At 40.3% G+C, this 53,514-nt stretch overlaps 1 long non-coding RNA gene across 1 annotated transcript; it reads right to left on the reverse strand.

Annotated features, from left to right (window-relative positions):
- Positions 1 to 3,386: 3,386 nt before the first annotated feature.
- LOC123978502 lies at positions 3,387 to 37,213 on the reverse strand. The gene is made up of 5 exons (XR_006826984.1): positions 37,153 to 37,213; positions 35,920 to 36,061; positions 5,286 to 5,647; positions 5,090 to 5,185; positions 3,387 to 3,860 (listed from the first exon to the last, which is right to left on the reverse strand). It is a non-coding gene; the product is annotated as an uncharacterized LOC123978502 (long non-coding RNA).
- Positions 37,214 to 53,514: the final 16,301 nt, after the last annotated feature.

Consider the following 53,514-nt stretch of genomic DNA (forward strand, 5'->3'; position numbering starts at 1 on the left):
CCTGGAGAGGATTGTGAAACAAAACCCATTCAAAAATGTGGGGAGATTCACAAAGAGTGGACTGCAGCAGGAGTCAGTGCTTCAAGAACCACCACGCACAGACGTATGCAAGACATGGGTTTCAGCTGTCGCATTCCTTGTGTCAAGCCACTCTTGAACAAGACACAGCGTCAGAAGCATCTGGCCTGGGCTAAAGACAAAAAGGACTGGACTGCTGTTGAGTGGTCCAAAGTTATGTTCTCTAATGAAAGTAAATTTTGCATTTCCTTTGGAAATCAAGGTCCCAGAGTCTGGAGGAAGAGAGGAGAGGCACAGAATCCACGTTGCTTGAAGTCCAGTGGAGATGCAGATTTAATTTTCCAACAGGACTTGGCACCTGCACACAGTGCCAAAGCTACCAGTACCTGGTTTAACGACCATGGTATCCCTGTTCTTAATTGGCCAGCAAACTCGCCTGACCTTAACACTATAGAAAATCTATGGGGTATTGTGAAGAGGAAGATGCGATACGCCAGACCCAACAATGCAGAAGGGCTGAAGGTCACTATCAGAGCAACCTGGGCTCTCATAACACCTGAGCAGTGCCACAGACTGATCGACCCCATGCCACGCCGCATTGCTGCAGTAACTCAGGCAAAAGGAGCCCCAACTAAGTATTGAGTGCTGTACATGCTCATACTTTTCATGTTCATACATACATACCAACATTTCTAAAAATCCTTTTTTTGTATTGGTCTTAAGTAATATTCAAATTTTTGGAGATACTGAATTTGGGACTTTCATTAGTTGTCAGTTTTAATCATCACAATTAAATGAAATAAACATTTGAAATATATCAGTCTGTGTGTAATGAATGAATATAATATGATATTCTAATTATATGACCAGCACCTGTATACTGGCAAGACAAAGACACCAAGTCCCCTAAATAAAGCCACTGCTTTAGGCATGCAGTGTTCAGCATTATGCTTAAAAACTGTTTCTCCTTTTTTTCCCCAAGTACATTTTAAAGAAATGCACAATTCAGGCTGTTACTGACAATACTGTTAAACATGTCTGTCAGCGCCACCTCCCGTTAAACTGATATTTTCTGTACTGCATCATCATACTGCTCAGTTTCCTTTGGATATCAGAGAATTACACTCATGAGAGTTCTCTGGAAATCTCTACTTTTAAGTATGAATAAAGTCTCCTACAATGATATTACAGAAAGAGAAGCCTTGTTAGTTCATTAAATACTGTGATTGAACTGCTGTTTCGCTCAACCATCTTCTGTATATTTTATCTTTAATTGAATCAATACCAGCTCCTTGAAAGCTAATTAGCAGGTTCTAGTATAAAAACCGTTAATGAAGAAATGGAGCACATCACTTGCACACATGAAGGCACACACACACGCTTGCTCTCTCTCTCTCTCTCTCTCTCTGGGCTTTTTTAAGTGGAAACAAAAACGGTGGAACTTTAAAAGGACAGATTTGTTTTTGATCCCATCTCCATCCTTGTCAAACAGAGCAACCTTGTGGGAATGAAGTACAGTGCAGGGTTGTTTTTTGGTTAAGACCTTTGAAATTATTTTCTTTAAATGAAGCGTCGAAGTGTGTCTGTGTTGCGTTTTTCCAGCAGTGGTGGGATGTTCTCATGTTTCAGTTAAAGGCCCAATTGATGAGTTTGGAAGTTATTTTTTCTTATTTAGAAAATTGCAGCTTTTACGACACTTTGAGGAACTACAATGCTTATCTTAAATAGTGGAGAGGAGGCCATTAGAAGTTTTGAAAGTTTCTCTCACCAGCAAACACTGGACAGACCAAATGGTGAGATCCTTTTTTAGAGCTGCCAGCCACCTTCATTCATATAGGTGTATGAGACAGAATTATAAATCCATTACATCACTTAAGTCCTTTTTTAAATGACAGACTGATTATGTTGTGCTTCATTTATGACCAGATAGACTGATAATATAATGACATTATGGCATAACAGGTTTTTCTCATTGGCTTTCTTTCATGAATCATGAGTATTTTATTTATCAATCAATCCATTTTATTTGTCACGTCATATAAGGCACAAACAGTCACAATGAAACGTAAAGGCCTTAAAATCAAGTTAACTATAGACAGATGAGGGGAGATACAGTTGGGGAATAACATGCAACAAAGGTCCCAGGCTGGATCGGGGATATTACTGTCATGGTTGGGAGTGCAGGCAGGATCCAAACGCAGACAAAACAGGCAGACAGGTGCAGTTCTATGATTTATTGTACATAAATCAGCTTACAGGCAGGTGATGGTAGGCAGACAGCCAGGTTCTGGCCCTGGTCAAGCTGACAGGCCAAACCTGTAAACCTGTTAGGAGTGTGGTTTTGTGTTCATGCCTTTCCTGTTTTAGTCTGTTTTTGGATTCTGTGTTTCTATAGTTTTATTTGATCTTGTCATGTTTAGGGTTTTGTAGCTAAGTCTAGTCCTTTGTTCATTCGCATGTTTAAGTTTTCTTAGTATCTGTCTTGTCTTGTCTATGTCCTGCATTCTTATCCGTGTCTTAGTGTCTACTCCTGGTCCGTGTACTTATGTTATTTTGTCCATGTTTGTTCCGCGTTCTGTGTAACCTTATTTCAGTCTGTTTTCCCTGTTAGTTGTAGTTTTTTGGTATATTAGTGATTTGTCTGCTTATGTTCTGGTTCAGTTATTTATATTCTGTTTCTTCCTGGTTATTATTAGTTTCCTATGGCCTTATTGGTGTCTGTCTGTTTCCCCTGCTGTCTCTCTGCCTGCCTGTGTCTCATTAGTCCTGATTCCCCTCACCTGTGTTGCACCCGCCCCACTTGTTAGTCCCTGTGTGTGTATATATGCCTGCTTGTGTCTTCAGTCTTTGTCACGTCCTTGTGTCGTATGTTGAGTGTTCTTGCCTGTTCTGTCTCTTGTTCTTTGGATTACTCTGGCCGTGCTTTGCTTGTTGGATTACTTCAGTTTTGGTCTTTGCCTTGTGCTTCACGTAAGCCTGTTTTGTTCAGTTTTGTGTTTAATAAATGTTTTTGGACTGCAACCTCTTCGCCTTTTGGTCTGCATTTGGGTCCACACCTCAGCTCCCTGCCTTCACTCAGCCAACCCATGACAAAACCTAAGACCTGGCAAAGAGACACATGGGCTGGTATCTGTTGAGTGACTTGTGAGGAGGGTGAAAAAGTGTCTAAGGGCTGGTAGACAAGTTGGAATTGTCAATTGATGGTTTTGAGGAAGTGGGAATGTGGCTGAAGACAGAGAGGAAATGTGACACGTGACACAATTTATGGTTTGCTCCTAAATCCCATATAACTCCATATTACATCTGTCAACAGGACTGAGTGGGTTGGTAGGTTCTTCTGTGTGACAAAGAGACAGAAAACATATCAGTTGCTCTTCAAATTGTTTTTATTATTTACATTTCAGATCACCACTGATTCTTATGTAAGTGTTTGAACAGGAGGATGAAATTCACTAAAGAACAGAGTCATCTTTTTGAACAAGAAATGTATTCAACACATGAAAAATGCAAACAAAGCTTACACACTAAATGGACTCATACAGACTGAAAACACACCGGAGACCTACAAACACCTTACTATACTGTGAGTGGACTTTGCTGCAGTCAGAGTTTATTACTCTAATTTGCCTCTCTGTCTCTTGTAAACTGTTGCAGTAGCTACAGTGAGACTCCTGGCACATCCTGTCATAGCTTTATTTGACAGAGTTGTAAACGACTTAGTGGGAGATGAAGCAGGATGAGTGTGCTCATTGTAGTGTCTTGGAGATTCACCAAGAAGGAACCCGATATCTTTATTGTCTCGCCTATTCAAACACTTAAAAGGTCAAACTTGCAGCCCCTCCCTGTTTGTAAAGCACAGAACAAAAGCATTATTGTATTATTTCCACAAGGCAGAAACAAATCCATCAAGACAAGCTGCTAAATGGGTGGGGGGGGAGTTATCAATGGTACCTGAAAAAATTACGTCTTTTTATTCAACTGTTAATCTAAAATCCATAACTTTCAAAATATTATCTACTTCTGGAACCTGTTTTTGAAATGTGCATAACAACATTTTTAATAGCACAGACAGATATAATAATGCATTTTATTTTTTAGCACCTTTTGAGTTACGAAGGACACCTGACAAAAGTCAGGTAATACAGTAAAAGATGAGAGGCCGACAGAAAACAAGCCATCAAGTACATGAAGTCTATATCACATGAACACATTAATAATATACATATTATGAAGCACCATGAAAGGCTTATCTAAAGATGGGACTTTCCAGTTTTTATTCAAAACAACCAACAGATGCGCACTGGCACAAACCCTGAAGTTAGGGCCAGCCACATTGAAGGTCCTGTCACCCATAGTGCGGAGCCTGGATCGGGGAGTGGAGAGTAGATGGGCGTCTGAGGAATATAGTGAGCGAGCAGGTGTGTAGGGGTGAAGAGGATAAGATAAGTAGAGAGGTGCTTTAAAGAGGCAGAGACTTCTCGCAGCCGAATTCTGTACATGCTGGAGTCTGATTAACAGCCAAGTGGGTACACCGAGGAAAAGGGGATAGTGTAATTGGGATGTGATAAAGGCATGAATGAGGGTCTCTGGGAAAGAGTTCTTCAGGTGAATTTTTTTTTTTTACATGTGTGTGTGTGTAAGATTCTTAACCTCAGCAACAGAGGATGTAAAAAAAAACAGGAATGGATAGATTTAGATGGGAGACTTTGCAAAGTGTGGCTGGAGTAGAAATGGGGACAACCTCTGATATCCTGATTAACTGTAAGGTAGGTGCATCCAAGATCATCCAAGCATTCATAACATTTAAGCAGATATTATTTTGATGTTAAAAACATGGATACCTGCTTTATATCATATTTTAACAGCGGTGGTAGAAGTACTGAGATATTTTACTGAAGTAAAAAAAAAGCAATGCAACAGTGTAGAAATAATCTGTCACAAGTAAACGTCATGCATTCAAAATTTGACTTGATGATACAAAGGCATTAGCATCAAAATATACTTAAAGCAACATTATGTAGTATGTTTATCTAAAGTAATAGCTTCAAAATCATTTTGATAGCACACTGACTTGTAATAAGGTGAGTGGCGTCCCTGTCATTGCCACTCCGAGCGCGGGGCGCTTTCTGTTGCCCAGGCAGGAAGTCTATGGGTATCATGGCAGAGGCTGTGAAGAGACAAAGAAGACGTTGGAGGAAGCGAGGAAGAGAAAAAAAGAGTGACTGAGCAAGAGACCAGACAAGAGTAAATATCGGACTGAATTTTACTTGGTGTGAGCTACAAGAGCTGAAAAGATGCAGATGCTGTCACAGCCCGGCTCATGGACTGGACAAAAACGGGAGACACACGGGTAAACTAAATAACAAAGTGATTTATTAATAAGAAAATAAGCAAAACCAATGAGTAGGAAGAATCTGTAAATTCAGCAGTGTAGGGAGAGGATGAGTGAAAATGTGCTGCATGGATGTTGTGCTGTAAAAACAAAGAAAGAAACAAAACAAACAAAGAAAGCTGTGAGAGGAGGAGGTCCAAACCAAGACTGACTGCTGCTCTGGCTTATATGCATGGGGCACACCAGGCCCAGGTGTGTCCCATGCCGCTGATTACCCTGCCAATCAGGTCTGCAGCCCTGGAGACAGAAAGCACACCAACAGCAATATGAACCCTGCAGAGGGGCCGTCACAATGCCGAGCTGGCCTTCTTTCTGTTGTAAGTAATAACTTATTAACTGGCTTGCTGTGGCTTGTGTTGTTGCACTTGTCTGTGTTAGCAAAGATGTTTACTTGAGCAAAATAAGCCAGAGGTTTCACAGAGGTTTAGCCGCAAGCTATAAATCTTGAGTTAATGTTAGACATTGGTAATGTTACTGTAAGTGCTCTTGCATCAGTTGCTGCCAAGTTTCAGAAAACATTATGTAACCTTTCTTCTATGACAAGATGACAACTGGTGGAGAGCGGCGCTGGTGTCGAGCCAGAGCCGAGCGAGCGGGGAACATAACGTGTTAATATTTGTATCACTTTAATGTTGCAGCTGGTAAAAGTGGGGCCAATTTGAACTACTTTATGTGCTGCCAGGTAGTTTAATCTATAATAATACATCAACATTTATTTTAAAGTTTTAAAATAAACATAGTGGGGTAGCATAAAATGGAAATATTCAAGTAAAGTAACTCGTAATTGTACTTAAATAAACAGAAAAAGTTGTAAGGTAACAATGGTATGATGAAGATTGTTCATTTATTCATTCACAGGCTGCATCACTCATGGAGTTTTTTGCCAATGAAGCCTTAATTAATGAGTGCAATGACCCTCTCACACTAATCCATCATCATTCATCATTAAAGTTATTAGAGGGTGACTTCTGCTGCCTATTTCAGAAAATCCAACAGTGCACAGGCATTGAATGACCATATTATACTTACCTATAAGTGGCCAGGGTGCTTGTTCAAACACAAGGCCGACATGTTAAATTGCCGTCAGATTAAACAGGGCTTAAACATTATATCCATTAAATTTGGGTTTAATTACCTTGAGCAACAGACAGTGATTTGAGGCATCCATCTTTGGCATTCAGGCACTTCCATATTGATAAGCATCAAGTCAGATATATTGGAACTTTCAGAAAAATCCTAGTTGCGTAATTGTAATCTTGACTTGAATGTTGACTGAATATGAATGAATGTGGCATGAGTACAAGACAGAGAAGGGAAGTCAAACACAATGTTAGTTTTTGCCTTTGCATGGGATTTCTTGACAATAAGAAAAATATAGAATAATGTCAGCCTTAAACTAATAGTGGAGCCTCGAACTCACCAATGTTTCACTGAGACCTTTATTGAAAACAACAGGCCCTCTGGAGCCAACTGATGGCAGCATGTCAGCTGCCTGAGTTACTATTCTGCAAGCTCATTCGCTTGCAGAAAGAAATTCCCAGTGGATTATTCGCAGAATGCTAATGTCACCATGTTTTTAACTGTAAAGGCTGTGTTTTCCCAACAATGAACTTTTCATACCTTATCAATTATGACAAAACACAAAAGAGATAAAAAAAGAAGTTGTTTTTTTGTGTAAAGAAAACCCAAAGGCAATTTGGCTGCAGAGCTGTGTTTTCTTTTCTTACTGTTCACCATGAAAAAAGTCGTTTCAGCAGTGGTAAAGTACAGAGGCCAAAGGCATGAGATACAAAGGCAGAAATCATAGTAAACAAAGGGAAGACTGTTGTTAAAAAAGAATAGATAGTTTAGAAGAGATAGGAACATAATCCTGGTAATACTGTACACACAACAGCCAGAAGAAGAACAGAAGAATGACATGATTATATCACAAACAATTTTGAATGGTTACTTTGTCTCAAAGTGCTCAGAAAGTGCTCAGTTTAGACTTGTGAAATTCAAATTACTGTTGTTAACCTCTAATTATGATACAAGAACTAGAACAACACAGTGATGGAATTTCACACCTGAGACGTAACCAAGGATACAACACTTCGTTACCTTAACCAAGTTGTTTTAGTTACGTAAACCTATTCAGATGTCATCAAAATAAATTTAACTTGATTGCGTTCAGTCCTGATATGTTGATAAAATTTAGCATTCTTTCCCCAAAATACATTTTTACAATAGAATATAGTTGTTTGTGAACATAATTTCTCAAAGAGGAAATGCAGCATCTTCCTGCTTCAGCTGAATGTTGAAGCACGTGGACCCTGTAACAATCAAACATTACTACACCATGTAGTAATTTATGTACTGTAATAAATACACACATATACTGTATTGTGCACACACTCAGCTCTGATACTGCTGTCAAAAGCACTGACAAGCAGATGAGTGAGATGGGATATTTACATGTGCATTACTGTGGTTTCTGTTGTGCAGCCGTATTGCAACGGAAGAGAATATTGTGTACATAAATATATAAATTGACAGCATAAAAATACAGAACAACAACGATTAACAATTGACAACAAATATGTGCAATGTGCAAGGTTTGTGCGTGATATGATATGAAATTAAATAATATTTACATGTGCAGTGACATTTGTATTATTTGAAAGGGGAGGAGTGTCAGTGAGGAGGCTAGCTGCAGAAGGGAAGAAGCTGTTTTTGTGGTGAGAGGTTTTGGACCTGATGGACCGCAGCCTCTTGTCAGAGGGGAGAGTCTGAAACAGTTTGTGTCCAGGGTGGGAGGAGTCAGCTGCAATCTTTCCTGCTCGCTTCAGAGTCCTGGAGGCGTACAGGTCCTGAAGCGATGGATGATTGCAGGCAATCACCTTCTCTGGAGGGCGAATGATGCGCTGCAGCCTGCCCTTGTCCCTGGCAGTGGCAGCAGCGTACCAGATGGTGATGGAGGAGGTGAGGATGGACTCAATGATGGCGGTGTAGAAGTGCACCACCACTGACCTTGGCAGGCTGAACTTCTTCAGCTGCCACAGGAAGTACATCCTCTGCTGGGTCTTCTTGGTGAGGGAGGTGATGTTCAACTCCCACTTGAGGTCCTGGGAGATGATGGTGCCCAGAAGGCAGAAGGAGCCAACACTAGCGACTGAGAAGTCACACAGGATGATGGGGGAAGGTGGGGCTGTGCTCTTTCTGAAGTCCACGACCATCTCCACTCTCTTCAGAGCATTGAGCTTCAGACTGTTCTGGCTGCACCAGGTCACCAGATGGACAATCTCCCACCTGTAGACGGACTCATCCCCACCAGAGATGAGCCCAATGAGGGTGGTGTAATCAGAGACATGTTTTCCCAGCTTCACATGCTGCTTCCTGTCCGTCAGGAAGTCAGTGATTCACCTGCAGGTGGAGTCAGGCACGTTCAGCTTGTCCGGCAGTAGGACCGAGAATGATGGTGTTGAAAGCAGAGCTGAAATCCACAAACAGGATGCTGGTTTAGGCTCCAGGGGAGTCCCTGTGCTGAAGGATGATGTTGGCTCTGTAGGCGAACTGCAGGGGGTCCAGGAGTGGGTCTGTGATATATTTAAGGTGGGACAACACAAAGTGCTCTAAGGACTTCCTTACCACAGAGGTCAGGGCGACGGGTCTGAAGTTGTTTAGTCCTGTGGTCCTTGGTTTTTTGGGGACAGGGATGATGGTGGAGGCTTTGAAGCAGGCTGGCACATGGCGAGTCTCCAGTGAGGTGTTAAAAAAGTCAGAAGAACACCAGAGACAGCTGATCAGCACAGTGCTTCAGGGTGGATGGGGAGACAGAGTACGGGACAGCTGCTTTGCGGGGTTTCTGCCTCCTAAATAGTCTGCTGACATCCCTCTCTGAGATGGAGAGAGGGGGGGTGGACTGGGGCTGAAGCTGAGCAGAGGAGTCACGGGGGATGTTGTCTGATTGACTCTCAAAGCGGCAGCAGAATTGGTTCAGTTAATTCGCCAGGCGACAGTCGTTGATGGAGTGGGGGGCTTGGGTTTGTAGAATGGATCTTAATTATAGCCTACATATCCCTTTTATGTTAACACAAGCACACATTTCTGTGTAATGGCTACTGAGTGAAGAACAGGAATAAATGAGTGATAAATCAGTGCTTCATACATACGTGGACATGGTTTGGTTTTAAAAAGTCGGACAAAATCAATTGAGCAAAATATCAGATATCTGCTGTATCAGCTGCTTCCAAAGGTGCAATACCACTAACCACAAATCTAATTCAAAAAGCAAACACGTCCACTACCCTGAGAAATGTTTGCCAGTGCACTCAGCTCTGAGAGCTACTTGAGTGCATTCTCAAATGTAGCGCTACAGAGGCAGGACCAAACGATGAGGATACATGTCAGCAGCATGAAGAATGTAGGAGAATGTGAGCAACATTGCTGACATTGTTGGCTGAGTCACATATAAGACAATGTTCAGATCATAAAAAGCCAGAGGTGAAGGGAAATTACAGACACCATAACTGTGCAGCCATGCCCATCTATACAGTTGTGAGAGATACTTTTATGGCACTGGTGAAAATGCTGGATTGTTGATACTACCACTACTACTACTACTACTACTACTACTTATACTATGTCTCAAAAAATTCAAGCAAAACAAAATACTGAAGTTGCACAACAGCTGCCAGGGGAATATTGCAGCAAACAGCATACTTACGAATTATCTTATCTGCATTATGAATTAACAGTCAACCCTGTCTTCCATTGATCACATTTATTTACTATTGATTTAAACATTGTTCCACCTGTATTACATTTCAACATAATGGGGAAATGTTAATTAACGTATCTGCCAGGTGGCAAAATGATGATACTGAATATATCAGCAAAATATTCACTGACAACACATATAGTTTGTTTTGCTACAATATCCACTTGTAGCAACTGCAACCCACCTTGACCTCCTCTCTACGAGTAGTGCGTATTACAGGAATGAAAGCACTTCCTTCACTAGGAAAAAGGTTGCCAGGGAACATAATGCAGGCAGTGATTATGTTTCCCATCAAAATGTAATTGGCAAAACAAATTAGTAGTATATTAACATCATTTGTAGGAGACACAGTCCGTTGACTTGTGAACAGACTGTTTAGTTTGAGGAACGGTTCACAGTAGGTGGTGAACATGTCAAAGTGTCAAAATCTCCATCTGCACTGTGTCAGTTATTTCGCTTCACAGCTGTGAAAAAAATCATCAGTCCATTTTTTGGTTACACACATAAATATACACTACACACAATAACACTTTATCAGCATAAGCAGGCCTTCGGTCATAGCAGCAGCATTCAGTCAACAGCTCCGTGTCAGAGTACCGATCAATGATCAGTTTTTCAGAATAACAAGATGAGAGTTGTGCCCCGGTGAATGCAATCAGAGCAATCAGATGAAAACTGTGCAGTGGCCTGATATCACTACTACATCTACAGTGAATGGAGTTGGACCAAAGTGGGATCTGTTTCCAAATGACAAGCAGCTAACGGGTATTCTTTCGCCAAATGGATTTTAAATAACTATACTGTGTCCCATTAACTAATCCATTCTTTCACCCATTAAAGTAATGAAGAACATGTTTTTTATAGACCTGGGTGAGAGCCAGAGCGAGATTATTTGGTCTAATTTGCTCTGAGTTGAAGCCCGGCTATTGCTCCAAAGGGAAAGGCTGCGGGTCCCTCATGTCCCTGAAACATAACATATATTTAGTGACTTGTGTGAATTGCTGGACCAAGTGTAGAAATTAAAACAGCACAACACTATCTAGAGCACAGAGGGCACAGAATTAGGTAGGGGCAGTAGAGACATGTCCATACTAATATCCAGCAACTACTGAACTGTCCAGCATTCATTCTGATCAAAAATGTACATATAACCGCTGTTGTGCGTCAGTGTCTGTCTAGTCAATGTCTGTCTAGTCAGTGTCAGTGTATTTGATGTTTGGTAACGATTAACAGCCGCAAATTAGTGAGAGAACAACATAAAAGCTGGAATTGTAGTCTGTCAACTATGGAGTATTAGGACCTCTGTTACAACAAAATAATAGTAATCTGAGATTCCAAGAATTAAGTCATAATATTATGAGAAACAAAGTTGTAATATATGAGAATAAAGTCATAATAGAATAGGTTGCTTCGAGTCATGTGGCAGCATCTCCTGGCAGTCTACAGATATTTAGACTTGTAAAAAGTTTGGAGTCTTTACTCTGATTGGTAACTCTGTGTCGCTGCTGTCTCTGCGTCCCTCTTGTTTAAGCCTAGGCAAGGCAAGTTTATTTGTATAGTTCATTTCAACAACAAGGCAATTCAAAACTTACATCAAACATAAAAGCAAAGGAAATTGAAAAAGAAACTCATTAAAATATTATAGAATATAAAAACAGGATAATAAAAAAACAGGACAGTAAAAGTTACAGCACAGTGTACAATCAGGGTTAAGAGTTAAATAGAAAATAAAAAAAGGCTGAGGGGTTGAGCAAATAATTGATTTACAATTATTTTTTGTCTTTGAAAAGAGAATAAACAGAGAAGTATCTACTCTCTCTAGCTTGTCTGTACTCGGGTCCATAGCAATATTTGTGTCCACTGAGTTTGGTTATGTCTGAGGCTACGCGCTGCAAACCCAACTTATCAGCTGGAAACCTCAAAAAACCTCGGACACTACAGAGAAACCAGGACATGTCTGTCTGCCACTTTCATCCAGTTATACTCTGGACCCACTTGTGCATTTACAGGTGGACAGAGGGTCCTGCAAATCACTCAGGCGCGAGATTTAAGACCACTTCCTTCACTCTGTTCAATCTTACTGTCTTTATCTTTTCACTCAATTACCTACTCATTTCTCACCGTGTAAATAGTGTTCACTGAAAATCTAAAAACAAAGAAAAAGAGGAAAACAGGACGTTACAGTGCAGTGAAAGTGACCAATCTACGGCTTTGCCGGTTGGCGAGATCGGTGGTCACCAGTCGTTATGTGTGAACTACTCAATTGGATCCCAGACACATTTCTGACACATAGCCGACAGACAGACATCTAGCATGATAAATATCTGGAAGAGTCGGCTGACTCGACATCCACATCCAGCCAATGAGAGCAGGCAGCTGGAAGAGCAGGCAACTACTTTTCACCGCAAAACCCTTTTTACTCACCTCCAGCTCTCTCTGTAGCTCAGACAGTGCCTGCTACCTGCGTGTGCTAATCCATTCTTTCACCCATATTCTTTGTCTTTATAATTGCTATCTTTATAATAACAAATAATAACTGTTGTATGTGTAGATTTTCGTCATTTCCTGTTTCATATTTCATGTGTTTTCTTGACAAAACGTGGTTTGGAGACCAGCCATTGGGTGACAGAGTCGTTGTCAGCTCATGTAGTGTGTGACCCTCTGTCACTGATCAGTCACGTAGTGTGAACGCCACAGCCACTTCAAGATTCCATCACAAGACGGTAAGTCGCGTCAGCTGAACTGCTACCTGCATGTGCTAATCCATTCTTTCACCAATATTCTTTGCCTTTATAATAATAAACAGCTGTTTCATCCAGTACAGTCCCAAATGCACTTCTGTGACTGTCAGACGGTCTGAAGGGGATACTACCACATCAGCAGGGCAATAACAGGCTGATTTAATGCACAGCAGAGTATAGGGCAGGTTGACATTGTTCAAATATTACGACTTTATTCTCCAAATGTCAGAGAACACAGATATGTGGGATAGATTTTAAATTTGCAGAAAGTTTTGGACATGAGAAGAAGTCTTGCTGAAACACAGGACCAATTAAAGTCCAGGGGTTTATAAATGAATTAATGTATCTTTGATGTGAGTAGGTGTCACAGACTAAATCATGCCTATGCCTAGGTGCTGACTCATCAGGGATGATGTTAAATTATATTCTATATTATTATTATATACAGTATATATTTTGAACTGTCACCATAAATACATTTCCACCATAAGGTGATGCAGAAAATGCAGAAAATGGTACAGAACAATTCACCAGAATGCAGAAAATGAAGTGGACCCTTAAACTCCTGCTTAATATGCATCCTCTCCAGTGTTGAAAGAAACCTACCCCTCAGACTAGAGTGTATTTTGGGGAGTCTCTCTCTCTCTCACACACACACACACACACACACACACACACACACCTGTGTGCTAGAAACTTTCCTCTCTAAGTTATGCATGAATCTAAATTCCAGTGGGATTTTTCCCTTGCTCAGTTTGCCCCAGGATAATGTTGTTTCCACATGAGTCACCTGTCTGATGCAGTTAACGCTGGTGAGTCCACTCAGTCACATACCCATACATATGCACACACTACACTTAAGCACTGAGTCAGGTCACTCCTTATAGTTGGGTTGTGCAGTGGAAATGATGGAATCAGGATCAGCTCATTAATCCTTACGCCAGCTGCCATTGGAAGCGCCGGGAACTTGGCTCCTCACCCAAACTCTGTCAGTTCAAATCCCACCAAGCAGACCGACCTTCAGATGCTGACTAGACAAGGAACTGGACGTCAGCACGGCCCGGGAGTTCTTGCTAAGATCCATCCTAGCAGAAAACCATGTGAGGGAGTGAGAGCCAGAGAGCTACACGGATTGTCTTTTGTGCCTGAACTGCAGCCGTTAACACACAACACACTGCGGTTTCTCAGAGCAACACAAAGCTGCTTCTTAAAACCTTCTAAGTGATCAAAACATCTCTGTTTCAATATCACACAAAATGAGCATTACTCACCCCTGTCAATTCTGTCATTTCAGCAATAGAATAGATTTGAATAATAATAATTTTAGAGGGGATACAGTACCTGTGGATAATAGGCACCTGCATATCTGAACACAAATGTGTACATTGTGCATAAAAATAAAAAAAAAATAAAAAAATAGGCAGATTTGTAGGTGACACCCTTATCCCACCAGTCCTGTTCGAGGTGCCCAGCTGGCCTGGGTGTGCCTTGGCACTGAACCTAAACTGCAACGTCCCCTATTTGCATCTGATTGAAGACCTCCATTGCATGTTGATCCCTAAATCTCTCTTCCCTTGTTTCCTGTCATCTCTTTTCTGTTGTCTGTCTAATAATGGCATACAGAATATACCTTAAACAAAAGCCCCTTTCCCGCTTTCACAACTAGCACTTTTACTGTGTAATATTTCCTCTTTGTGAAGGGAACTGGACCTGGAAGCTGTTACTGTTTAGGGTCACATTAGCGGCTCTGTCAATCACAAACTCCTGCGACCTCAGCTCCTTGTCTGAGGTGGCATTACATTTGCCAAATACTGTACATCCCAATCCATACTGTTTTTACAAGTTTCCGTATTTTAAAACAAGTCAGCTAGAAATGTTTTCAACTAACTCATGTTACTTATATTAGCTTAATTAGCTAGCTAGCTGCAGCTGATAAAATCTGTCAGCTAGTTTCCAGTTACAAAAATTAAAGGTTGCTGGTTATAAAAGAGAAATTGGCTTTTGTGTACCTCTGTTTGAAATCAAGGGCCTATTGTTTAAAAAAAGACGACATTTTGACGGTACATCTGCTATAATTTTCATTGTAAACGGCATAGGCCTATGAAACGTGAGAATGGAAAGATTCAGAAAGGTAGCAATAGAAGACAGGACAGTCAGTTGTGTCAGACAAATACTGTATTACAACTTTGACAAAACAAAAAAAAATGTCCACGACTTATTATGCAGGTGACAGAAAGGCGACTGAAAAAGATACAGTGAGGATCCCAAACCTCCACAAGTGGGGTGAGACATTTCGCATCCAAGTGTAAGTTGCTACTTGCTACTTTCAGGTCAATACACATCACCTCTCAAATGGAATAACATAAATAGAAGCGCATCTCAGTGAGCATGCTTCACCTGGGTTGCCTTCCCACACAAACATTAAATGATGCAAAAGGTTTCCTTTGTAAGCTTGTAGCCTATTCGATTGAGAAATAAGCTAAAGTGACAAAAGATGCAAAAAGAAATAAAGGCAACTGAAAGGTGCCGGTTTGTATTTTGGGAGGGAAAGGACAATTAGATTAATATGTTACTTGACGATAAGTGTAAACACGTGGTCACAGCTGAGTTGTCCATGTTCAGTCTTCTGGGCGGGTATGTGCTATAATGGTGATTTTGGCTGTTTTCTTGCTGGATTCTGGTGTGTTTATGTATGTGTGTGTGTGTGTCACCTGAGGCCTTTGTCAGCAGCTGTTCATTATGTGAGCAAACAGCATTGGGCTGAGCTGTGGGTGCAGGACATTTACAGAGACAATCTGCTCTCAGTAAACATTCTGCTGTTTGTGTTTTGTGCCTCTCCAAAGATACAAATGAGCCTGAATTAGTAGCTGTTTAGGCTGAATTTCCATCTGTCCAGTCACTTCATTCAGTCAGTTGGGTTAGATGAATGTTTGAGAACTTGTGGGTGATGTGTTACTATTTGTTATCCACATTGACATTATGTTAGCCATGTACAGCGTGTGTGCAACCTACAAAAATCTAAATTGACCTACGAACTGTGTGCAAGCGTGCCAGATTCATTTAAGAAACATATTACTTATGCAGCGTTGACATTGACATGAGAGGGCAACCTTACAATGGCACATCTGCTCTACAAGGACAGATTTTGGACATTAACACTGTATGTGGGGCCTTCCGTTTAGTTCACAACATACATGAAATAATCAATAATACCTCACCAAAACAAGTTCCTGTCTTTAACATAGTCAGCACCGCCTCTCCTGTCACACAAATTTAGTTACTTCTGACCATTGTCAATTCTATACTTTGTAAAATGTTAGAAAGAAATTTCCCACCAATCAAGTAAGATATTAAATTTAGTCAAACTAAAGTCAAAGTTTATTTTATTTTAATAAAATTTTTGTAAAAAAATATCAATATATATATTTGCTGTTTGCTGTGACACAAAGCTGAGTGTGCAGGAGTTTAAGTGTTAAAATAAGATTAAAAAAGTGATATGACAAATGTTTATATTAGCTACATTTGTACATTACATTTTCAAAAGTATCAAAATGCAAGATATTAGCAATAAACTTTGAAATCACTGTATGAAAACCATTGCTAAATATGCCATTATGCTACAGCTCAAACTGGTGAGGTCGAAGCAATGCAACACGCTTCCATGTGCACAGCAGTCAGAAATAGTGACTGGGAAAGCAAGCAATAGGAAGATGAGTTACAAATATTTTTATTGTGACGCTTGTTAAAAGTTGACAATAAAGAGTTCCTGTAATGGATACCATGCCTCTTTTCAGAAGTTAACAGTCAAAAGTTACAATACAGGTTAGCAAAAGGGCAAAGCAAATGAACCAACGGATGGAAAACAATAAACTAACAAACAAGTACACACCATGGTGCTCACACTTAAGGTAGTATAACTAGTCTACTCCTGAAACTGTTCACCTGCTCCACCTCAGCTCCACTGATGTACGTGATGTACAGCGTTAATAGGGGGGCTGAGCACACAGCCCTGTGAGGCTCCGGTGTTGAGCACTAGAGTGGAGGAGCGGGGGGGGGGGGGGGGGGGGGGGGGGGGGGTCTGTTTGTAAGAAAGTCAAATATCCAGTTGCAGTAGCTAAACATTAGCATACAATATTCTTATAGTAGTAAAAGTGAAAGGATGATTATGCAGAATGACTATATTATATTACTGGAGTATAATTTGTGATGCATTTGTATGTAAAAATAATTTTCAGTTAGTAAAAGTGATGCTAATAATATATCTAAATTTATTAGCTTAGATTTATATTTGTATATATATTTATATAGTACAAGTACCTCAAAATTAGTACTGGAGTAAATGCACGTAGTTACTTTCCCCCACTGGTTTAATCCTATAAAAATATGCAAAATAGCTATAAATTTCTGTAATATCACTATAGTTTACATTTCCTCACACAAAAAGCAGGAATTCAAATTTCACTTTGACTTTACTTTCAGTGTCATTCCATCTAACAGTCTGCTACTGCAACACTAAATACTATCTAGCTGCAATCAAATAACCTTTCCACTAAATCATACTGTAGGCTAATTTGTGAATCCATTTTCTCATTCACCCTAGTCATGCCCATTTGTATGTCAAAGTACCATTCCATGCTTTATGTTAATATGTATTATTAATGAAGATAATCATTTTGAACGGCTTGAGTGTGCTTTGGGAGAATACAGTATAGTCTTACTAAGCAGCAGATCAGAGCTTAACTAGTGTATTTCTCAACAAATGACAGCTTTTCCTGCTGCTGTGAACATCATGCATTTATTATGCTAGTCAGTCGTGAGCACAGCTATGCTAATCTATAATAAAACTAGCAGTGTTACACAAAACTATTTGATGTACGGTACGTAGAAGTACAAAGGCATCGATTTTACTGGGTCACTGTGATTGTGTGTATATATGCGTATATATGTATGTATATGTACATAATAAGAAAATGTTTACATTCCCCAGACTGTCTATTATTTTACTGTTTGTTGTTTCAGTATAAATTACTATATATGAGAATTCACTACTGCCAATATCTACTTTGCTTTTAATCTCATTATCTTCCAACTTCGTCTTAATGTAGAGGATTATTCAAACAAAATACATCTTGAGATTAAATCCCAGCTTTCCTCATTACAACATTGTTTGTTTTAATGACAAGAAGACAAAGACAGACAAAGAGACTAGATTTAACTTATATATGTCAGTTTCTAATGGGCCAAGTTTGTCTTTTATCCTCTGTATAGAGCTCAGTGCATTCAAATTGTGTCACCACTTACTGCAGTTGGGAAAGCCTATAATCTCCCCCAGGATGTTTTTGCCAAGAAAACGTCTGATTAACTCGGGGGAAAAGTACTTCTAACAGTCAAGATAAAATGATATAACAAGACAAAAATTCCACACTGAGTGAAGAAAATCTGCTGGTTACAATATAATGTGAAAGTTGATTTTAAAGCATTAGGTCAACATGCAGCCTTTTTATGTTTGCCTTTCATCCTTGTGTTTTTCTCTGTAGCATTAGTTCAGGTTGTGTTAACAGCCTGTACAAATGTTCATGTCAGCAAAATGAGATTAGCCAAATTAAATTGTTTTCATTAGCAGACCCACCTCACAACCTTTGACTGAGTGTGAGCTCAAATTAATACAGTTAATGGTGTTTCTTCATTTTTACTTCACTTCTTCCCTGTGAGATAAAAATGCTTTAATGAGTTTTGCAAGTCCTTGAAAAAAAAACACACACATTGAAATGTTCCTGCTGCAGCGTTGTAATTGTTCAACACTTACTATAATATTCACTGCAGGCCCTTTAAAGAGAAGCAGAGGTGTGTGTGTGTGTGTGTGTGTGTGTGTGTGTGTGTGTGTGTGTGTGTGTGTGTGTGTGTGTGTGTGTGTGTGTGTGTGTGTTGCCAGGATCTCTAAGTGCATAGGTAGATGCAATGCCCAGGCAGACGTTTTCAAATAACTGAAGCTGAGGTGGAGCCACACACATGTTTGTAATTCTATTCTTTTGAGGACCCACATTGATATAATGCATTCCCTAGCCCCTAATGACCACATGGCCAGTCTTTGAAGATTTTATATATATATGTATGTACTCATACATATTCTAGTGCCAGGAGGCTCCCTTCAAAAAATAAAAAATTGCATTTGAACCCTTACACACAACACCTTCACACACACACATGACTTCAATAGCATCAACTGTCCACTTTCGCTGAGACAGGACAGTGTCAGTGAACATGACACTACTTCATAGTTTTGGGGCAGGGCGTCCCAGGGCATGTAAACTTAAATCTTTAAAACAGTTCACAAATATATACTTAAATTTTTTGAAAAAGCACAGCAATTTCCTGAAACGACTGGGCACTGTAGTTTTCAGCAATTGTCACTCAAACACGAGTAAGTTGTGCATTTATTGGGAATTATTTTTATCACCAGAACACTGTAGACAAGGATAATAGTCTTTTTTGGTTAGGAAAGTTCCTAACTGAGTGAAATGACCTGGAAGTGTTTAAGTAATAGCCGTGACAAGAGCTGGTCAAATTCTCTAAAAGCTAAGGTGGCTCAATGCTTCCTTTGTTACATACTTTAGCATAGGCCACTGGACCATCCAAGGAAAAGTTTAGGAAAGGAATTTTTATTTTACTTTTCCACTGCAGCCAGGCACTTAAAATAAACTACAATTCCCATGATCATCAGAGTAAAATAACAAGTCACCCAGTGCAACAGTGTGGCTCATTTATGAGTTTTTTTAGTTTTTGGACAACAATAAAGGTCTATGGCACAAAGGAATAAGCTATATTAGGCCTACTAACACATAATTCTTGTTGCCTCATCCTTTAACACCAAAACCAAATATTAACTATCAAGCAGCTTTTGGAAAAAGTGAAGACCAGCAAAAATACGCTCACTCCCAGACTAAATTGGTTTAATTGCTAAAATTGGTTCTCATGAAGATATATGTATAAGGGAACACACATACACGCTTCACTACCCAAGCTTGCAGAATGTAACCTCCTGTCATGGCCAGTTTGGCTCAGAACTGTGGATCCAATTTGAAGAAAGTGTCACATGACTTTCACTTTTGTGATGATGAGTCGTTTTCTAGTTTTTCCATTAAATTTCATCAAGGTGAAATTACAGGTCTTACTGACCTGGAACACCTTTTCCTCTCTTTTTTTCTCTATTCATCAGACTCGCTGTCGTGTCAGTGCCGTTACAGCCTGAGTAAGAGAGGAGGCTGCAATTAGAGCTAAACTGGACACAGAAGGCAAATAAAACAAGTCACACGAACAATTAGATAATCTGTGTGCATCAGCTGCCGGATTAAAATGTCATTAGAGAGCTACTTTAATAAGAGAACAATATTTTCACTTGACGGCAACAAAGGGGAAGTAGTGCCGCCAATGAAAGTGTATTTTCTATTTGAATTTGAAGGAAAATTCCAGAGGCATAGTCCAAACGCAACTGTGGAAAAATAACACTTATTGGGGCAAGCAGCGCGAGCCTCCTAAAGCGTTCCACATTAACTTAAATTTTACTATCCTTTAAAATGCTTCTCTTTTTCCATTAAATTTCATCAAGGTGAAATTAAAAATGCTTCTCTCTGAGTCCAAATGAAAATAAACACAGAAAGTAGCCCCTTGAATTAGTTTTTGCTAACTGCATATAGGACTGCACTTACTGAATGGAGAAACCTGCCGGCTAATCCAGCTAACAGCCAACTAGCAGACTGCTTTTAGAGACCCGAAGTGAATCTAAGCCAGGTATGGTCGAAACCAATGAACAAGGAAGTTGTACAGTCAGTTTTCCAACTTCCAACAAAGTTCTACAGTGTTCAGCTCTCTCTGTCTTGCTGTTATTACAGACTTGTCTGATCTAACCACGACCCCTCGATTGCCTCATTTATCAAGCCTTGACCTTTTTTATGCAGTCTATGGCTGTGACGTTTAGACCGCGATGGTCTAGGGCCTTGGGAAATGGTGTTTGTTAAATGCTTCTACAAAACAGAAACATAAAATAAACCACAAAATAATAATAATAATAATAATAATAATAATATTGTTAATATTGTTATTATTATTATTGCTGTTGTTTTTCAAAATACTACCAGACTTTTCTAAACATTTGATGTGAGCCATATGGCATACTGTTGAGAAAAGCTCTGATTTAGGTTTATTTTAATGATTGGCGTTGTTACAAATGTCAGAGGGAATTTCAATGTAGTTTTCTTACTTCTGAAACAAAATCCAAAAGCTCTGGTTTCACTTTGGCTCACTATTAGGTCTGTAGAAATAACAAACATGTGTTACTCAAAACGTCATAAAATGTATGTGACTCTGCTTCAACAGAAGTAAACAGATGTAACAAAAAATGTCCTGAAAGGTTTTGATTGCTTTGAAGAGGTGGTTGTGAAACTGAGATCAATCTCACATCAACATGTCCCAGACTTGGTTTTCCTCCTCAGTCAGCAGTGACGTGCAGCAACCAAAAGCACACCACCTGTTTTTTGAGTTGACAAACACTTAAAAAATAAAAAAAATAAATAAGCTAAAGTATTTCATGGAGTCAAAACCCATTCCAATCACAAGTTCTCCAAATAATTCAATCAGTAGTATCACAGTAGCTGACCAGCACTCAAACAAAATATATTAAGACTGGAGGCACAACCATGTTCAATATTCAAGTAGATCAAAGAGGAGAATAAGTTGGGATATACCATACGTATGCAAATACATGGCAGATCGATACTTGGCTGTATGTGACTAAGTTCAAGGGAAGATGCTGCAGCTCAAGAGATAAATGAAGACAGGTGTAATTTGCACATTCAAAGGTGTCAGCTAGAGTTTGATGAACAGTGTGAACACAAGACAGACTGTCACAGCAGAGCATTGACCCTCACCCAGACACTGTTTTCGCCATTCAATACGAGAGACAATAAAGTTCCTCCTACTTTGTTTTGGTTCAGGGTTAGGCTGAAAAATAAGCTAGCTGTTACATAGTTGTTACATAGTCTGTCTTCATGGGTTTAAATATGCAGATAATCATGATATTCTTCTTAATAGACAGGAGCATGGTTTATTTTTTTCAAGTTTATCTTAATACAATGCTCACAAGCCCATAGGAAGAACCCTTTTTTGAGGTCATCAGCAAAAAAAATGATTATCCTGTGGAATACATATTTAAAAACACACATTACATATATCATTATCTTGTTGAGCTGACACATCTGTCTGAACTTATAGTATAGTAATTATAAACAGATTATGACATTTGATTGGTGTTAATTGGATTATAATGCCCTTATTCCCATGTGTCATCTTCCATCAAAGAATATTTCTGTCAGTTTTTATGTCAAAACATTTTAAATGGAATCATAGCTCTTTCTCCCTCTGCTCCCTCTCCTCCCTCTGGTCTCTCTAGGCAAATCCTTTCTCTCTCTCTTCATCCTCCTCTGTAACTTGCTTTAGGATTTACACCCACTCTTACTGTCTTTTCCCTCTGTGTGTTGGTTTCTGTCTTAGACTTGGTTCCCTGAGACCACCACGACAAACTGGTCAGACGAGGCGAAATGCTGGGTCTCCAGGCTAGTGTCTCGTCCATCAGTTTTACCACTTTGAGGATGCGGCATTGGCCTCTCCTGAGTTTGTTTGCATACTGCATACTACTTTTAGGCCAAATTAGTAAATACCACTAGTATAACAGGCAGTTTAAAAAACAACCACGGTCCGGACCAAACATACAAAATTTGGTCAGACAAAAAGAGAAACCATGGTTCAGTTCGTTTCTAGAGTGAAAGCATTTTTTGGTGACCTATTTAGGCTATTTACAGGAAGTTTGGTGGTCCCTGTGTAAACCGTGAACAAACTAATGCACAGTGAAATGCATTAACGGCCACAATGGAAGCAAATTGCCATTCACTTCTTCTCACCTATTTTTCTATGTAAATCACTCTTTTCTCGCTTTCTTCTTTGTCTCTCTACCTGCACTACATCAAGGCTCACTGGAGTATGTTAAAGTGTCACATCACATCAGTGAGTCAGTTATGTGTCTCACTTCGGCGATCTCCATGTTTCCAACAGTCCGCCGTTAGCCGGGCTGTCATAAAGGTAAGCCTAGTTCACACTACACGATTTTAAGCCCGATTTGCCAGTCGGCGAGGTCGGTGACCGTCACGCTGTGATCAGGGGTAAATCAGTGATCGGATCAAAACAGCTCCCCGACACATTTCTGACACATTGCCAACACCTGCCAGATATCTAGCATGCCAATATCTGGAGGGGCCGGCCAACTAACATCAACATCCAGCCAATGAGAGCAGGCAGCTGGCAGAGCAGGCAGCTACTTTTTCACCGCAAAACACTTTTTACTCACCTCCAGCTCTCTCTGTAGCATGGATGACACCACAATCACAGCACAATGAAAGCTAAAAAGGTTTAATTTCACCATCAAATTGATCCCCTCAAACCACTTGAGAAGGTGATAAAAATTGTAATTTGGTGCAATACAACAGAGATTACAGGTTTTAGCACACAGCTGGGAAATTGCAGTTATCCACAATCTCAGCTCTGCAAGCTGTGATGGAATTTATATCTGCGTGTGGCACACATTAGGTTTCCAAGGAACGTTAAATGCAAGGGTAACTGGATTTGGTTGAAGATACTTGAAGACGTTTTGCATCTCATCCGAGAGGCTTCTTCAATTCTGACTGACTGACAAGTAATCCCAGATATTTAACCTCTGTGGGGTTGTTGTCAAGATGATTGATACCGCTTGGTTCATTAGGGTTCCTAGCTGTTGTTACGACAGTTGTTATGGTCGTTGGAGATATTAATGTCAGCAGCCATCCTAATTTCTTTAAAGAAAGTCCCCCTTAGTATTATTTATGTTTAAGAAAACTAATATTTATTGTATTTTTCATGAATTAAACCAGATTTAGAGCGTACAGCCACGCAAGCAGCTCTGTGAGGCTGCACTAAGAACAGGTGGTGCTTTGAGCTAATGCTAGCATGGGAACATAATCACAGTGGCATTACTAATATACTGATGTTTAGCAGGAGTAATGTTTACCATGTTCACCATCTTAGTTCGGCACGTTAGCATGCTAACAACTGCTAATTAATAGAGATGCTCACAAGTCTTTGAGCTACAGTCCAAGTCAAGTCTCAAGTCACTGAGCAAGTGTCCAAGTCAAGTCTCAAGTCACTCGTGGTTATAATGAATGTTGTATCACCTGTTGCGTTCAAACCAGGCTGCTTATAAAACTGCATAGCTATAAGGAATTCTGTAACTTGAACCTGTTTTTCACTTACAGAGCACAACCATGTAATGTGCAATTCAATTAATGACAGCTTATTAACTAGCCTACTGTAAGTCAACACATTCCCCAGACTCTCAAACCCAGTGTAATGTTAACTAAATAAAACTGTAACTTTACATGATCAACAATAAACCTGTAACCTGTGACAGTAAAAGTGTATTATTATTATTATTATTATTTACTGACGACAGTCTATTCAGCTGTGTGGTCATACATTTTGACTTGATCTATGGCATAATAAGTTATTACAATTCATAGGGACATAAATGTTTGTGGCCCTGCGATGGACTGGCGACCTATCCAGGGTGTACCCTGCCTTTCACCCGATGTATGCCGGGATTGGCTCAGCCCCCCCGTGACCCTGTAAGCAGGATAAGCGGTTGACAATGGATGGATGGATGGATGGATGAATGTTTGTACCAAATTTCATCAGAATCAGAATTATCTTTATTGCCAGGTATGTGTACACATACGAGGAATTTGACTCAGGATTGTACATTGCTCATGATGTGGTTACTCATACAAAAATACCATAACACAATAATAAAATAATAATAAAATAAAATCAGACACAAGCTACTGTATAGACAACACTAATATACACACTATGAACAAAACAACATAGACATATTGACAAATAGTGCAGTGATCAGAGTGCAAAGGATGCAAGAGTAAACTATTATTAACATTATGTACATGTTGAAGGTGGATATGATATACAGGTACACATACACATACATGCATACATGTACACATGTACACAGTGTGATAGAACATAGTGCAAAGGATGCTGGAAAAAATAAATAAGACCTATGACCTTATGACTTGAGGTAGGTGTATTGGTATACAGTATATAGAATATGACACTGAAATAGAGAATGGTGAATAAATAAATAAATAATAAGTGGTAACCAGTAAACAGATGGACAGGTGGCTGATTAGAGACAGAGTTACTGGGTTATTGCACAGGAATTATTCCTGACACTGTGAATCAGAAATCAGCTGTTCATCTGAGTGATGGCTTGTGGGAAGAAACTGGTTCTGTGTCTGTTGGTTTTGGCGTACAGTGCTCCGTAGCGCCTACCAGAGGGGAGGAGCTGGAACAGGTTGTGTCCGGGGTGAGATGGATCTGCAGTGAAGTTTCCTGCCCATTTCCTGACTCTGGAAATGTATAAGTCCTGAATGGAGGGCAGGTTGGCACCAATGATCTTTTCTGCAGTCCTGACTGTCCGTTGTAGTCTGCTCCTGTCCTTTTTGGTGGCAGATCCAAACTAGACAGTGATGGATGTGCAGAGAACATACTGGATGATGGCTGTGTAGATCTGGATTAGCAGCTCCTTAGGCAGGTTGAGCTTCCTGAGCTGACGCAGAAAGTACATCCTCTGCTGGGCCTTCTTGATGATGGTGTCAGTGTTGGGCTCCCACTTCAGGTCCTGGGATATAGTGGAACCCAGAAACCTGAAGGATTCCACAGTAGACACAGGACTGTTGAGTATGGTGATGGGGGACAGAGTGGGGGGCTCCTCCTGAAGTCCACGGTCATCTCCACGGTTTTGAGCGTGTTAAACTCCAGGTTGTTCTGACCGCACCAGAGAGCCAGCTGATCAACCTCCTGTCTGTAGGCCGACTCGTCACCGCCCCAGATGAGGGCGATGACCGTTGTGTCGGCAAAGAACCTCCGGAGTTTGACAGATGGGTCTCCTGAGGTGCAGCTGATAGCTGGATGTGATGTTTCTCAGCCTCACATGCTGACTCCTGTCAGTAAGGAAGTCTGTGATCCACTGACAGGTGCAGGCTGGCACAGTGAGCTGGGTGAGTTTTGCGCTGAGGATGTCCGGGATGATGGTATTGAACGCCGAGCTGAAGTCCACGAGCAGGATCCTTGCATATGTACCTGGAGAGTCGAGGTGTTGCAGGATGTAATGCAGACCCAAGTTGACAGCATCATCCACAGACCTGTTAGCCCTGTAGGCAAACTGCAGGGGGTCCAACAGGGGGCTTGTAATGTCCTTCAGGTGGGCCAACACCAGTCTTTCAAAGGACTTCAGGTCAGGGCGACGGGCCTGTAGCCATTTAGTCCAGAGATGGAGGGTTTTTTTGGGACCGGGATGACTGTGGAGCGTTTGAAGCAGGAGGGAGCTTCACACAGCTCCAGTGATCTGTTGAAGATCTGAGTGAAGATGGGGGCCAGCTGGTCCGCACAGATTTTCAGGCACGAAGGTGAGACACCGTCAGGTCCAGGAGCCTTCCTGATCTTCTGCCTTTGGAAAAGGTGGCTCCCGTCCTCTTCACAGATCTTGAGTGCAGGTGAGAGGTCAGAGGGGAAAGGTGACTGAAGATGGTGTTGGAGTGGGGGAGAGGTGTGACTATGGGCTTTTCAAACCTACAGTAGAAACCATTCAGCTTGTCTGCCAGTTGTTGAGTACAAGCAGTGTTGGGGGATGGTCTCTTGTAGTTTGTGAGTGTCCGCAGGCTTCTCCACACTGACGCAGGGTTGTTATTTAGCTTTTCAGCATAGCACCTCTTTGCAGCTTTGATCTCTTTAGTCAGCGTGTTCCTGGCCTGGTTGTAAAAGACTCTGTCCCCACTTCTGAAGGCCTCCTCTTTGGTCTGATGAAGCTGCGTGAGTTTCGCTGTGAACCATGGTTTTTGGTTGTTGTATGTGCAGAAGGTTTTACTCGGCAGTAAGATTTAAGATGTCACAGTGTCAGTTAGTTCGTCCAGGTCAGTGGCTGTAAATCCAGCTTTGACTCGTTGGTCCATCTTTTCACAGTCTTTACAACAGGTTTAGCAGATTTCAGTTTTTGCCTGTGTCGGGAGAAGATGAACCAGACAGTGATCAGAGAGTCCCAAGGCTGCACGGGGAACAGAGCGATAGGCGTCCTTTAATGTTGTGTAGCAGTGGTCCAGTGTGTTAGTGTCCCTCGTGGGACACTTAATATGCTGTCTGTACTATGGAAGTTCATGGCTGAGGTTTTCTTTGTTAAAGTCCCGTAGAACAATGAGCAGGGAGTCTGGGTGTTTTTTCTCCACGTTAGTTATCTGGTCGGCCAGGTGTAGTAACGCTTCACTAACACAGGCCTGAGGTGGAATGTAAACAGCGACCAGAACAAACGAGGAAAACTCCCTCGGTGAATAAAACGGTTTACAGTTTACAAATAATGTCTCTAGGTGAGGCCTGCATGATTTCTTCAACAGACAATCCATCCAATAGTAATCAAGACATTTCACTCAAAACTAGAAATGTCACCCTCATGGTGGCGCTAGAGGAAAAGCCAGTGGATCACCAAAGTCATTAGGATTCATCCACTGGGGACCATGAATGTCAGAATTTCAGAGCAATCCATATAGTGGTTGTCGTAGGTACAACTACAAGTTGGCAAAAATGCTTATGTCACGCTACACACCTCTCCTCCTTCAACACACTCAGGCCCATTTATAACATGTTATAACAACATAACACTTATGACACCTTCTATTAATGAACTGCAGAATGTCAGGCCGGGAGTCATTGTCGAGCAGTTTCACCCATTCCTGCAACTATCACTAATTGTTGTTTTTAGACAGATTAGTTTGTTTGCAGAGTAACTTAAACACACCTCTCTCTGTTAGTCATAAATACCCAAATTTATTCCTTCTGTTATCATATTTAGAGGCTGCCACACATATTTAATCATTTTAGACTTACACTATGCATGTAAAGTACAATGCATTTTACACAAGTGTGTTTGTTGGCGTTGATGCCAGGTGGAGCAGCTTATTAGTTGAAATGAATCAGATACTCAAGATTGGCTTCCATAATTATGTCTTGTGAGTAATGCAAAGCAAAAACACAATGCTACTGACAGACTTTTGTTTTGGTATTTTTATTCAAATATTTTGTACTGTTCAAACACACTTTAACACACACTTACACTTATACTGTGCATGTCCTATTTGCTTTGCTATGACTGTTTTCCGCCGCCACTGTCGCTTTGTACTCCAGTGTTACTTTCAGTAACAGTTCCACCTCATTGTTGGTCCATGCAAACAAATCTCTGTTGTGGTTCTTCGCCACTGCTATTCTTTGTAGCACTTTCTTCTTTCACCGTATCATCTGCAACTGCGGAGTAGATAATCTTCTTCCTGTTTACACCAGCACGTTCATGCCCAGTTTACATGTCACTTGACGTGTTTTTTAGTAGTAGTTGTAGTGTGGATGTAGTCAAAGGGTCCTATGTTCTCCAGTTCTAGGGTAGGGGTTAGAGGATTAGGACCCTGAGAACAGATACGCTTCCCACAATTTATGTCATCAGTATCATCACCAGAGTTTGACTGAGCCCCAAGGTGGAGCTGACAACAGTAAAGCGAGGATGAAATTAGGATTTTGAAAGGGTGACAGACTTGAACTTTTGTATCAGTCATCCTTAATCTGATTAATATTCAAGCTCTTGTACTTTATTTTAAACCATAGAAAGACAGAAGTTTATCAGGTTTAGTACAAAAAAGAAACCTCGACATTAATCCCAGCTGATTTTGTTTCTCCTGCGTCTAACAGTCTAAAACAAATGGATCCATAGCTGAGCCTCAATTCAGAGAGCAATCCAAAACAGCTGACTCTGCAGCTGATTGTGTGAACTGATTCTGTATACCTATTCCATCTCTTGCTGCTGAGCATATGGATGAACTGCAAGCTGTAGGAGAACTTGAATGAAATCACCCCCGAAATTTCTCAACCTTGAGATTCACCTGTTCTCCAAACAAAGTGTCAACTTTGTCAACATCTTTCACCTAGAGGGCCAGAGGAAAAAATTTAAAGCAGCAAACAAGGTTATATTTCTAACCGGAATCTTGTTTAATTCAGTTGCCTGTATTGTTATCGATTGATAAAAATAAATTCCACTTTTTCTGGGGGGTTGGGTCATGAAAGTTTTTTGGCTTCTGAAGGTGGGCATTCTGAAGTTTGACATGCATGTGTCACTCCAGATTCACTGTCTCTCACTCTCAAGTGTTATCATTGTCCTTTTTAAATGGCCCTTTTGAAAGTTGGAGCATCACTATCTCTCACTCCAACATGCCACTTCATCCCAGTCGCCTATAATTTAACTGAACGCTGGCTTTCAGCACATTATTAAACACGCTGTTAATGTTGCAGTAAGAACAAAATATTAAACCGCAGTGAATTTCCTTTCAGTGTGAGTGCAGGCACACATAAAACCAGAAGCAACTGGGAACAGTTACAGAAAGCACTGTAACTGTGGACCGGTTGCAGGATTCTGAAACCGGTCCATTTATAAATGCAGGTTTGGGAACGAAAAAGGATGTGGCAAAAAATCAAATTTTTCTGCTTTTCATTTGTACAGTTTGCAGCAGAATTTTTGTCTCCTTCTTCTCACTGGCAAACAACCAGCGTCTTAATCTCCTGCACTAATCACACAACAGAAAACACACTTGGGTTGTTGTTCTGACAGCTGTTCATTTTGACACGCTGCCTTGGCAATGGCTCGTGTGTGACTAGCACACGATCTGAATGTATGATGCTGCTGTTATGCACGGTGTGCTTCACGTTACACATGTGCTTCAACACACCTCTATAATTTACCATATACGTACTGATGAGCTGTTAATATAAACACTTGAATTTCTGAAATCTGCATAATCCCTACCTAATCCTTAGTAATCCTTTTATTGAAGGTTCAGTATGCTTCAAACAAACAAGGTCGTACAATTCAATGTTGACTTCTAAAGGCAAAAAAGTTTATACCTATCCTGAATGGCCACACTCAAAGGTGGAGCAAAACGGCTAACATCACAGCCGCCTACTGACTGCTTCCTTCCCTTCAAGTAGTCTGCATGTCTTTGAATTCTAGATGGAATTTATAGTGCAAATGGGGATAATGGCACACACTTTCGGATAGTTTCTCCTCAGAGGCATTTGTTGTTAAACAAATGACCATAAGTTTTTGGGTGAAGAATGAAAAATGATAGCTTAAGGTAGCTTTCACACGTAGTTGGGTTCATTTGGTCCAGATGTCAAATGTTTTGTGTTGATACTGACCTTTTACAAACAAACCAAGAGGAGTAAACATGATGGCATGGACAGACAGGTAACTTGTTGAGTGATTGTTTTGGTGACTGTCACTCGGCATCATTATCTCTACTTGGACCCACACAGGGAAAAACAATTTATGTATTTTCCAATTTAATCCACAACAGCCTTAACAAGCTGAACCAAACAGGCAAATGAATCAGTGTGTTCGAACCTGTGTCGAACACAACACCCCCCCAGGCATTGGAAAGGGGATTTCTATGCTATTTGCACATATTTAAATTGGGCAATGTGCATACATTTAGCACAAAATTGGGCCCTTTCCATGCAACTGAGCCTCATTGGAAAAAAGTCCAATTTACAAACACCAGCGCTGATAGCCACATGCAGTTAGAGTGAAATTATTACCGTCTTCAGAGAGATGGTGAACTGAAGCGCATTTTTAAAGGGGTGTCACAACTACACTTTCCAGTGGTCAGAGCAGTGATGATTGTAGCCAGGCGTAGCAATAGTGCATCACAATACAATCTATGCACACAGATGGCACAGACAGTACAACACCTGATATTCACCAACATAAAAAACATAAAACCTACTTCTGTGAGAAGTGGAGACGATGGCTATGCACTGTACCAGTCCAGCTCAAAGCAGAGTAAAGAAAACAGCTCTTCATGTGCCCAGACGCCCATCATGAGGGGGAGCACAGTTAAAGCATCCCAAACAACAACCCCTCTGACAAAACAAGAACCATCCCACAGATAGAAATGAATAAAAGAACGTATTCATGAATTAGATTACAAAATAAATGTAACTGTTATCCATTACAGTAACTAGGGAAAATTGTGCAATTAAATTACAGTTACTTATGAAAATGCTCACGATTACATTGGGGGTTACATTTGAATATTTTCTGTAAAACACTAGGCTATATGATGAATAAAATTCATTTTGTTGCTTTGCATGTTTTTCCATGTCCACGATGTCTTCCATTGCCATTTCCAGCCACAGCCGTTTAGGAAAGTTTGATGCTATTTGCCGTGGAAATTTGTAAATTGCTGGTGAGGGATTAAGCAAATAAGAATTTATTAATAAAAAGAGAAAGACAGATAAGTACTACAATGTTAATCAGCTGGGCCAGAGGTTCTGTCTCCTAGGACAGTCACTAACATCTGGCCCTGAGCAAAGGGATGCATAATCATTTACACAGTCTAGGTTTCTATGTTTTGGTGAACAGAGATCCTCTCCCGGCCTTGAATGAAAATTCAAGGAAAGGAGAGGAACAGCAAGAAAGGAAAACAATCAAAACAAGGGACATACGCTCCATCTTGTTCTTTCTCATGGTTTAAACATTAATAATGTCTGCATTGAAGATGTATTTGTTAGTAATCACAAATACATCTTATTTGATCTTGTTTGTGATGAGGATCCTCTGCCTGCTAAACGAGCGTCCTGCTCACGTTTGATTAACCAGCTTACTGTTGAGAAATTTTCAGCCGCATTTGACGCAAGCTCGGTTCTTATTTCAAATGACGCAGACGCTTGTGCACAGGCGTTTAATGATCACAGCACCCTGCTGTTGGACAAAGTGGCGCCTCTTAACACTAGAGAAATTCCCTCTGTTAATACATCCCCGTGGATGAATGACACCATTCGCAGCTTGAGGCGTGTCTGTCAGAGAACTGAGCATTTATGGAAAGCGACTCAGCTACAAGTCCACCGCCTACATCTTACAGAACTCTTAATAGACTTAAATGGAATGTTCAAGGATGCTAGATCCTCTTACTTTACTAACCTGATATCTGCCTGTCAAAAAAACCCTAAAGCTCTGTTTGAGACCATTAACAACATTGTTTCTCCAGCTGCATGTATTGTCCCTGTGTTTTCAAATGTTGACTGCAACCTCTTTTTATCTCACTTTGTGGACAAGGTTAGAGCTGTCAGGGCAGGCAATGTTCCATCAGCAAACCCCCATATAGTTAAACATCACAGACTTTCAATACTGGACTCCTTCTGCCCCATTACCCTGAATGATATCATTAAGTTAGGGGGCATGATGAAACCTTCACAAAGCCCTGTTGATATTTTACCCAAATCTTTGCTTTTAAAATCCATACATCTACTTGGCCCATGTTTGGTTTCAATTTTAAACTTATCTCTACAGCTGGGTCAGGTCCCCAGCTGTTTTAAGCATGCGGTTGTTCAGCCTACCTTGAAAAAGAACAATCTTGATGCAGCTTCATTTAGAAACTATAGGCCTATTTCTAAATTGCCTTTTCTTTCGAAAATTCTAGAAAAGGTTGTTGCGAACCAGCTACATAATGTTTTGGATTCCCATAATATCTTTGATAAATTTCAGTCTGGTTTTCGTAAAAACCATTCAACTGAGACTGCCCTCCTTAGGGTCTCAAATGATATTTTGATGGCTGCTGATGGGGATAAATGTTCTGTGCTGGTCCTATTAGATCTCAGTGCAGCATTTGATACTGTTGATCACTGCACTCTGATTGATAAATTGAAAACAACTGTGGGCATTACTGGATCAGCTCTGAACTGGTTTTCCTCCTATCTCTCCGAGTTTCTCTGTGTCCATAGGAACATATATGTCAGACTCTGCTCCTTTGTCCTGTGGTGTGCCCCAAGGTTCTGTGCTCGGCCCCCTGCTTTTCAGTCTGTATATGCTTCCTCTTGGAAAGATTATTGGTAGCTTTGAAGACATATCTTATCATTGTTATGCTGATGACATCCAATTATATTATAACAAATGGATGGCAGACAACTTTTTGCAACTAAATACAGACAAAACTGAGGTGTTGATTTTTGCCCCAGACAACATTACCCCTAAAATTAGGCTCTCTCCCTTTAGCCTTGAGAGCCTTGGATTCTGTGGAAACTTTTAGAAAACACCATAAGACACATCTTTCTAGACAAGCTTTTAACTAGCCATATAGTTTTTTATTTTAAGTGTTGTTGTTGTTGTTGTTGTTATTTGTTTTATTTTATTCTATTTTTTACTGTGAAGCACTTTGTGACCCCCCTTGTCTGTGAAGGGTGCTATATAAATAAAGTTTACTTACTTACAATCTCACAGCTCTGACCTAAGCCCTACATATATGGACAAACTAATATAATGAGTATAAAAATAAGAACACACACACACACACATATAACGCTGAAATAAAACCGTGGTGTTTTGTCAGGAGATGCAGTGACAGAAACCAGCGGTGAGAAAACTATAAATCGCTATGACGTTAAAAGATGCAGACACCGTGGATATTTAACAAGCACCGATCAGGTAAAGCAACACTTAATATACCCTTTAGGGAGGGCCTCAGCTGTAAAGGAAAGAGGTGCGCTGGATTTGTAAAACAAAACGATTGTCGTTGTGAAACAGCACTCAGCGCTATTATCGTTTTATCTTAATTAACTTGTTTTATAATTGGTGGAAGCAGCTTCACACAACAGCTGCGGCAGTCTCTCTACACTGTTTCGACCTGACCTTTATTTTCTTCCTGAGATGGAGGAATTTAGAAAGTTGTGTGGCGCTGCATCAGGGCCCAAGCTGTTGTGCATGATTTATGCGTAAAATTCATCCAGCCAGAGGGTCCGACCACAAACAGCTCAGGGAGCCGCACTGAGTGGCAGCCCCCTCACTCTAACATCTCTCCGTGTGTTGCTGTCCTGTTTGTGCATGTGCATATGTGTGTCTTTCGGACCTGTGTGTAAAGAATAACAGAATGGAAACACTGACTTTAATCGTGCAGGATTAAATAAAGATTATAAAACAATGAAAAAAGAAAGTTATTTTTCTGAAAAGCTTCCAGCTTTGAACATAATTCACACAAGTGTAGGCCTACAGTAACCCAGCGACCTTGGTCCTGCCTTTATCTGTCATTTGAAGAGGTCGATATGGTCTCTGCTTTCTAAGTCCCGGCTGGGAGCCACTGATAAATGTCAATAGTGAGCCGTATGGGAGAGTCACTTCAAGATCAAAAGACTGACCGTGAACCTTGTGAAGGCCGATCCACTCATCGTCTGTCAGGGGAATTGAGTTTTGCAGTTTCAATGAATACAGATCATTTTGGCTTTCATTGTATAGTTCTCGATTTAGGCTCCATTCTTTGCTGGGATGCAACATACTTTTTTACATTTTCTTAGTTTGATTGTACAAATAACCGATCACCCTGTGGGAAGCTTTTTGCAACATTGGGAGAAAAACTGCAAAAATCATTATCAGTAATTGAATGTTAACAGTTGACTGGCCAGTAATTACAACACGCTTCTAATAATGATCCAAGAGAGGTCTGTAGAAAGATTGGAAGTTGTATATACAGCATGTCTGCCTGAAGCTTTTGGTAATGTCTAATTAAATTTCACTGTAATTACAGGCAGTTTATTTAGGGACCATCTTACAAACTACATTGCTGGAAAAAATAACCCTCTGTGCTGTTTTAGCCCACCAATAACAATCTTTAATAATATTTTATGTCCTTTAATGTTATGAAGCAGTCAACCCGTGTACATTTGTGCAGCATGGACAATTTGTACGGTTAAGTGTTTTCAAACTAAAAGTGCTGCAATTTCGCTCACTTTGATATTTTTGCAAATAAGTTGTGGTGCACACAGACCCTTAAAAATAGCTTTGTACAAGCAAATAGCCTCTTTTATCGCCATATTCAAGTGTAAATAGCTGTAGGTACTTCATCTGTGAAGCCAATCTACCAAGGCTGCCTCGTGCCTGAAGAGTCCGGTTTAATTTCAGTGTTCTCTGATCTGATTTCCTTGACCGCCTGACGCCTGAGATAGCAATACCTCCATTACAGCAGTGACAGCAGCCTTTCAGAAAATACTGCAGTAATTTGGGGGAATTGACCCTTTGCTAAGCCACGCCCCGAATACGCAGCTGGCCAATCACAGTGCAGTATAGGACTCGCTCCAACTGAGGTCTGACACTTTCATGGCAGCGTTCCTTTTACTCTATTTGCAAAATGAGCTGTTTTCTAGCTTTCTTTTGAAGTATTTTTCCAAGATTTGGTCAAAGCTGTTCCTGAGGCACTTGTAATAGTTACAGTAGCTACCCAGAGAGGTTGAAAGAAGAACTACGATTTATTCCCTTTCCAAAACCTAAAACAAATCCAGAAAGATGTAGGCTGTGGATTGTTCCTAATGTAATATTTGTTAGCTAACGCTAGCTAACTGAATGTAACGTAACATAGCCCTAGTGTTCTGCTTTTTAATGATTGTAATAGTGAATAGAGACCTACCCAGCTTTACAGGAACAGCGTTAATCCTTAATGTCGTCCTCTTTCTCAATAGTCAGGTAATGCATTGGCGTGGCTTAGCAAGGGGTCAATTGCAGCAATTGTTTTTGATTTTGAAAATAGTCTGGATGTGCTTGTCTTGTGAGGAAAAAAATTAAAAATCCCAGTACATGACCTTTACAGGTGTCTAGAGAGTTTTTATTACTAGAATTTTTTTTTATCAATTACTCATATGGGATACTTAGTCCACTGTGAGAAAAGTGGAAAAAAATACCCGGTTATACCGACTTCTTCAGATTCTGCTTTGAAATATCTTCTATAAATCATTACTTTGGCCTTTGAAACAGCAGTTGACAAAGTCTCAACTCAAGGTCTACTTACTCATTCTGGAGATTTTTACAATATCACACGGCCTGCATCAGCAGATGGAGTTTGCTCAGTTGCCTGGGAACTGTAGATGTTTTTCTGAACAACTCTAGGACTTCTGATCGATGTTGACTTACAAGTTGTGCTGGATGATGACCTGTCAAAAGCAAATCACGGTCTGTTTTGAAAGATTTTGTTACATCCTGTAGGGCTAGTGGTATTGGGACATAAAAATAAACCAGATGTAACTGGTATTTTGAAAGGATATTTATTTAAAACAAGGCAAACAGAACTCACAACAGAAAATGGGCCAATGGGTGCTGTGGAAATCAACAAAGGAATATAACAAAAAGAGATCCTCCAAAGGGGGACTATTATTCTAACTACAGAAAAAATAAAAGGAGTAAACACAAAAACCTCCCTAACTAAAATACTTTGCAAAACCAAAAACATGAAGCACACAGCACCCCTGAACCTAGTGTGAATAAACAAAATAAAACTACTGAGGACAAGAGCTATCAGTTTTTGGAGCTCAATCCCTGGCCCACTTCCTTATCTTTGCACAGTTTGTAACAAGGCCACATACAAAAACGTCTATCAAGGCTAGGCAACAAACACTACAAGGTAATCACAAAATGTTCTGAGGCATGTGGCACTGATGCAAGCTAATCGGGTATAATGGGGTTAACTGAGATCTGTTGCCATGGCAATTTACGCTGCATCTCCAAACTGCTCCGAGCAGGTTATGTTCGTGGTTAACTCAAGTTTACTCTATGTATGTGGACTACACACCACGTCTGTACTCAGTGTTAAAGAAGAGGTATTATGCTTTTTGTTTTTTTCTCCCTTTTCTTTATTGAGTTATATACCTTTTTTGTGCATGTACTAGGTTTGCAAAGTGAAAAAGCCCAAAGTCCACCACAAAGGGAGTTCCCGTCTCCCACAGAAAACACTGCTCTGAACTGCTTGAAAACAGCTAATTTGTAGCCCAGCCGCTTCCCTTTCATCCTTGTGAGGACACAGAGAAGAAAGCTAAATGCGCCTCATATAACGCTCGCCAAGCGGCTAGCCCGACATGCCCTCAAAAACACTGGTGGAAAAACACTGAGCACACACCTCCTCTCCCTACCAAACACTAGCTACCCTCCAGGCAGTCAATGGACATAAAATTCTTACTGTGATGTAGAGACAGAGCTCAGTTAAAACTTTATGGACAAAAGATACTTTTGTTACAGATTAATAACTCACCACTCTGAAACTCTTGCTCCAGCCAGGCTGGTTGGCAACATGTACAGCTGAAACAAAGCTGTGTTTGCTTCTCACTGACTCGCCCTTCCCTACTTCTGATTGGCTATTACCGGCTTTTCTCTGACCCGCCCTTCTCTGCTTCTGATTGGGTAGTAGTCCTTAACTAGGAACTGTGCATATGCAACTCCCAAAAAAGATCATTCAGAGACAAGATGTATCACTCCATAGCTAAAACGGAGCGTTCAACACAGGGTGAAAAGAGGAGCTGCAGCAACGTGCAGTATAACAAAAATATGGTGTTTTTTTTTTAATTAAACCATGTAAACCTGTTCTGGTACAATCCCTAAATAAGATTTTGAACCTGAAAATGAGCCTAATACCACCTTTTTAAAGATGAGAAGTAGGTTATTAATACACATCACTTAATAAAATATGTTTAGATTTCATCCTGATTTGTTCCACTGCGGTTGCAGCTGCAGCTACAACATCGTTACGTGCGAGCCCTGCAGCTTCTGTGATTTTAGGGGGTAGATCTTTATTAATTAACAGGCCAGTTTCTTAGATGTAACCCATCTGTTGGCTATAATTGAATTATCCTAAGAGCCAGAGTGGGGGTTAATAAACCGAGAAAAAAAGCCAGAATGAAAATCTGAAATTCCCTGAAACTAAAGTCACAAAAAAATCTAAATCACTCTGGTGTTTTTATCTGAATACGCCCAATCCATGGCAAAATTTCTAAGGTGCATAATAATATAGTGATTGTAGGCTAAACTCACGAGTATTTCCTCACTGCTAAATCCAATTGCAAAGTCTAATATAACTTTCCACTGCATGCATACTACACGGCAGAGATGTGTGTTGTGTGATGTTGCAGCCTTGCAAAGTGAAGTTTCTCTCATAAATGTGTGACTATAATGTCAGAGAATACTCAAGAGTTTTACTTATAAATTAATCCTGGAAATTAATTTTTGTCTCGGATTATTACCCCTCTCCGCTGGCTCCTTTTTTTTTCTATTACAATGGACCTTATGTGTAGTTTTACCTTTACATCTTAATCATATCACACATAAAATAAGAGCCCATAAAATACATAATAGAGATTTGAACTACAATAAGAACACTGTGAAGATAATTAAACTACAAAAAAATCGTCAACCGCTTATCCTGCGTACAGGGTCACAGACGTTAGATTTCCAGTCTGAATTATTATCCCAGTCCACCATGGAAAAGTAATAGAAAGCTGCCCTGTTGCCACATTTCCACTCTCAACATATATTTAAATCTCTTTTGAATTTAAAGCTCCATCGTGCTTGTACTGTAAGCGTTTTTATGGTCAGGGTGGGAAAAGCATATGTATAATTAAGCTGTATGGGGTAGGAGGGTACAGACACTCCATGAATTATACAACATGTTATTTAAGCTGTAGTCGTCCCCCCCTCTTAAACAATGCTGTCGAAAGGCTCAGCATGCCGATGCCTTTTGCAGACGTCACTTTGGTTTGACGTGAAGCTCAAATCAACGTTGTGAAATGACGAACATTAGATTCTGCCATTCCTGTTTATCTTAATACCATCACTATTACTATTCATGATTGGGTGAACAATATATTGTCAGTTTTTGCCTCCCATCAAAGCTTTTCACTTTATCTTTAAAACCAAATTAAGTAAGTTCTTTGCAAACCCATCCACTCTTCAAATAGACCCTCTTAGCTTTCATAGCTTGAAATGGTAAAATGTAAAAGTGCAATTAGTACACACTACTCTGAATATCTGCTGCTGTTGCTGTTTTCAGCACTCAGCACGCGCTAGCATTTCAATCGGTCTCAACATTACCCACTTAGATGTGACCTAAATGACAACTACTTGATTTAAATTTTTCTTAGGTAGAAGTAAGAATGCCCTGAAATCTAGTCAACTGTATAAAAACTCTCAATAAATGTTACTTGAGCTCCATTTCATCTCAGGGAAAGAACAAATGTGGCATCTTGATGGTAACCATTTCAATATGAAAATGTCCTATTGTACCAACCACTTACTCTACAGCTCAGTAATGATCTCCAAAGTAGTGACCAGCTTTCCTTCATAAAAACGCTCTCACTGTCACGCTCTGCCGGTCAGCCATTCTTTGTGTTGCACTTTTGAGTTTAGGATCTGCCTTATAGTATGTTGGGTTTTGGGGGTCTGTCTTGTCTGTCGTCTAGTGTTTGGTAACCCTTGTCATGTCTGTTACCCTAGTTATCCCTCTGCATGTCTGTCTCTGTTTTCCCCTGCTCTCTCTCCCTGCCTGTGCCTCATTAGCCTCATGTCTTTCACCTGTGTTGCTCCCGCCCTGCTCGTTAGTCCCTGTGTGTATATATACCTGGTGTTTCTGTCTTGTCTTTGTTGGGTCATTGTATGTTGTCACCCTGTGTAGCAGTGTGTTTCGTGTCGTCGGCCTCACTCGTCGTCTCTCCCTGTTTCCCTGCCGTTATTGTATTTTGTATTTCTGTTGGACAGCCCTTGTTTTTGGACTCAGTCTATCAGCCACTCTGTTTGTAAGTGTGCTCGCTTTTCGTTATATTAAAACCACTGAACTATACCTGCTCCGCTCTGTGTCCTGCGTTTTGGTCCTTCAACCTGCTCCACCCTGCCTTCACCACAAAACCGTGACAGAATGACCCGACCAAGTGTGGACCCAGCGGACCTAGCGTTTCTAGCAGAGGATATAACCGAATAGACCTCAACCTGCGAAAGGTTAATCTCCTCGATCCATGATTCCACAGACTTGAGATGCAGACTCTTTGTTTATGGGTTAATGGAGAAGTCACTTAGCCGTAAAACCCAGGCTACTGAACTTACCCTCCATGGCTGCACAGTTAGCCGTAATTAAACAAATGAAGAGAGACTTGGAGAAGATTTTGGATACTCCCAAGGGCTCTGAGGCAGGTATCGGCCTGTCAGGTTCACAGCCTGGTGGCGCTGCAGGGGCCAGCCATCTGCCTGTTCCGGCTAGCACTGTGGCAGCTAGCCAGCTACCAGTCAGCCAACCAGCTAGCCGTCAGCCGGCTAACCCCCAACCTGCCCCGCCTGATTACCGGCCTGCTAGCGCTGCTAGCTTTCTGCCTGCCCACCTGCCTGATCCCCGGCCCGCTAGAGCTGCTAGCTGCCAGCCTGATCCGCCAGTCTCCAGCTCGGCTAGCGCTGCTAGTCCTCAGCCTGTCCCCCGGTGCTGCTAGCTCCAGGACTTGTTCCCTAGTGCTCTGTCGGTGGACCGACAGGCACCAGCTCCGTCGGTGGTCCGATCGACTCCTGGTTCCTCGTCGGTGGTCCGACCAACACCTGCTCCTACTAATGGCACCTACTCACAAAGATTGCCTTAAAAGGACAGCAAGTGATTGTAATGCAATACACTTTTTACTCTCCCTCATTAGCATTATTCTGGCATTTCCATGTGTTGAGCGCATCAGAATTCTGTTTAAGGTAACCAGGATTCACTTAATTAATAAGAATACTTTATAATAAGAATAATACCGACATTGGATTTAAAAAATAAAATCAGATAGAGATATTTCTCCAGCGACAATCGAGAGGGATGAAATAAAATAAAGGGAAAGAGATGGTGAATGGGGACGAAAATAGACAAATGATAAGATTTGTGACCAAGATACCTTCTTAGCAGGACATTCTTTACTTGAACATGACTAAACGTCAACAGCCAGTGGCTCTGAGGCTGTACATAGACACAGTGGTGCTTTTAGCTAAATCCTCGTTTTTAGAAGGAATAATGTTAACCAATATCAACATGTTATTTTTTTCATGTTAGCATCCTAATATTTGCTGAGTAGTACTAAACTCAAAGTACAGATGAGGAAAATGGCAGAGAAAGGCAAGGGACAGAGTGACAAAAGTGGTCCAACAGATATCAGCCATCCTCATTTATCAGTCAAGGTCTATGTAATTTACACACCTGAATGGCAGAGTGTTAGATACAGCACATTACAATCCATCTGGGCCAATCTTGGAACACATGCCAGAAAGACACGAGCATGCATTCAATGTAACATCTATGTTTTATTGATATAGGAGAATAGGAGATGCTGTGAAAGAGGAGTAGTGGTGAACTTGGTGATTGGTCATTCTCCTGACAGCCCCGGTGCCTGGGTGTGTAGGCTTTCACATTCACTTTATATAAGAGGATGATGTCCGGAGAGAGGGAACAAACGGCCCTATACAGCTGCACAGATTTCCATACATAGCTTCATTCCAGTTTATGTACCTATATTTGAGAGCAAGTGGGGTAAAGACACAAGTGGTGAGCAAAAGAAAAACTCCTCCACATGTTTCTAATTTGCTCATGCATATAGTAGAATGAATCAGAAACTGCTGTTATGCAGTGTCCACTCCTCCACATACAGCACATACAGTGCTCTGCATATTTCTAGGGTGGACAGAGTTTACTGTTCCTGTTCTTGTTTCATCTTATGTCAGTGCAGCAAATTCACATATTGATGACTAAACCTTTGCATTGTGTGCATTCCTATATACATATATAAAGAGATAAGAATAGATAGCTTGTGTGCCATAAACCCTTCATCAGTGGTGTTCCTGTTCTTTTCTCTTCAGAAAACTGCTCTTCTGGCTGTTCTTCACCTCAGTTAGCTTTTCTTTTCCTCTCCTCCACAATACTGAAGACAGCTCAAGGCTGCGGAGATGCAGTGGACTGCGAAGCCCCTCCATCTAACCACAAATGGCATGTGTCCACATCTCCAGCTGCTGTGGCAGCAGTCACTGAGCTCATGTTGTATGAATTTCTTCTCAAAGGCCTCCCTCAGAGGCTCTGCCTCAGGGGTTTTCTGTTCCAGCAGGACAACTTGCTTCAATCCATCAGAACTATGTTTGGTGTTAGGATTATGACTGGCATGTCTTTGGGAAAACTGGAGCTGATTCCTCCTGCTTATAAACACTACCATCAGACTTGTGCAAAAGCATAGATTTGGTTTGCGCACCTCAACACAGGTGCCATCTATACAATCCAAAAATGCGGCGACTGACTCCTCAGTGCCATGCAAATGAAAGTCTTTGGTTTAAATCTCTGCAAGTCTGACTTAGTAGTACTGAATAGTGATGGCATATTAGCATACTCTCAGTCCCTCTCATCATCACAGCATGTGGCTGCTTGTTAGCAGTGTTCAAATTGATCAAATTTAATTAAAAAAGGTAGTTTTCTCTGCTGGAAAATGGTTGCTTGCTCCCTCCAGGTTGGGAGTTCAAAAAGCTCAGGGCCTTGTTCACAAGTGGTAGTGTGTGGGTGAAATAGAGGTGGGAGACTTGCGGATTGGTGTGGGGTCAGCAGCAATGCAAGCATTGTAAGGGGCCGTTGTGATGAAGAGGGAGCTAAGCCAAAAGGCAAAGCTTTCAATTCAGTTGTCAATCTATGTTCCAACTCTCTCCTATGGTCAGGAACCTTGGGTAGTAAAAGAATGAGATTGCAGATACAAGTAGCCAGATTTAGTTTCCTCTGTAGGGTGTCTGGGCTTACCCTTGGAGATAGGGTAACGCAATCAGACATATGGAGGTCTGAGCAGAGCCGCTTCTTTTTCACATCAGAAGGAGTCAGTTGAGGTGGTTCAGGGTGATCAGGATGTCTCCTGGACCCAGAACACACAGGAGAGATTATATAACTGTCTTGGTAACGCCTCAGGGGCGCCTGGGAGGACTTGGAAAACAATTTATTTAGCCTACTGCCACCGCGACCCAGCTAAGCGGATAAGTGGCAGAAAATGGATGGCTAGATGGATTTAAATATACAGTGTTGTTGGGTTTGTGTTAATGGGGGGTTTTGCTTCAGGGACATGTGAAATATGATCCTGGAAGGCCGGTTTGAGTAACATACCCATGAGTTTGGAGGCTTATCAGACACCAAAACACTGCACAATGATTTTAAAAACTATGAGACCAGATCATTTTCTCTGACATGACGACAGGTAGTGAAGAGGAGCACACTTCATGGTACAAAGGAATCTACCAATGTGCGCTAACACAGCATCTTGCCATACGAGCGCATTGTATTGCTGCAAAGGTTACACTAGGTTAAACATTTTTGCAAAACGACCCTGCGTCTGTTTGTTTTTTCTTGCAGTAGCCATTTGCAACTCAATGCAGCAGCCTTATTGAAATGGCTTGCTGAATGAACTGCATGCTGTTGTCTTTGTGAAAATGGTCTTAATGTCATGAGGACACATTCTGGATGCTTTCCATTTGGCTAACATGGCTTCTCACTTCAGCCACTTGCATCTTTTCCTCACAACATAGATCCTCCCAGCAGGGGTGCGACAAAGAGACGCAACTACTCATGACGTTTAATCGTGTAGAAATGGTTAAGTAACAATAACAGTTTAAAAGAAAAGCACCTGGCACGTGATGACTGTTGCTCCAACACTGATTAGGGATTTATTTCGGGACGTCACAGGATGTGGCTAAAATAAATAATACCAACAGAAAGAATTAAAATATTCTTATTACTGAAAGAAGAAAACAGATGTGATGGTGCAATTAAAACAGTTACTGTATAATCATTCTAAATCAAATCTATAGCCTGATTAGTTTATAGCAATTCTGACATAATTTTCAGGCTCAGGGTGATATTATAGGACTGATAATAATAACTGACTGTGCTGCTGTTTAGGACTGTAACTTAAAGAAAGTCTTTTGGCTGACAAACATAATTCTTTGCCTGCTTTGACTGCTCTCCTGATGCCAAACATTCAACCCACAATTCATCGTGCACCACCATTCACTTACATTATGATTAGTACATTGTGATTGTCAACTTGTAAAGTACACGTGGAGGAAATATAAAGTTTGGAGTGAGGTGAAACTTCAAACCACCATCCTGTTTCAAGGTCACATAAACTCCAACCCAATCCACTCCCTTCATTACTTTTTCTGCAAGTAACCTGCTGCAGTCAGCACCTCACCAACACGGATTTCCTCTTACAGTTTTTTTTACAATTGCTAACAATCATTTTTTAGAACTGAGTTTACTTTTTCAAAACTCTTCACACTGTTGTCTGTACCAACATGCTGCTTGCACAACAGTTAATTTCACACCCAAAATGCATCTAAACTACCAAAACACTGCATACTTGTTTCAATATCATATAATTTTACAAAAACACCATCAGTAGTTCTCTCAACAGCAAGATTTTGTCACTCATAACACAAACACTAACAACAGGTAGTATTGCAGTAGATGCATCATTTTATGGGAATCTTTGACGTAGTTAATAATTTTGTGTTCTTTATTTTTCTGGTTGTGTGTGTGTGTGTATATGTTTGTATATATATATATATATATATATATATATGTATGTATGTATGTGTGTGTATATATAAATTTTTTTATTTTATTGTTGATAGTATAAGAAATGTGTACATTGTCTTATTTTACAGTAAATAAAGTTCCCATTATGAAATACTGTAAGTCTTTATAGAATATACAAAAGTACACAACAGGAAGTTATCTTTGCCATCAAGTAACTCAAAAATAAACTACAGCATATGAAAATTCAAGGAAAACAAAAGTCAACGTAGTAAATGCTTGCTCAAAAAACAAGCAAAGTTAATCCATCTGTCTCTTGCATCTGTGTACCAGCATCAGAGGATATCAATGCACACATGGTAACATTGCCACCCCTCTGGCCTGGGACACCCACTTTAGCTCTTTTGCTGATCAAATTCTGTCCTCGCCAGCAAGTCCACGTAGATAAAAACATGGGGTGTGTTTTGGGCTTCCAGCTCCATGACTCTCTAAAAGATATCTCCCCTGTGGGGGTTAGCCGTTGGGTCCTACGGAAGAAATACAAGAATTACACACAAGCAATAGATTTTAATTTTGCTAATATGCAGTTATGCCTTTTCAGAATACTAATTTTACCTGTTGGTTCACTGGAATATTCTGAAAATTGATGCCACCATTGAGCGGGCCAAATTTGGCTGCTCTCTGAGACCAGTCTCTTTCAATGATAGTCCATGGTTGATTACCTGGTTGTTACAGTAGCCCTAATGTCATCAGAGACAGCTCTTCGTCATCTCTGCTGTTGTCTTACACTTCCACGCATGCATAATCCTCTTCCTCTCTGTACCACACTTTCTTCTCCGTCTCTTGCAAGCTCCAGTGAAGTGGAGGTATCACAAAACATTCCAAAGATGTCTACTTTTATAGGTGGTAATGAGATCACTAGGTGAAAAGACCAGGGTAGGGCGCTAACTGAGATGGGAATGACCAGTCGTTGGTATTATTTACATAATTTCAATCAATACTATTTGACTACTTGTCTCCATAACCATCTTTTTAGGATTTTGAATGTATTTCAATGAGGTTTGTAATTTAGCAAATTGCTGTCAATTTGAATATATGTATGGTTTTGAAGTTAAATTTAAAAGTTTTGAAAAGACTATGTTAGCTTTTAAAAAACTGGCTGTGAATACACATGGTTTTTCTGGTGGTTGACTTTGAGTGAGAAAAGAATTTGTGAATTTTGAAAGCTGTGGTCATTGAATGTCTTGTGTTTAATCATTGGATTTCGTATTACAGCAAGGCAATAGTCAGACTCAGTTTGGTCCACATAGACTTCTGTTGTGCTCACCGTGTGAAGAGTTATGAAAAAGTAGACTCAGTACTGAAAAATGCTTGTTAGCAATTGAAAAAAAACTGTAAAGACCTCATTGCAAACAGAGCCTTTCCTGATTGAGCGCCATGTTGTTTGGATTTTATATATGAATGGGATCAGTGTTTTACGTCTTTTCGCTCTTCTTTTCCACTTCTTATCCCCGTCAGAAAGCAGTAGATTATAACAATATATAATATATATTTCCCCACTCCTTCTGTAATCTCCCAATGCTGAGATGGAAGACGTGGAGAGTGTATTTTCTTGGTTACTGTCTTAAACTCCGGAGGCAATCTGTCAACTCAATCCCCACCAACCTGTGTGTGTGTCAGTGCACACATTTGTTCATGTGCGTACTCCCACTCCCTAACCCTGTCACCATTCACTGTGTGTGAGGCCAGCCATGGTGATCTCCAACTCCAACATGGCTCTGTGGGTTCCTCTGCCTGTGGGGCCACTTTGCTCTGTGCAACATCAGTGGGATACCGCTCATAAGAATTACTACATGAGGTTACAGCTGCTATTAACTGTGGTTGACAGACCAGGGCTGGCACTGGGGAAGATCATTACACAACTCTGCAGAGACAGGGATGACATGAAAACATGGCACTCATGAAATCCTAGCAAAGACTTAAAGTTAAAGAGTTTTGACATCAAAATCTGAAGCTGTAAATGGTCACGTCAAGATGTTGAGCCCCAAATTCATCACCTCCTGAAGTACTGAACCATAAAAGTGAGTGAAAAGCTTCTAGGACTGGACAGGGGGGCCACACTAACCCATACCCACCGTACTGTCATGTGTGGTTTCAAAAGCAGTGAAAGAAATTAGTAGTGCCACAGTTTAATCTAAAATTTCTTAAAATCAATGCTGATAATCATTTAGCAAGCAGGTGAATTTGCAGCTTTTCCCTGTTTCATGTCACCTCAAATAGAATAATTTTTAATTCTGGGTTCAGACAAAACAAGCCAGTCACTCACTCAGGACTTAGGTAATTGTGATGTGTTCTGATTCTGTATAGAATCATCCAAAAGAATAATCAACATAGATCAATAATTTTGTCAATTGCAGCCATAGAAGTTCTGTCTCTGAGGTCAGGTTGCCACAAGACGGCTTTGCCTGATGCATCAGAGAGAGCAGTTTGGCGTTTCTGTGAGAGGTAATGCACACCTTGGTAAACACTGAGCAGAGAGTTAATTGAACATCTAGCAAAATACTGATTTACATAATACATCACAAGTTATTACCCTCATGGTAAACCAGTGTTTGAGTCAGTCAGGTGGGAAATGCAAATGTCTTTAACCCTCACTGTAATTAGCATCTACATGTTATTGGCATATTTGTTCGTCTTCACTGAACGCTGCTTTGCTGACATTCGATGACAGCATGCTCATCATACCAGCAGCTCTCCTGCCAATGTGGTTATATTTATTTATGCAGTAATACCTTATTACTGAGCAGTGTGTGTGTGTGTTTTTATTACATATTTTCCCCTTTGAGAATCTAAAAATTATGCTTATGTATCAAAAATTGGCTCCTTTTTAGTGTTCACCACAAGGCTCATCACTCCATATGGATTACATTTAAGCAGGACAAAGTCTTTCCTCTATAATCCTTCACCGTGGTAAACAAACTCTAGGTTGAATCAGCGCTCATAAATGCAGTTCAATTGTTCTGTATCCGTTCACATGGAGGTTGTAGCTGCCCCTCTCCTATTCACCCGTCTCTTTCTCTCTTTCTGTTAAAAGTTTGTTGAATGATGCAGAGCATAATGTCTGTCGTGTGTCTGTGTCTACAGCCACACAGTACATCTTTTTATTGTTTAGCAGATTTACAATGTAAACCTCTAGCTATTTCTTGGCTTGATTTATTTTTCAAAAATAGGCTTTACTTCTTTTTTTAAATTACAGTTGATTTAACAGAGTCAGGCATTTATCTTCCACTCCTAAAAGATACACGACCGAGTTTCAGAAATCTGAAATCTTTGTGTGTTTGAGAGCACTGCTGTATTAAGCTGTCAAGCTTTATAGTGAGGCTTGTAAATAACTCCAGAGAAAGTTGTAATTCTTGGCTTGTAAGTATGAATGACAGCTCAAACACTGTGTTCTATGCCTGCATAATGACAGCGGAGATTACAAAAAAATCTATGCAAATAATCTTCCGCTCAAGAATCAATGTTAATATTTGAAACGCTTGCTTCCAGTCACTCTGTGACACTGTTGTTACTGTATATAAACTCAAATATATTTCCTGTTTTACTTCCCAGGTTAAAGACCTTTTTAAATTCACCTCAAGGTAGTTGTGCCTCGGGTACAGTGGGTGAAATTATATAGGTTAATCCTCCTTAAATGTCTTTTTTTATTTCAGGAAACCTGACACTTGCCTGTTATTACAATCATGTTTAGAGAGTAACTTTAACATTTTTAGATGGTACAACATCAGTTGTACAATTGTAGAGTTTCTGGTGAGGTTCAGTTAAAGGCTGCAAGGAAATCATTTGTATCCTTTTTGTGTTAAGGTAACATCATGGTGCATAGTGCTTTGGTGGCAAAAAAACAAACAAACAAACAAACCATACAACCACACACACATACTCCATGCTCCATGTCATACAATATTAAGTTACATAAGGTCATATGTTTGCAGAATCAACACTGTAATCATAACCTGATCAATACAATAAAAATATACTGTCTATGTGAGGTCACATAGGATGCTACAAATTCTAATGATCTGCAATCTTAACCACATGAATATATGGACTTGACAGACAAAATTCAGCTCCTCTCTGTATGGCAGTTGTAAGGTGTGTATTAGGGGTTACTAGTGTCAAACCCCATGTACCTGTCAAGAGATTAATAAGAGCATCTGCCAAACGGCTGTGATCTTTTCCTGTGACACCAAACATCTCTCATTTTCACATCTCTTCTAATTGAGGTGACAGTCTATAAACTTTGCTGTAGTTTTTCCTGGACCAATACTTACTCACAATACAAAACATAGATGAATACTTTGTAGTACTTATCACCAAAGCTTGTAAACAAAACTGTTATGAATACTAGTGCTTGTTGTTGGTCTTCCTACTGAAAAAGTAATTGCATTCTGTTATCTATTGTTCATACAGTGGATAATTAAATGATTTCATGTCCTTATTTATTTGGTCCTTAATTATTTGCTATGTAATGTATGCTATGTAACCAAGAAGACACAAAAATAGTTATGAAAGAGTCAGTTTGACCTCTTGGCTGATAGGGCAATGCAAAGCCAGCTGAGGAGATGGGAAGACCAGTAGCCTGTGGTGTGTGATTTAGGGCATGAAGAGTTCTTTGAGCAAGTAGAGCACATAACTTAAAATGTCACGTCCTGTTGCTGATATTTAACTTGTTTCGCTCCAGAGCATAACAGTGTACCTACCTTGGTTTTCTTCTCATGTCTTCTCAGTATAGTGCCTGTTATTTAGCTTTGGATGCTAGCACTCTCTTAATATATGATGATCTATATATATGAAGGCAGACATCTACCAATATCACCAACAGTACAAAAGAAGAAAAAGTCATTGAAATATGAATTCCACACCCACACAATCTACACACATATTTAAAAATATATATTTATTCCCTATTTTATTGGGGTTTTTTTAAGTTTTACAAATACATTTCTTTACTATATGTACTGACTCTGTGTTGGCTGCTATACAAACTTGCCATTCTTAAAGAAAGGCAAGCGAACCAGTTTCTGATTTAAATTTAAATTAATGTCTGTCTGGTTTTACCTGAAAGGCTGACTGGAAGAAGCATCAACCTTAGAGTTATCATTGGAACTTTTTATATAAAGATACAACTTTCTTCTCAAAAATTGAGTGGTTGCTATAGATGAAGAAAAAATACTTTTTAATTAAACTTAACTTAAAACTGCAATCTTGCTGTCACCCTGGCTCAAACAGAGAACTGTGGCATGGTATAAAATTAAATTAAAATAAGGAGAAATATTTGCACCCCAAGTAGATGAATTTTAAATGCGGCCTTACTTTATGAATGCAAACCCTAACAATAATCTTGGCTAATATCAGCAGGAATATTTTCATATTCCTTCTGTGTATCTTATTAGCCAATGGAAAACCACTTTACTGCATTTAGCTACACTCCACAACATGTAAATTACACTCACTTCACTCTCCTGTTAGAACATGATCATTTGAGGACAATATCACTTCAGAAAAGTATCACTTCAAACCAAAGATACCTGCTAACAGTAATAAGTGTATAGATAATATTTTGTAAAGCTGCCTTTGCATGCTGATCGTATTGTATGTTTACTGTATATTTTTCATTATTCTCATAAAATTCAGCTAAGCCTCTGAAAATCAGCACAGACCAACCCCCAACACACCTTTTCACCTACCATTCCCACTATGAAGAAAATATACAGAGATATTTTTAAATTGCAAGTGCAATTTTTCTTTTGCCTCAAAGCTAATATCTAGGCAAACAACAAGTAACACTGAATGCATTTACATGCAAATTAAGCATTCAGTTTATGGGTTGGCAAATGAAAACTGTATTCAGGAGGAGCCATATGCCAAACACAAAAGCTAGCTTGGATTTGCCAATTAACTGGCATGTAAACAGTTGCCCGAGTGTTGTTGGAGTTACAGTTGGTTTATTGTTGGAGCCATGCAGCCTTCTGACTATCTAATTAAAGAGACATTTGTGAAAACATGTGGACAACTAGAACATTAGTTGTCCAGATATATGACAGATATGTGAAAAGACCCATGCTAGCAGCTACGTGACACTGTACTTAGCTAAATGCTAACGTGAGCATGCTCACAATGACAATGACATGCTGATGTTTACAGTAGGAGGTATAATGTTCACCATGGTCAGAATCATTGTTGATCGTGTTAGCATGCTAACAATTTCTAATTAGCTCTAAACAGTAGGTACAATTGAGGCTGATGGAGAGGTGTGCTCTCCCTGCCTCATGGCTTTCCATGTATGGTGCATGAAAGGGCAGGAAGATCCCATAACGAGCCATCCTGATGAACCCCTTTAATGAAAGTTGTCCTGACCATGGACGTAAATCTCATCTCACAGTAGGGGGGGGGGGGACAATAAATCTGAAATGTCTCAAGAGCAATTTTTGACGTGGACACAAATAATACAGCAAAAATGATCATTGTATAGGATACATGTACACAGTCTTACTGCTCTATCTATCTATTTAACAGCAGCAGGCCCAACACAATGGTAGATCTACAGTATCAGCCTAATATCGGTTCACACACACAGGATTATCGCTGTAGTAAGAGATGCACAGATTACATTTTTCCTGGCTGATTCCAATTAGGCATTTTTTAAAAGGTCTGACCTGCCGATTCTAATTATATTTATTTTTAAGAACTATAATTGACAGCATACACAAACATTTTTGTAACTATTTATTGGAAAAATCTATTTTTATTAGGATCCCCATCAGCACCAGTACACTGGTCTCAATTGTATGGTCATAATGAAACCTGATTATAAAATAACATGAGCATTTTCACTGGAAAATAAATTGCTCACCATTTTAATTGCACTTAATCCTTTTATTTTTGTTTAATCACAAACTACAGTAATCTGCTCACCTTGCTTTCCCCATCAGACACACAAGCACACACCTACACCTGTGTGTCTCTCTCTTTCTGCTCTGATGTTAGTTGTCAGCAGTTTTATTTAAAAGAACTACTGTTTCTTACTTTTCACCCGCGATTCCGTTTTCACAGCAGCAGATGAGCCGCGTGTGGAGGAGGCTTGTTGTTAATTACCGATAGAGACCACTGTGGTATGAATGACATCGTCACCAAAAGCTATATTCACTGTTGCTTTACCTGGTCCATGCTTTACAATATCCGCAGCGTCTCTTTCTGTGTGTTTGTCTGCAGATGTAAATAATGAGCGTTGCGTCTTCTTCACTCTCGTGAATCACTTCCACACACCTAAGACATGTTTTAGCCTGAGTGTGTGGCTGTAACATGAGCTTACTGTCTGTGCACACATGTGAAACAGCGCAGCGTGGTTGTAACGTTCAATGTGACTGGCAGAAAATTGGATATTTGACACTGATCGGCCCCGGTCACTGGTCGGAGCCGAGTAAGCGAAACAAACGGCCTATTTCGGTCCCCAGCTGATTAATCTGTGCATCTCTAGCTGTAGAAGATGAGTTCCAGTCCAATAAGCTGTTAAACAAGCTACCAAATAAGCTGGGTAATGTTATAATAACCGAGTGGGCTCATGGAAATATAATTAGTTATCATAACGTTTTGTCATGAATAATTTATTTAATTAGAGACTCAGCGTCATCTGTTAAAGATAAAAGAATCAGTTCGTCCAATGTTTAAAGTGCATAAAACAGCTCTGCCAGCCTGCTTAACATTACTGGAGCTCTACAACTACTGACGGATATGAACTGGTTCTCCAACCGGACTCCCATGAGGGGAAGCAGGCAATGGACCAAACCACTGTGAGGCAAAGGGAGGGTGGACTCAAAATGTTTCTACGCTTAAAACGCACTTTAATTGCCCTGTTTGCGTTTGTATTGTTTTACTATTTACACAGTTATTCTAAATATATATCATTATATTATTTAATGTTTTTTAAGGGGGGGGGATCCGTCCCCCCCGGGATTTCCGCCTATGGTCCTGACTGAAGTAAACTATTGGACAAATTTAAATCAATTAAGCCAGTGCATTTCATCCCAATGGGACCATAAACATCTGAAGCTAATTTCAAGGCAATCCATCCAAACGTTTTCAGAACATTTGACTGTATTTACTAGGTTTGCAAAGTGAAAAAGCCCAAAGACCCACCCCTAAGGGTGTTACCAACTCCCAAAGAAAACACCGCTCCTAAACTGCCTGAAAATAGCTTGACCGTTGTCCAGCCTTTACTTCCGTAAACTATCTGTGAACTAACGCACTGAGCTGCATTACACACAGTGACAAAGTCCACACACACACAGGATCAATGTTAACAAGGCAAAGAGGGTTTGGATGTTGTCAAATGGAGGGTTTTGTCCAAACATAAATGATAGTGTTACCAGTGAGGAGCTCATGGACACCTTTCCACAGTCAAGACTCCACAGATGTAAAACTAATTCACATACTCATCACATTTTAATGCAGTAGGAAACTGAGGGCCTACAGATTGGCCACCTACTGAGCATGTCTTATGTTGATCTGACAAATGAAGAAATTAGGTGGCGAGAAAGAAAATGTGCATTTTTATTAATTCCCCATGGCTCCATTTCATTGCTTTCACAAAGCGGAACAGATGCTAACCTGTAGTCACATCATCTCATAATACATCCAGAACCCTACATTGCTTTTCTATTCATTTACAAGGGATTACACATCTGTGACATGTTGTCATTAAGCTCACAGAATCAGTCCTGTTGTTCTGAGATTGTTGCACACAAAGTTAACTTGCTGCTGATAAATTTCTAGCTGAAGAATGTCTATGTGCAACACAAAGCTAATAACTGAACTCTGCCTCACGCATCCAGGTGGAGGCAGATCCAGTGAAGTGGGACTAACAACATAAACACAACCCCTCTGTCAGATTCTTCAGCCAGCATCAGGATGGCAGGAGATAATATATGGAGCAACTGATCAGGAGGAGATGCTCCTCTGGGAAGCCTCACTCAGCTCCTTGGTAACCAAGGATGTCCAGATACA

The sequence above is a fragment of the Micropterus dolomieu genome, linkage group LG11 (assembly GCF_021292245.1).
Source record: "Micropterus dolomieu isolate WLL.071019.BEF.003 ecotype Adirondacks linkage group LG11, ASM2129224v1, whole genome shotgun sequence".
NCBI classification, from domain to species: Eukaryota; Metazoa; Chordata; class Actinopteri; order Centrarchiformes; family Centrarchidae; genus Micropterus; species Micropterus dolomieu.